This window comes from Zingiber officinale, chromosome 11A, assembly GCF_018446385.1.
Source record: "Zingiber officinale cultivar Zhangliang chromosome 11A, Zo_v1.1, whole genome shotgun sequence".
Lineage (NCBI taxonomy): Eukaryota > Viridiplantae > Streptophyta > Magnoliopsida > Zingiberales > Zingiberaceae > Zingiber > Zingiber officinale.
In genome coordinates, this window is record NC_056006.1 from 12,209,531 (window position 1) to 12,281,619 (window position 72,089).

General features: G+C 38.6%; 3 protein-coding genes across 6 annotated transcripts; 2 read left to right on the forward strand and 1 right to left on the reverse strand.

The window, feature by feature from the left end:
- Positions 1–9,811: 9,811 nt before the first annotated feature.
- On the forward strand, positions 9,812–25,065 carry LOC122030979 (signal peptide peptidase-like 4). 3 transcript variants are annotated; one of them, XM_042590025.1, is made up of 14 exons: positions 9,812–10,110; positions 10,610–10,768; positions 10,854–10,965; positions 11,224–11,343; positions 14,993–15,144; positions 15,231–15,413; positions 15,857–15,891; positions 20,108–20,264; positions 21,204–21,257; positions 22,576–22,668; positions 22,741–22,883; positions 23,453–23,523; positions 24,539–24,622; positions 24,759–25,065. In XM_042590025.1, the coding sequence occupies exons 1-14, from the start codon at positions 9,970–9,972 to the stop codon at positions 24,908–24,910; spliced, it is 1,656 nt and encodes a 551-aa protein (XP_042445959.1). In that variant the 5' UTR covers positions 9,812–9,969; the 3' UTR covers positions 24,911–25,065. The 3 variants fall into 3 exon arrangements, with proteins under 3 accessions (XP_042445959.1, XP_042445960.1, XP_042445961.1); XM_042590027.1 differs by lacking the exon at positions 9,812–10,110 and having other exon boundaries at positions 10,633–10,773; XM_042590026.1 differs by lacking the exons at positions 15,857–15,891; positions 20,108–20,264.
- A 699-nt stretch (positions 25,066–25,764) lies between these two features.
- On the forward strand, positions 25,765–31,512 carry LOC122032897 (acyl-CoA-binding domain-containing protein 2-like). Of its 2 annotated transcripts, XM_042592211.1 has the most exons (6): positions 25,766–26,302; positions 27,637–27,742; positions 27,838–27,938; positions 28,424–28,515; positions 30,232–30,329; positions 31,117–31,512. In XM_042592211.1, exons 1-6 carry the CDS (start codon positions 25,878–25,880, stop codon positions 31,279–31,281), a joined length of 987 nt encoding a protein of 328 aa, XP_042448145.1. In that variant the 5' UTR covers positions 25,766–25,877; the 3' UTR covers positions 31,282–31,512. The 2 variants fall into 2 exon arrangements, with proteins under 2 accessions (XP_042448146.1, XP_042448145.1); XM_042592212.1 differs by lacking the exon at positions 28,424–28,515 and having other exon boundaries at positions 25,765–26,302; positions 27,637–27,747.
- A 711-nt stretch (positions 31,513–32,223) lies between these two features.
- LOC122032896 (luminal-binding protein 3-like) lies at positions 32,224–35,794 on the reverse strand. The gene is made up of 8 exons (XM_042592210.1): positions 35,647–35,794; positions 34,505–34,772; positions 34,191–34,405; positions 33,866–34,108; positions 33,302–33,781; positions 33,065–33,219; positions 32,922–33,004; positions 32,224–32,857 (listed from the first exon to the last, which is right to left on the reverse strand). Exons 1-8 carry the CDS (start codon positions 35,702–35,704, stop codon positions 32,359–32,361), a joined length of 2,001 nt encoding a protein of 666 aa, XP_042448144.1. The 5' UTR covers positions 35,705–35,794; the 3' UTR covers positions 32,224–32,358.
- Positions 35,795–72,089: the final 36,295 nt, after the last annotated feature.

The window sequence follows — 72,089 nt, forward strand, 5'->3', positions numbered from 1 at the left end:
AGAAGAGGAGGAGAGTTCTTCTTCAAGAATGGAGCAAGCGGAAGAAGCTTCTACCTCCGGAAGGGATGAAGAAGAAAGTCTTCATCCATCCTTAACCCTAGGTAACTCAAGCATTTCAATTTCAAATAAATTGCACATAATGTGCTTTGAGTATAGGGAGTATGGACATTACAAGAGTAAGTGTCCAAGGAGGATTAGGAAGACTCCACCGACACCAAAAGTCAAGGAAGCCGGAGTCCCGATATGCAAGGGCAAGGAGCACGTGGTGTGCTTCCAATGCAAGCGAAGGGGACACTATAGGAGACAATGTCCGAGGGGGAGGCAACCTCACAAGGATAAGAGATCGAGCACATGTATAGGGAGAGCTAGGGCAAACCCTAAGGTAATCTCTAAGGCACATTCTTGCAATTCTAGTAGGATGCATGCTAGTAGCCTTATTGCTATTGTCAAGAATGATAAGCATGTTAATTATAGGAATCAATATATGTGCTTAGGTGCTAAACATGTTAGCTTGAATAAGGACAACTCTAGAAATGTCAATCCTAGGATTAACTCATCTAAGGTTAAGGAGAACTTAGATAGGAATCCCAAAACTACTAGACATATGCCTAGGAGTACCTCAAAGAAAAATGAAAAATTAAAAATTGAGGTATTAGAGAAGGAGAATCAAGTCTTGAGGTCAAGACTTGATACTTTGGAAAAGGCTCTTAAGAACTTAGAGCAGTCATCTCTAGGGTTTAAGGGTCAAAAACCAATGTCCGAGGACAAGAAAGGTTTGGGTCACAAACCTAAGTCCCAAGTGGTCAAGCCCACTTATCATAATGTTCCATTCGATTATGGAACAAAATCTAGGGCTAGGAAGACCATCACCAAGGTCACAAGGGGAGTCACCCCTAGAGTGGATCTTGATGAGTCCCAAATGACCAAGGCTTTAAAGCCTAGGAGGGTTGCTAGGGAAGTCATCCCTAGTGAATATTTAGTGAACCCAATGAGCTCAAATAGGTTTTAGGTTCCTAGGAGCGTGATTTCATCACGCTAGATGGGTTAGGGTATGCCAACCTTACTTGAATAGGTAGTTAACCTAATCATGGCAAAAGGTGGCACTTTAGAAATTCTCAAGGTGTAATCAAGCCTTGAAAATGAAATGAAAAGTTATTCCTAAGGTGATTAGGATGTGTCAATCATATTTGAGGAGTTGTCTAGAGTCAATCTAATTGGCACATAGTGATCTAAAAATCTTTGGTATAAGATGCTAGGTCTATTACACTTAGGAATATAGAACCTATGGCAAAATGATCAAAATTATCAAAAATGGCAACTAAGGCTAGAATTAGGTATTTTCTATACCTTTATATATTATTTGCCATGTATTGTTTGTCATATGTCATGTCATGACATCATATTTATTTTATGATCATTTAAAATGTCATGATAATGCTTAGGTTAGTTAAATGTCATGCTTTATTTAAGTTTCATACTTTATGCCATGACATCATGACATTGGCACATGTTTCCATTTATGATACAATTATATGCCATGTCATCATCTTGTGCATTAATGATCAATTAACTTGATTTAAGGATAAGAAACACAATTTGATATGGAAATCAAATTGTTGTTTAGAAAAATGCATGAGAACTTAGAATAAGCTAACCTAAATCCATATCTCACATCAAAATTGACTTGGATGTGTTTGATACACCTTAGATGTGTGTGAGATATTAGGATGATGAGTTAGGATCAAGGTGCATAGTTCTTGTACCTAGATGAGCCTAATTCTAATTGGAGGATCATAGGGAAAGCTTGTGTACAAGTCATGTACATATAGTCCTGAGATTATGATCCTAAATTAAAGGGTTTAAAATCATTTTAAAATTGATTTGAAAAACCTTGATGAAGCTTTTCTAGTGATAGCATTCATCATTGAACAAGTGATACAAAGAGTGATTAACTTTGAGCTATTTCAAAGACTTTTGAACTTTGTATCAAGATTGAAAAAATGGAAGATATTTTCATAGAAAACTATTTTTCCATGATAGTATGTGGTATGAGAAATGTATCCTCAAAATTTCACAATTTTTCAAATTTTCTGTGATTTTCTAGAGGTTTCTGAATTTCGGGAAGGAAAAAATTCAGAAATCTGTCCATCAGTGTCGGGATCGGTCACTGGACCAATCCAGGGCTTTCCTGATCGGTCACTGGACCGATCCAGAGGGAGCCTGATCGGTCTGGTGACCGATCAGGGCGTGCCAAATTGCTGAAATTCGACTGGTTGTCTGAAATTTCAGCTCGAGAGTTGGTATTTTGAAGGTTTGAAACTCTCCAAGACATTGTTGGTGCAATGGTCAAGGGGGAATTTTACCTATTAGTCAAGGGGAGTTGACTTTTAGGGGGAGTTTTTACTCTTAAAGACTTGAGTGATATGGGATTATCACTAAGTTAATTGTTGATCTTAGTATCAAGGGAGAAATTAAGGGTTTCAATGAAAGGTATGGGACCTTCATTAGAAAGAAACTCTTGACCTTGATTCACTCTTTTTGATGTGTGTCAAAAAGGGAGAGAGTGTAGGTTTGGGGAGAATGTTCAAGGAAGAACATTAGAAAACTTAAGTTTGATTATGAGTTTTGTCAAACATCAAAAAGGGGGAGATTGTTGGTGCAACCTGGTTGACCAGACTCGAGTTGACTTGACTCGAGTTGTGTTTTGATGTTTGACGAGTTATGTTTGACGTGAACAGAAAAGTTGTATCTTGATGTTTTACAAGGATACAATCTTGGGAGATTGTGGGTGCAACCCGTGGTCAAGGTTGACCTGGTTGACCCGAGGTGAGTTGACCTGACTCGGAAAAGTCCAAGCAGGGAGTTTGGCATGGTGAAAAGTCCAAGCAGGGAGTTTGGCATGGTGAAAAGTCCAAGCAGGGAGCTTGGCACGGGAAAAGTTCAAGTATGGAGACTTGGCACGGAGAAGTCCAAGTATGGAAGCTTGGCACATGGGAAGTCGGAGAGGGCTCGGCAGCTCGTTCTCCGGACTTTGGTTAGAGAGGGCTCGGGAGCTCGTTCTCTGGACCGGATGGAAGTCGGAGAGGGCTCGGTAGCTCGTTCTCTGGACCGGATGTGGAAAGTCCTGGTGAGTGAAGCCGAGACCTAGTGAGTGAAGCAGTGAAGGCGTGGAAAATCTGGTGAGTGAAGCCAGGCGGTGGGAAAGTCCTGGTGAGTGAAGCAAAACCCTAGTGAGTGAAGCTAGGTGAAAGTCCCAGTGAGTGAAGCGGGAGTGGGAAAGTCCCGGTGAGTGAAGCGAAAAGTCCTGGTGAGTGAAGCCGGTTGGTGAAAATTCCAGTAGGTGAAGGTTGGCCAAGTGTGAGTGAAGCCAGGCAAGGAAAAATCCAGATGGATCAAGGCTGATCGGACATCTGGTGTTGTGAAGGTCAAGAAGGTCAAGGGAGTGACCGGATACTTGCACGAAGAGAAAGTCCAAGTGGGTCAAAGGATTGACCGGACACTTGGTAGAGAGTCTTAGCAGTCAAGGGAGTGACAGGATGCTAAGCATGATGTACCAACAGTCAAGGTTGACCGGATGTTGGTTTGGAAGGCTTGGGACTTGGTTTGGGCAAAACCAAGCTCCGGATCGATCGATGGATCGATCCAGTGATACATCAGTATCTGGATCGGTCCGGTGACCGATCGGATAACAAACAGAACTTCTGTAAGTCATCTGATCGATCTGGAGACCGATCAGAGAAGTTGAGACAAGATTCGGGAGTGAACTGATCGGTTTGCGGACCTGGACCGATCGAGAAGCTCGATCGGTCCCGGGACGATCGAGTCTTCTGACCGATCGAGACATAGCCGATCGGTCCGAGCTCTGATCGGTCCCAAGACCGATCAGAACACTCCTGGACGTCGGTGTGACTCAACGGCTAGATTTCTGTGTTGTTTTTGTCTTCTTCTTCTCAGGTTATATATCGAGATCGAGGGCCTCTACAGGAACACTTCTTGCTCTTCCTCCTTACTGCGATTTGAGCTTTGTTGAGCTCTCGATTTGCTGAAGCTTCGCGTGAGCTTCGTGCTGGTTTTCTAGCTGCTGGAGCCGTGAAGCTGCTGCTTCATCAACGGACTCCGACGAGAAGGCAAGCAAGTGTGTTTACAATTTCTATTGTCCTTGTTTGTTTCCTCTATTGTTGTACTCCTCTGTTTTGCTGTTGCAAAGACTTTGTGGTGAGGTTTCTCCACCCAGAAGGAGTTCATATTAGCCGGTTATCCGGGGTTTCATCCACCGACGGATTGATAGGCTTCGTCCACCTTACGAACACGCCGAGGAGTAGGAGTTTCATCTCCGAACCTCGTTACATCACTGCGTCTAAGGTTTGATCTTCTCGTTCTTGTTTCTATTATTGTATTTCCGCTGCGCTAACTAGATTTGTAGAAAGAAACGCGAATTTGGGGTCGGCTATTCACACCCCCCCCTCTCTAGCCGCGTCCGTCGATCCTAACAGTGTCTACTTAGGAATCAAGAAACACAAAGATTGATAAGAGGATAACATAGTCTATGTCTTATTCATCAATCTAGATATCAAGGATAGAAGGATCAAGTTATACAAGATAATAGACACAGAAAGTTTAGATCAAATCTCGATATTCTCGTCACTTATATAGTAATAATGTATTGCTAGATATCACTCATTGTTTATGTATCTAAAATGGTTTTAAATATATTACCAATGTTATGAGAGTATATTGGGTCACACACAAAGAACATATTGATTTAGAGATAGGTTAATTTAGTATGACTAAATTATTATGAGCCTTAAGATTATTAGGTTACTCATTGAGTTAGACTCATTGGGTTGGATTGATTCTAATCCGAGTTAGACTCATTAAGTTAAATTTAATTGAATCCACTCATTGAAGAAGGAAGATCAAAAGACAATGATGATTAATTTGGATTAATCATGCATTAATAAGAGAAAGACCAAAGGACAAAAACCCTTGGGTATTCATTGGATGAATATAAAAGGATTGTTGGCATATATTTTATACATGAGACTTATCATCTTCTTTTTCCTCCTCTTCTTCTTCTTGGTCGAAACTTTCTTGAGGGGTTGCTAGAACAACCAAGGTTGTTTCTTCTCCAAGTCATGAGTTCGTGAGACGAATGGGAGAACGTGTTCATGTGGATACTATAGAGGCGTGAACACTTGATCATGCTGAGATCTGCATCCAAAGAAAAGTTGTTGTCAGAAGTTCATGTTTACGCAACAAAGGTAGAACTTTCAATTCAACTAATATACGGTTTTCTTCGCATGGATCTTCTAGAAATGATCTTGATAATATTCCACTACGCTTGTGTTGTTTTACGCTCAAGATCCTTACATGCTGATGATATGCTACTGGATGGAAATGGCATGAAGTTTGTGATAGAAGTCAAATCATGGATTTTATCATAATTTGACTTAATAGATATGAGAGAAACATAATACATCTTAGGAGTAAAGATCATTAGAGATTAATTAAAAAGACTTTTGGATTTATCTTAAGAGACCTATATCACTAAGATACTACAATACTTCAATATGTCAAATTGTAACATTGAACAAATACTTATAACGAGAGATACTGTTCTGAACAAAAGTATGTATCCTAAGACTCCTAAAGTAATAGCCAAAATAAAAAAAAAACCATATGCTAGTGTCATTGATTGTTTGATATATAATATATTATGTACTTGTCTTGATATAAGCTATGTTATTGACTTAGTTAGCCATTTCCAGTCCAACACAAGATCGAGACACTGGAAAGCGGTGAAGAGAATATTTAGATATCTTAAAGGGGCAATAGATTATTGTCTCTGTTTCTAAGGATCTGTGATGAGCTTGAAGGGATACACAGATACAGATTGGGCAAGAGACCTTGATGATAGAAAATCCACATATGACTATATTTCTTACTTAATGGTGCCTCATCTCATGGAACTACAAGAAACATGCTTGTGTAGCCCTATCGACAATGGAAGCTGAGTATATGGCTTGTGCAGCGACTGTATAAGAAGTTGTCTGGTTGAGAAGGTTCCTGAAATATCTGAGAATTGCTGAAGACAGTGAGAGTCCTATTATAGTGTACTGTGACAATCAAGCTAATATAGCTTTTTCCAAGGATCCCAAATATCACAACAAAGGCAAATATATATAAATTAAGTATAATTTTGTAAGGGATATTATTGACAAGAAAAAGATAATTCTTGAGTATATCCCTACACATGCTATACTTGTAGATCATTTTATTAAGTTATTGACTAAAGAGTAATTTCAAGGATATGTGAAGTCTTTGAGACTTCATAAAATGTAACACTTTGTAAAAATAATTGGATATATGAAATGTCATGATCTGTTCAGTATAAATATCTTTGTTACATTTGGATAAAGTCTCGGTGAGCATGTTGGCAGGTTGAGATTGGTCCACTCACATAGATAATTATCTCTCTTTGTTAAGTATAAATAAAGGTAAGATCATTACTTATGAGACAACTTATGTATTTGTGAATAGAGACATACCCATAAGTTAATGTCACCTTAATAATTATGTTAAGATAAGATCATGTATGTCATAATAATTATCAAAGTAAATGAACTCACCATTTACTAAATCTGTTGGAGGTCAGATTTGAATTTATATGTTGAATTTAGGATTAGACATTAGGTATGTCTAGGTCAAAATCTATACGATGTTAAATTTGAAAAAAAATGTGCTCTTTTTAGTAAAGAGAATAACATTATAACATGTGATTTATACCACATGTGCTATTACGATAATAAGCGTAGTAGGAGAATGGATCTTTACTTCTCTACTATATAAGACCCTTGAGATTATAAATTAATCTCAATTTTATCCTAAGTAACTATTTACTTGAAGTTATAATCAGTATCTGCTATTTTAGCATATATTATATAGTTATGGATGATTCGGTTTATGAAACATAACTAGAAAAATGACTGATTAAAATGAATAGGTTTTAGCTAAAAAGAAATATTATGATAGATTTACATCTTTGATATTTATTCACTAGTTGACCGATTACATTTTTTGTTGAGTATATAAAATATGATTGTGAATAATTATATTAATTGGAGATATAGAATACGCTCTAGACATAATTATCATTATAAGATATTAGAGATGCTTGTACTGATATAAATGGTTTAATCTAGAGTAAAGATAAGATATAGATGTCTTTGATTCATTTGAAAGAGCAATTAAGAAAAATGTAACAACTTTATTAACATTGATCGCTCCAAGAGCGACTATGTAAGGTATAACAATCTCCTTAGTATTAATCGCTCAGTATGTTTGTTGTCCCACTAACTATTTTCCCTAATATATGAAATGGATGTTCTTGTATAGTTTTTGTAACTTGATTCTTGTATAGTCTTTGTGACTTGATTCTTGTATAGTCTTTGTGACTTGATTCTTGTATAGTTTTTGTGACTTGATTCTTATATAGTCTTTGTGACTTAATTTTTGTGTAGTCTTTGTGATTTAATTCTATTTAGTCTTTGTGACTAATTAGCCTTGGTGACTTGACTTGGATGAGTGGGAGATGTAGGTAATGAGAACGTGTAAAAATGGGGTTGACCATGATGCGCACATTGCCCACATTTAATTGGGACAAATAACCATACTACCCCTGGTGGATTCCCATTATATAAGCATCTAAGTCATTTATCTTAAAGGGGGAAGAGAGAGACAAGAAAGAAATACAGAGAGAAAAGGAGAACATTCGAGTTGTAAGACAGATTTGTTTTGTGGATATGTGAAGGGCTTTCTGATTCTGTGATCGCTCTTCCAACAACAAGCATCATTCTTCTTCAAGAGATCTCTTTGGGAGATCACTGTAAGTTTTTATGTATATCATGCTTTAGAATTGTTACAGCCATTGCCCAACATTTCCTAGTCATATGCATAGGCAGAAGTTGACTTGGCAGTTACAAGCGATTGTAAGGCAGTTTTGTCAAACTGTCATGCCACATGTCTTACCTGCCTATCCACATCACTTGCTGCTTTAGTACCATGTCAAGCATCAGCCTGCACCCTTGTGCTTGGCCCAGGCCCGACTCCACAAACTAATTGCTTTGGCACCATGCCAAATGCTAACTGGCACTGCCAATACATGGCCCAAGTCCTGCACCGCAGACTTCGGTGAAAACATCCTTCTATCCCTCATGCTCTATTACATGCACCCACCACATGCCATGACTCGCCTTTTCTGCAAACCTTACTTGGCTAAATGCTCAGACTCCGTACGTCCAATCTTCACATCTATTCGCCACCATCAAATCAACCTCTTGCTCGACTTGTTCTTGGACAACCCCTATCCGCTGCCACAAATCCTGTCGCTGTTTAGCATGCCTTATGCACATGCCTAATAAACTAGATTAAAGGAGCATCGAGCTAATGATTGTGCCTAGCTTTGCCAATGAGTTAAGGGACTAACATGTGGTTACAATATAATATCGATCGAAATTAAAAATATGTATATTATAATTTATAATTATTGTAATACAATATTATTAGTATTGATTAAGGTTAAATTATTCAAAATGATAGTAGTTAGGGTATAGTTTAGTTTGAATGTCAATATATGTCATTTTTTTAATATATATATATATATATATATATATATATATATATATATATATATATAGAATTAACATATTACACAACATCTTTCTTTTATTAACACTCATATTCATTTTAATATTAACATATTATTAGATTCTACTATCTACTCGTGCATTTATATGCTCTCAAGAGCCCTCTTCAAAATATATAAGTGATCTTATGCCCAGTGGGCAGTGGGTGTAATCTCAGAAAGACCGCTACGAATTATCTTCTACCCTATCTCCGCTCAACTAATACGAAATAAGTCCCGTAATTTAATCTCCTTTCAGAATATATATATTCTGACCGTAGTAGCCACGGGCATAAGAGCGAAGATCTCTAGGTCTTAAAAAAAAAAAAATGGATCAAAAAATAATCCACTCTTAATTATGTTCAATTTATATTTGTAATTTGATTGTAATTAGTTATGATCTTTTTATGGATTCATCGTTCCCACTAGATTATAATTTGGGTCGAAGTGAATGATTGGAGGTCCCCCAAAGGCCGTTGGAAATGAGCAAATATCCAGGTTGTCGGGCGTTAAGTAAAGGGTGGCCTCCGGACGACGTCCGACGATCCATTCCGATTCAAATTATAATTTAATGACGACGATGAAACAATAAAAAAATCATAATTAATTGTGATCTAATTATAATTACAATTTGATCGTAATTAAAAATGAATCATCTTCTTCTGATATATTTTTTTTTTAATGAAAAATGATATTTTTAAGGAAGAAAAATGATATTTTTAATAAATGATGAGACCTAAAAAAAATAATAAAATGATGGGTTTTATTATTTATATATCTATTCTTAAAATTTTTTCTTGAGATTTTTTCATGAGTGTAAAAAGTTTTTTTTTTTTTTTTTTTTATAATGTAAATAAGAGATCTGATCTTGTGGAATAAGTGCTAAATCGTCGGAAATAAAAGAATATTTGTTAAAAAGTAATCCCTTTTGATGATAAATTTTTTAAAAAATAGCCTTTTAACTATTTGAATAAAAAAGCGACGCGTTTTTTTTATTTTTGCTCCCATTAAATTTGGTTCAAAAGAAAATAAAATGCTGCGATTTTTCGCATTAAATTTGTCCATTAAAAAAAATGACCTTCCGGGAAAAAAGTACCATGTCGTACAAGAAAGCCGGATGACGTCAGGCAGCACTCGATTTTAGTGCGCAGTACAAGCTTGCGGGAGGAAGCATGGCGACGGTCCGAATCCCAGGACGCCCACGATTCCTCTCACTCTTCTGCTCTCGCCAATCCCTTCCTCCCTTCTAGTTCTGCTCTTTCTCGCCGAGTTGCGTGGCTTCCTCTATGGATCCGGGCAGGGTTTGGTTGTCGGAGGTGCTCGTGCTGCTTCTGCTTGCTCCTGCTTCGTTCGTCCACGGCGGAGACATCGTGCACGAGGACGACGAGGCACCGAAGCTACCCGGATGCTCGAACAACTTCGTCCTGGTAAAATCTCCCTCTTGATTCTTCTCGTGGTTCTGCGATTTACTGAAAGTTACCGTGTATTGTTCGTGACATCTTGGTGTGATCGGAAATGCGACTTCAAATCCTTTCTTATCCCTTTCATCCTGGTGCTTAAACGCGTGGTCCAGAAAATATTCTAGTTTATCAGTACGCTTCCCACTTTTATTTTTTTTTAAAAAACCAATTCGTTTTTCGTCTTCTTGTTTTCGATCGAGGAATCATACTGGCAACATTCTAGGGTTTATAATTTAGCATGGCGCATGCCCTTATGTAATCCCCTCTTTATTTCCGCTTCCTGGCATTCTAGTATTCAATGAGTCATTGCGTATGGCAGGCTGGCAGCAGTGTTCAGACTGCTTGATTTCATTGGACTAGCCATTGGACTAGCTCTTGACGATTTTATTTAAATGTGCTCCATGGCTTTCCAATTTGATCCTTGAATTTCATTTTAAGTTTACTTTCCTTGTTTTATGTCTTACAGGTGAAAGTGCAAACCTGGATTAACAGCAGAGAAGATGCTGAATTTGTCGGTGTTGGCGCTCGATTTGGCCCTACAATAGTTTCAAAAGAGAAGTATGCCAACAGAACACGTATTACTCTCTCAGATCCTTCTGATTGCTGCACTGCCCCTAAGAAAATGGTTGGGTATATTCCCCATTTCGGATTTGGTACACTCTTAAAGCTTTCCCATTTTGAGGCTAATAATTCAGAATTCCATTTCTTAGCTTGCTGGAGAGGTACTGTTAGTGCATCGTGGGAACTGCAAATTTACAACAAAGGCAATGGTTGCAGAAGCTGCTGGTGCTTCTTCTATTCTCATAATTAACGATCGTAAAGGTTTGTGCTTCTTTTGTCCATGGCAAACAAAAGTTTGACGGTGATTTGTCAATCCTGCTTGTCCAATGCTCAACAAATACACAGGAAGTTGAGGGAAGGCAATTTGATCCTAATTTCATATTTGCTTTATGTAACATATTAGAACTGGTTTGAGCTAGGAAAACATCTGGACTTTTATGTATTCATAGGAGAATAATGCATGATGATGTGAGTTTTGCTCCCCTGCTTGCTTCACTTCCATTTTTTTTTTGTTTGCAGAGTTATACAAGATGGTCTGTGATAAAAGTGAAACATATTTGAATATTGGTATTCCTGCAGTTATGCTTCCACAAGATGCAGGTGCTAGCTTGGAAACCAGTCTTCAACATGCTTCTGCTGGTAATTTTATTTTTTAGTAGATTTAATTGCTAAATCGTGTTTTAAGTAATTTATCATGAACTTTCAAAATTAATTAATTTATCATATACTTTAGGAATTCATAACAAATTTATCGCACCATTTAAATTTTTTTAAACTGTTGAAGTGTCAACATGCCTAGTCATCATTTTATCCATCTCATGTGTCTTATCATGTCCCGTTCAATTATTTTTTTTTCTTATCTTCTCCTAGCATTCTATAGGCAATCTGGAAGATACGCAAATCATAGATTTATTTATAATACTAAAGAGAATAAAGCTACAAAAAATCCAGGTTTGGAAGAGATTCCTATTGAAGTATGGAAGAGTCAAGGAGATCAAGCTCAATTTGGTTGATTAAGTTATTGTATAAAATTTTGAGAATTAATAAGATAGTCAACGAATAGACAAAGTTTTTAGGCACCTATCTATAAGAATAAAGGTGATATACAATATGTTGATCTAATTATGGAGCTTTTATGTTGATGAGTCATACTATACAATTTTAGAAAAAAGTTATTGGGAGGAGAATAAGAGATTAGACAACCATTTTTAAAAATTAATTTGGTTTCACATTGGGAAGGTCAATCATAGATACTATAACTAATGAAAAAGAAGAAGAAAATGAATAGGATTTACCTCTCACACTCCATAAGTTGACTCTGCAAAGCCAATCTTCCAGCATAGTCTGGACACTTAACTCCTCATTTCTATAACTTTTCCACACCCGGCTATCCAGATTACTAATAGCCACTAGCCAGGCCTGAATCAACACATTGCCTTTCTTGACGAACCTTATGGATTTGCTGTAGTTCCAGCCATGCCACCAGTTAGGAAAAAACAGTATCAACGTTTGGAAGTTCAGTAGACAATTAATATCCCATCCGACCATTGTCACTGGGCAATCAAAGAATAGGTGCTGTATTGTTTCATTTCAGTGCTCATTCTCCCCTCCAAATAGGACAAAATTGATATCCTCCATGAACCACTCTTCGTGCCAACCTGACCTTAATATTGACCTTTCCCAAGATAATCAGCCATGTCAGCAGTTTAACTTTGAGTGAGGCAAAGGAGTTCGAAACAGCCTTCTCCAGACCAAATGGATATACTAGGGTTGAAGAACATATCATACACTGAGGAAACAGAAAAAATCTGTCACTGCTCCATCTCCAGGTAAACACATCTGGACAAATTTGCTGGATTCCTCTTGATTTGATGATAAGTGACAGCAAAGCACTCTGTGAAACAGTTTATTAAATCTTAAGTCCAACAGTTGTTTAGGTGGTTGCAGATTACACACAAGTATTTGCTTATCCACACTGGCTTGTTATAAAGCAGGAAGTTGAGTTACCAGTCCATTCGGCCATCCGGAGTACCAAAAATGTTCTTGACTACTCCAACAAAGCTTTGTTGTGATGCTTTTGAAACAAAAGTCCTTCACAAGCAAGAGCCAAGAAGTCCTTCCATAGAAACAACCATCACCCATCACTGTAACTAAGAATCCGATTTCCTTGTTTGAGATAAGTTCTGACCTCAATCCAAGACACCTTTGATTTGTTAATCAGCTTCCACCACCACCTGCAATGCAGAACTCTGTTATAGACTTCTAAATTTAGTAAAATATGACCTCCAAACTTATTTGGAAAGCAAACTGATTCCCAGTCAAACCCTGGGCAACCATTCCACGCCAAACTACCAAAAGAAGTACCTCCTGAATCTGTCCACCTCTCTCAGCACCCTAGCTGAAATCCAATATACCATGTCTGGATATGAAGCAGTTGAGGTAAGTGTACTGCAGATGCAACCACTCAAGGTGAAGGGAACCATCTGCCATGGAGGATGATGCCACCTATGTATTTTAGCCACAAGAGACCCCCAATAATCTATATCGGGTTTTTTTCCAGCCCAGCTGAAACCCCAGGTATGTTTTAGGCAGATTAACTAACTGTTCCATTAAAAATGCTTGTCGACTCCAAGCCTTTGACCAGGTTACTTATATACAATATCAATGACTTCTGATATTTTATCTGAAGTCCACTGTATGTGAAGAAGCTGCCAAAATAACCTTGAGATTCTTCACCTTATCCAAATCAGGACAAGAAAACAGTAGGGCCATCCATGAATTGCAATATTTGGAATCCTCCAGTAGAGCATCCACTACCAACGCCACTGATAAAACCCTCTGCTTGGCTTCTGAATGCACTTGGTGAAGGGCATCGGTTAAGAGGATGGACAAATAAGGAGATATGGGTTGCCTTGACAAGATCCCTTCTTCATTGGAGTCCTTATTGTTGAGTAAAATAGTTTTATTGGCCGTGGTTACAATGTCTATTACCTATCTTCTCCATAACTCATGTAAGCCGAGTAGTTTCAAGATGCCCTCCAAGTCATGCCAACTAACTCTACCAAAAGCTCTAGAGTAATCTAGCTTGCTCAATATTGCCTCCTCATTGCTCCTTTTGCACCAATTTAGGATCTCAGTTGCACTGACATAGCAATCAACGGCACCCCTTGACAAAAAGTAAATTGAAAATCCCAATTAACTCATTAATGATCAGCTGCAGCCTTCATGCAAGAACTTTGGATAGGATCTTAACCATAAAGGTTTCCAATGCTATCGGATGGAAGTCATAAGCTTGACAAGCTCCTTCCACTTCAGGCATCAATAAGAGATATAAGTGATTCATGTTGTTTGCTGGCATCTTACCCTCATGGAAATCATTAAATAGAGCAGCACCTTAGGTTTAACAACACCCCACATGGAAACCTAGAGCTCATGTTAAATCCATCCTAGGGCATTTATTGGGTCCTAAAATTTTTATATCCTAAAAAAGTTCTACCTCCAACAAAGAGCGAGGCATACCCAAGAAAGTCGAGGATGGCCCCTGGGAATAATGATTGGTTGGTGGTTAGGTAAGAGAGGTGTGATTTACTTGTTCTCATAATCTACTAAGCTTCTGCTGCTTGCCTTCAATTGGAACTCAGTTTTCCTCTAAAAAATGAATGGTGTTAGCTTTCTTTGTACTGTTGGCAATTCTTTGAAAGAATCAGATATTTTTATCACCAACTTGATCCATTAGACCTTGGCCCTCTGCTGTGAACTGCATGTGCTTGCATGCATTGATCAAGTTTGATTCTGAATGGCGTAGCTCTGGTAGATCCAGCCTGAGGTCTTGGCCTGTATGTCATCAGATCAGTATTGATATGCATTTTTCTTCATTCTATTGCACTCCAAATAGTGAGGACAAGTAACACATGCCTTGACCGCCCTTGACGGGGAATGCCAAACTGCCACCCACGCCAACCCTGACAACTCTTGCCAAAGTCACTCCTTTCACCACCCCTCACACTGCCTCTTGCACTTCAGAATGTGATCCTCCCAAGCATGAAGGTTTATGAGAAGATTATTTGTGTTTCTAAAGCCATTTGAAGAGAAAATCATAAATTCCAAGAGCAAAGAGAGCTGGCATGAAGAAGTATAGAAGCGTTCTGTTCGGTTCAAGGATTTAAGAGAAGACATGGTTCTACATGCTTGTATATTTGTTCAATACTGTATACCTTTTGGCATTTGATTATGTTATTCTATTTTACCCTCTTTGGTAAAAAATTTATAATTGTTCGGCATTTTCCAGTTGCTGTGCAACTCTATTCTCCAGATCGTCCTCTGGTTGATACAGCAGAAGTTTTTCTGTGGTTTATGGCAATTGGTACCATCTTATGTGCATCATATTGGTCAGCATGGAGTGCTAGAGAAGCATTAATGGAGTATGAAAAGTTATTAAAGGTTTTCATTTATTCTATATTTACCATGTGAATCTCTATCCTTAGGAGTCGAATTTGTCACAATAGTTGGTGGAATAATGATTGTAGGATGCCCCAGAGGAGTTGATGAACATGGAAGCTACAGGATCCAATGGCATAGTGGACATCACCACAACCTCAGCTTGTTTGTTTGTTGTGATTGCTTCATGCTTCTTAATTTTACTTTACAAGCTCATGTCATTCTGGTTTGTGGAGCTTTTGGTGGTTCTGTTTTGCATTGGTGGTGTAGAGGTGCAATTCTTTACCTTTATTCCTACTTCCTTTTGATCATTTAATTGTTTTCTTTTGAAGTTTTGATGCAAGATAACTAGAATTTGATGCACATCAAATCCTAAACAATAAGATGCTAAGGGTCAGACATTCTATGAGCCTGGCATGAATTTTTGTATTTACTTTACATTCTTTTTCAAATAGATAGAATTTACACATTGAACCAACTTTGAAATTCTTTGTAAATTTTTTTGTCGTGTGATTGTAGTTTCGTGCACCATGTTATTTTGGAACTTTGATTTCGAATAATCTTGGTGTACTTATCTTTTATTTTGATATTTTTAAAGGCAATTTATTATTGATTAGTTAACTTGTTTATGTAACATTCATTTATTGGATATTTTGAAACTTAATTTTTTTATTTGTATATCAAATTACCAATTAGATTACTTGTTCTGTATCAGGGTCTACAAACATGCTTGGTAGCTTTGTTATCACGGTATACCGCCTCATACTTTGTGTCATTTATAGGCTGCATGTTCTTTTCTTTCAACATATTAGTTATGCCAACTATTTACTTTGCTTACAATAGTATTGTTAATTATCAAATGCTCTTTATAATTTTTTTTTGCTAGAATTTTGTACTACATTATTTGAGAATTGTTATGTATCTTTTAACATTTTCTTCCATTGGTTCATCTTTGATGACCAAACTGGCCTAATATATCATTTATCATGCTTACAAGAGTATTGTTAATTATCAAATGCTCTTTATAATTTTTTTGCTAGAATTTTGTACTACATTACTTGAGAATTGTTATGTACATTTTCTTCCATTGGTTCATCTTTGATGACCAAACTGGCCTAATTTATCATTTATCAGAAAGTATTCCTTCTGTATTAAGATTACGTCCCTGATAAATTGTTTTAGAGAACAGTAAGAGGACTGTTTGCTAGCAAAATCCACAAAAAATCATTCGTATAGCAAGATATTCTGAAAAATAATCCTAAAGCATGCTCCATGAGGGTTTTATTCAAACTGATCAGTTGAAACAGTTTGACTGCACTTTGGAAGGCTCCCACAATCATTTATGGCACTATCAGTATCATTTTATATGGTCTTTAGATGTTTCACAGAGGATCTCAGCTCGATAATTTGTTGGCCAAATGATTGTTTAAATTGATTTGCATGCACATACAAAAAAATTTAACTCATATATTAGATATTCAATTTATCCAAGATTGGTAGTTAGTACCATGAGTAAAGGTAATGAGCGATCATTGAACTGAGAATTCTAAGATCGCAATGAACACTGGTCTTCTAGAAAGTATATGAAGGAGAAAAGATGATAAAAAAAATAGAGAACTGTTTTAGGATTGAACTTGTTTAATTATTGGTTGATGAAAAATTAAATATAGCCAACTCATACAACTTAGTCTAACATAAAATTTGGCCTCACATACTATTTATAGAGTATAACTTTTCTAGTACTATGTTCCATGGTAGATTAATTCCTGTTTAAGACTAATTATAATAGTTCCAAATATAATTTAAAGTAAATATAATTTATCTATTATTCTTTAGCGTTGACATGGAGCTATGATAACGTGGTTGTAAGCACACATATTGCTCCTCTCTTAGATAGCATGCTTGTCCTCAAGCAGAAAATTATATTATTTTTTCTCCCATATCTCCTTTTGCATCTTGATGACTAGGGTGGTGTAGGAACTAAGTGGTGCTTGCAAGTTGCTGATGTTTTTGATTAACCCGTATAATTTAGTCAATGCTATAGAGTTCAGTAAGACTCTTTATTGGAACCAAACCACTCCTAAATCCTAATCAAGTTAAACAAGAATAAAGTTACTGCTTCTTTTGTACGGTGGATCATCTCAATTTTAAATATTTAAAAATATACAATATAATTAATTATTGTCTTATTTTTTACTGCTAATGTTAAGCCCTGCTCGTGGCATATAAGCACTAACAACACATCCCTTGAGAATTATCAAATATGGCGCACTTTTTGCCAGAGACATCAAATGTGGAATTTGTCTTAAACATAACCACAAGGAGATCATATTCTATACCCTGTTGCTAGAATAGGATATTGCTTAATATTTGGCAATAACTAGTTCAAACTATTCTGATGGAATACTTTAGCTAACTTTGTTGTGTACAAAGGGTGAAAAGAGAAGTGATATTCCAAGGAAATATGGCTAACCAAGCTCTACAATGACTTTTAAACAGGGATTGAGATTTCGTACCGAACCGGGTGAAACGGGCAAAAGATCTTGTTCCGCCCACCGACCAGCACCGACACTGGCATTGGCACCGGCACTAGCACCAGCATCGGCACCAGCACGAACCCAACACCAGTCCCAGTGGCAGTTGGGGCGCTCGTGGGGGTGCTAGGGGGCGTCGCAACACCCGCGGTCGTGCAGGGGGGCGTTGCTACGCCTGCGACCGCGCAGGGGGGCATCGCTACACCCGCGACCGCGCAGGGGGGCGTCGCAACCTCCTCAGCCGCGCATGGGGGCGTTGCGACCAGTGCGGCCGCATCAGAGCGGCCCGCAACCCAGCGACCACAAGGAAGGGTCGTGCAACCCCTGTTATCATGCGGAAAGGAGCGCGCGACCCCCGCGGCTATGCAGAAGGGGCCGCGCAACCCTCACAGTTCCGCAGAAGGGGTCGCGCGACCCCCGCGGCTGCGAAAAAGGGCCGCGCAACCCTGAGGCTGCACAAAAAGGGTCGTGTGACCCCGCAACCCCCTTCCCCGCAGCTACGCAGAAGGGGCCACGCGATGACCCTATGGCCACACCGAAGGGGTCGCACCGTCTCGGCCTCATGATCCCGCGACTGGGGGTCGCGGTAGTCACGACTAAGGGTGTAAACGAGCCAAGCCGCTCTTGACCTATTCGGGTCTCAGCTCAAAAAAAAAAATTCGTTCGAGTTCGTTCGATTAAGTTAATGAGCCAAGCTCGAGCCTGATTTTGAGTTCGTAAACATTATCGAGTCGAGCTCGAGCTTAACAGTATTTGGTTCGTGAGCTCGCGAACATATTCGTTTAGAGGTTCGCGAACGTGTTCGTTAAGAGGTTCATTTATCTTATTATATATATATCACATAAATAAAAAAATAATAATATATTATTAATTATTATAGCTAATTATCTTAAACGAGCTCAAACTAATCTCGTTTAATTTTTAAACGAGTTTTTTTTCGAGTTGAGCTCGAGTCGAACTCGAGCTATTTAATTTTATTACTAGCCGAACTTGAGCTTAAGAACTAAGGCTCGAATGAACTCGAGCCGAGCTCGAGCTCGAGCTTAGGGATAATGAATTGAGCCCGAGCTCGAGCCTCTTACTGTTTAGCTCGGCTCGGCTACAACCCTAGCCACGACGCGTAGTTTTTTAAATTAAAACAATTCCTAGGAGGAATGAAGATAATTCAAAGAGGCTTAATTAAATCTTAATAAAATTATCTAATTAATTAAATATTTTATTTATTTTAATTTTTAAAATATATAATAACAATTTTATTTATTTTTTAGTTATGTTATTATTTTTTTTAATGATCTAGTTATCTCTAATTTAAATAAATAATCAAATATATTTTTTAAAAATCCTAATTAAATTATCCCATTAAAAATATATATAAATTAATTTAAAATTCAAAATTTTTTAATAAAATATTATATATTCCTAAAACCCTCCACGAGGTCATTGCAACCGTGATTTTTTTTTATTTGTTGATTAGTTAATTTTTTTTATTTTTTATAAATAAACTATTATTAATAATAATTATAAAATATTAAAAAATATTTCAAAAATTTTAAATAATTTATAAAATAATTTAAATTTTTTAAATAATTTTAAAATTAAACATAAATTTAAAATAATCTAAAAAATAAAAAAATATATATAATTCTTAAATATTTCAAATATTTTTTTAAAAATTAAAATTTTACAAATGCATTAAAAAATAATTTAAATTTTTTAAATAATTTTATAATTTAAATTTTTTAAATAATTTTATAATTTTAAATTTAGTTTTAAATTTTAAAAATTACTTATTTTTTAAAATATTTTTTATAAAAATTTAATAGGCATTATCTTATGAGAAAATATTAAAATATAAATTCAATATCTTAAAATATAAAACATATTTAATAATCAAATATTAATATACATTTATATTTAAAAAATACCGAAATTCGGCATGGCACGATACGATACCGAAACCGTATCGTTTCGGTCCAGCCGAAATCTCAACACAATTCGAGATTGTAAACCTTGCTTTTAAATACTATTTCTCATATAAAAAATACCATCATAAAACAAAATGAAGAAACTTTGTTCCTCTAGATATTTGAGGTGTAATGAAACATCTGTAGTTTCATCTACTTTTAAACTCATCAATTAAATGGACCTTATACATAGAAAAGCAACACATCTTCTATTTTCATACGGTCACATTGTCACATCCTAGGTTTTCTTAAAGCTGACTTTATTCATTCAATAACTGTGCCTATTTGACCAATAACTCATGACTACTATGACTTCATTAAGGACTCAGCTTTAGCTAAGTTAGTGCAACTAAAACTTGTATAACACAATTGATAGTTCTATGTCTTGTTGCAAGTTAGTGTTTTAATCCAGCCAGTATGATTAAACACTACAAGTGGTAAATGATTATGATATGTGGATTTTTCCAGTTGGTTCAAACGTGCTGGAGAATCTTTCCTTAGAGTTCCCTACTTTGGAGACGTCTCCTACCTAACACTAGCTCTCTCTCCACTATGCATTGTCTTTGCTGCTGTATGGGCTGTCTATCGCCGTGAATCCTTTGCATGGATCGGCCAAGATATCCTGGTAGGAAACTAGCTTTATTTTTCTTACATTCTGACATAAGTAATCACAAAAGACATTGTTTGTTATTTATTTTGGTATCTCTTTCTCTTTTTATTATAATTTTCAAGTGATTTTCGCTGAATCTTGGCCCATTTGTTAACTTCATGCATCTTCTGTTACTTGTAGCAACTAATCAAATCTTGAAAAGCAATAGTTACTTAGCACCACCTACCTGAAAGACTTCACAGGACCTGTGATGTACTTTCATTGTGAATAGAGCTGACCCAATGACACAACCCTACTTGACCCAATCTCTAGACATTAATTAACAAAGACAAAATCCAAAAGTGACACGGTAGAATTCAAATATATAAATATAAATGGATGCCACAATTGATCCATTTTCAAAGAAAATTCATTTTAAAAATATTATTTTTATGTCATGTAACTTATTCATTAGAATAGTTAAGTTTATCTTACACCTTATTAAATTTTTTTTATATATACTTTTTTTATGTTATCTTATATTATGTTTTATTTAACGATTGATATAAACCATTTATAACACAATTACACAATTGTCACCCCTAATTGTGACTGATACTTAGGCTAGAAATCAGATCTGCCAATTGGTGGAAGATTGAATTCCCAAGACAATAGAGAACTAAAATCAACCCCCCCCCCCCCAAAAGAAAAAAAAAAGAAAGGAATAAACCCACCAAAATTGCACTTCCAAGACCCGTGCTAAGCCAGTTGGCACCTTCGAATGTAGGAAATATATTGCATATGTAGAAATGACCACATATACTGCAGCTTAGTACATACGCATTTCCTGGTTGCCTGTGGTGATTGTGAACTGGATTTTTTGAATGCACTGTCATATGTGTCACCTTACTATGCTTAATTACCTTATCAAGGTACTCACTGTCATTTATGTTAATCTACTTCTATATCAATCAGGGCATTGCATTGATTATCACAGTTCTCCAAATTGTTCGAGTACCTAACCTTAAGGTTAGTTTTCTTCTGCATTTTTTGCTCAAAAAAATTCTCTTCTTTTTTGAATAACTTGATTAGAGCTGTGCTGTGCTTGCCTGGTGGTGATTGGAATACTGTGTCATTACTAACTCCTAATAGGTATGCATCTGAATATTGTTTTCTTAAATCATTTAAAGCTAATATGGCTAGAACATCATGAGGCTTTTCTGCTCTGACACAGATGTCAGGGTCATAAGTGCTAAGATAGATATATTCTCATTGGAAGTATTTTGATTGTGATATCTATTACATTTGGAAATGCTTGACATTTGTCTTCATTTTGACTTTGTTAGGAGGACGGATTCCTAATGGGATACCCTAGGTGGCTCCCCACTACTTATTTATAAATTATTACTGAACAAGATATATTACAAATAAACCCCTACTATTTCATAATTACATATGGGTCCATAACACTTCCCTTCAAGATGGGTCAAATATCATAAAAATCTAGCTCGAGATTTTCCCGCTCTCTAACTGTTGACAGCTGCCCGAATCCCTTGGATGTTCAGGTGGCATGCTGTTGATGATGTCCATTGTACACTCATAGAGGAGGTATATCAGTAGGTGGAATCCTAGGAGGTGGAGTCTGAGAATATGAGGCCTCAGAAGATGGAGGATGGTGCAAATGAATAGAAAGAAGTGGATTTGAAGAAGCTCATATTAGCAAAGATAAAGACATGATAGGACTCCAAGGAGTAACATTGGTAACCTTTCTAGATGTTCAAATAATGAAGAAAGATGCACTTGAGAGATCATGGTGATAATTATCACAATCAGAGGACACAAGATGAATAAATCAAGTGCACTCAAAGATTAGCTGGTGGAAGAGAGGGTTAAGGGAAGTGCTCTACGTCATTCACTGAGATTTTGTTTATCTATGGATTCTTTATCTCTATTTAGAGGTTCAATGCATTCCTGTCTACCTATGGATTCTTTATCTCTATTTAGCACCAGCACTTTTTTCCTATATATATATATAAAGTGTTCTCTTGTCTCTTATGGCTCCTGTACAGGTATCTCCAGTTAGTCACTTATGCATGCTAAGTGGTTTTTAACCCATCCTACAAATATGAACCATACTGGTGTTTTCTTGTATTTTTCCCAACTGGTGCAACCTTTGCATCGATTGCTTACTTTCTAGATTCTCCGTTACCATTTAGTTTGAGTTTATAGTTGTATGTTATTGAATATTGTTGTAGTGATTAATGCTTAATGCAATTCTCATGAATGTTGCTTCCTTGCTGATTGAACTGTTTATCCAGAAATTCATGTTTTGATCTTCGATATTCAGGTGGGCACTGTGCTTCTCAGTTGTGCTTTCTTGTATGACATCTTTTGGGTTTTTATCTCAAAGAGGTGGTTTCATGAAAGCGTAATGATAGTGGTATGTAATATTCTTTCCTTTCAATTTAATTATAATGGTATGGAGGAAAATTTGTCCATGCCTTATTCTTAGGTAGCACGAGGGGATAGGACCGCCGAGGATGGTGTGCCTATGCTACTTAAGATGCCTCGCTTGTTTGATCCATGGGGTGGATATAGCATTATTGGTTTTGGTGATATCCTTTTACCTGGCCTGATAATTGCCTTTTCATTAAGGTTAAGATCTCTTGTTCTTTAGATATCTTTATCTTGTCAGATATAGTTTTGGGATGATAATCTTTTGTTTATATGTTTTATGAAATGCAGTCTCGTATGATGTTCTTTTGTGATATAAGTGATATTCAGAAGTATATCCAGAAGTCGTATGATGTTCATTAACTTACCTTGAATGTTGTGTTACTATGATTTAGACTTATATTCCACACTTCCTGGTGCTTCTTCAGCATACTGTAAACATATCAGACTGCTATCACAATGTTATCTTCGGCTGTGTCAGTGTGTGCTATGAGCTAGGCTAATTTGATCTATACAATCCTCAACATGAGGAGTGATTTACTCTACAACATGAGTGATATACAATAGTTATGTGCCCTATGAAGATACTTTTCCTAAAGGCTTGAATATTTGATGCCTCTTTGTAATGGCAGTTTTGTTTTGATAGGATTTTGTTTACAAATGGCTGTCCAATCATACATGTAATCTCAATGTTAATGTGCTAAAGTTATTGGAATCTTTACATTATTATGCAAAAATCTCAATTTTAACTTTCCTTTTGCAATTGTCAGATATGATTGGGCAGCAAATAAGAGCCTACGAGCTGGTTACTTCTTGTGGTGCATGGTGGCTTATGGATCTGGTAAGTGCCCCTGATAGTCTCAAGTATGGGTGTGCTATATTATGAACTTCAAAAATTTGTCAGTAAGCTATAAATGACTAAGCAACTAGTTCCTTTGATCTGCTTGATTAATCTTGTTAGACTCCCCATTTTGTGGTAATGAAGGGTGAATTCGTCGGCCATTTTCACATTAGTTGGAAGGCATTTTGCAAATAAGGGTGATTTCTAGGGGCCAAATTTAGATTCACTTGATGCTTGGGTATACTCGAAACACCTTTTGGTACTCAACCTTTTCACAGAATAACAATGTTCATAATCCAGCTAAATCTTTAACATTTGAATACTTGATCTTTGGAAACGATAACAAATGCATATCATTTTTATAATCTTCTTTATGTAGTAGTAGATAATGTCATGTGGCTCTCGCTCGAGAAAGAAGCACTGTAAACATGACACATTGAAATATAATCGATAACTAAATCTATATTTTGTTTCCAATTTGAAATAAAGGCCAAAAGGGATCATGATGAGAATAACATTGCTTCCCTTGCTTGTCTTCCTATTCTGTGCTTTTCTTTTTCGTTCCTCGCTTTCTCTATTATGTTTATCCTATCTAGTGGGATAAGGCTTGGTTATTGTTGTTGTTGTTGCTGTTGTTTTCTCTATTATGCTTAATATGGTCCACAAGCCACCTATGTTGATAACTCTATCCTTCGAGAAAAACAGCACTCAACCTTTTGACGATACTAATCTCATTCTCCACCTCAATTGTAAGGCTCTGCCCACGTCTCATCCAGAGAATGCATCGCTTTGTTATACTACTCTTCTTTGTCCATTCTTTGCATTGTGCAACAAATAGGTCGTTCTGCTTCCCATAATTCTGCCCTATGCTTTCTTTGACACCTCCATCAGAAGCAAGCAAATGAAATTCTAAGCTGAAAATCACTGAAAGAATAATGCTAAACTACCATGCTACTACTTGGATAGTTGCGCCAGTTTAACATTGATTTATATTGTTTTGATAATTCTTTGACAGGTCTGCTTATCACTTACATCGCCTTGAATTTGATGGACGGACATGGTCAACCAGCCTTGCTTTACATTGTGCCATTCACGTTGGGTAAGTTGGGGTTCCTCTCAACAAGTGAAAGACTTGTTGAGAGGAATCAAACATGCAATTGTTTAACAGCCTTGCTTTACATTCTAGCATGGATTTTGACGTTTAGAGCTATTTGGCGGAAATAACCGCGATGCAGGAACTTTTTTGTTCCTCGGGTGGAAAAGAGGAGGGCTTCGAAACCTATGGATTCAAGGAGATCCACCAAGAGTCTGTACGCATATTCAACATTCCCGAGTAAGAATCCTCAAGGAAAATGTGAGCTCAGGAAGGTCACTGAATGCGATGTAGATGTAGTGTTTTAGCTTGTATCTTGACAATTGATAATGTGTTTCCGAAATGTCAACAGGTTATGTAGTGTCTTGTTCTTGTAACGACGAGCAGTATAAGAAGTTCGATTTAACATGAAGCCTTTTTGGTATAGTGGATGCGATAGCTTTCCCTTTAATTGCCCTGTTGCTTGGCTGATGTAGAGAGTAATAACTTGTGTTTGAGCATGAAGATTTAATTCAAGGGATGGTATCCAATTTTGATTTCAACAATAATGATAGTTATTTGTTTATTTTTTTTATTTTAATTGTCATTAGGTATTCAACTTATATTGGTTAATTCTAGTATGATCGATTCGATCTTACAAAAATCTTTTACCGACCATCATTTGAAACAGATAGTCTATTAATTTAGCGTACGCAGTGAGTAATCTATCAATGATGAATCGTCTATAAAAAAATAATTTATTTATTAATTTATTGAAATTGAGATTTGATCTTTAAGCGGACGGCCTATTTGAAATATCTTCAATTCTAAATTTGAAATTGAATCAAATTAATAGATTTTATATTAAAAATTTGAATTTTTTAATTAACTGAAATTTCTGTCTATTAATTCGATTTAATCAATATTTTGTTCAATTCGGTACCACTAGTTTTTTTTTTTAAAGAAAGAATTTAAAGATGTACCCAACTTTACACTTGGTAATAATTTAAGTGGATTTTAGAACCCCACATCCATCCCTGACTGGCCCACCTCTTCGTCGAACCACAGCGGGTTCACGGAATCGGGTCCAGCCACGGCTGGGACGTTTAGAAGCATCATCATGTGCCGGTTCCACTTCCAGAAATGGTATAAAATCCGGGTTCCCAAATCTTCCATTAATTTTGCCCTTTTTAATTTTTCTCCCTCTTCCCCCGGCCGCCGTTCTACCTCGATCTTCGATTCTCCTCGCGCTGATCCGTCCGACTTTGCAGAATTTTCCGGTATGGGGGACTGGTTGGAGCTCTGTCAGGCCGTGATCGTCGGCCTCATCTTCTCCTTCCTCATCGCGAAGTTGATCTCGGTCGCCATCTCCTTCACGGAGGACAACGCCAAGGTCTTCCGCGGGGGTGATCTGGCCATCTCGCTCGATGGGCCGAAGGAGGCGGGAGAAGGTGCGGGTGAGTTCGAGAAGAAAATGGAGAGCTTTTTGGAGGATGACAGTGACTGGGAGGGGGTTGAATGCACCGAATTGGACGATGCCTTCGTTGCCGCCGCAGCTTTTGTGGCCGCTGCAGCCGCAGACAAAAAATCGATAAAGGTGTCGAATGATCTGCAGCTGCAGTTGTATGGACTGTACAAGATTGCGACTGAGGGTCCCTGCATTGTGCCTCAGCCATCTGCGCTCAAGATGACCGCTCGTGCCAAGTGGTATGTCTTTGTCGACTTCTTTGTCCGCTTCAGCTAACTGTAGTGGCATTTTACAGGAGAGCCTGCGCTTATCTATGCCATTTGTAATGTTAGCTAACCAAGATAGCTTGGTTAGACACGCAAAGAAAATTACTTAGTAGCTTAAATCAATGTTTGTTTCTCTTGAATTTCTAAACCTTTTTCCTTCTTCTCATTATATATGTGACAGATGATAATTACCACTGGTGAATGCTATCTATGACAACATATTTCACTGATGAAATGTTACTTGAGGTTAATTCTGAATTTAACTTGTAAATAAGAAGTTTTGAAATTTGAAGGATCTAACTTAAGGAGGGGATATGCACGGCTGAGACTGAATATTGGAAATGTAATATTAGCTAAAGAACCGATAGGATGGATGCACAAAAAAATATTCACACATTAGCCCCCGGGGCTATGGTGCAGCGGCAGGGCATCCATGTTGTCACCTAGGTACCCGCGGTTCGAGCCCCAGCTATGGCGAATTTATAGGAATTTTTCCTCCAAATGGGGCACGCAACTAAAGGATGCTGGGCTCCTGGGTTGCCCGCTGCGAGCACTTCCCAATTTATCCTGATGGCCGGTGGGAAACTTCCGTGAGGCGAGGCCTGTCACCCATAAAAAAGAAAAAAAAAAATATTCACACATTAGCATTGATTTATTATGGTTTTTCTATTCAAATAGTAGAGAGATTGAAATAAATGAGGAAGAAATAGAATAGTAACCAGATGGTAGAACTTGAGGTGATAAGGGTTTAAAGTCATAAGTTTGTTCTCTTACTCTAGATTAATGAAAAACATTAAAGTTATAATTTCATGAATCAAATTGTTAGCTGATGCTACAATTTGCTTTTGATTTGGTATTGCTCCAGCAGAGCAGAAAATTGTAGATGAAGTGAGTGGATGATGGAGATATTGCAGGAAGCATGTAGAAATTCAATAGACATGTTGAATCAACTAAATCTTCTTGCTAAATATTTGTAAATTCATGCTTCAAGAAAATTCAATGAAGTGTGTCAAGCAAGGTCAAATAAATTTCTGATTATTCACTGTTGAACTGTGTATGTTTTCTTTCTTAGGTTACTGTTTGTTTATCCTCACAACCATTCTGCTATTTTAGTAAGGTGCAGTTTCTAAAGCCTGTTTGTAATTGTTGCTTAAATGTTCTAATAATGTCTATGGGATCTTTGTCTACTCCAAAGTGATTGCTACTATATTTAACCACTTTTATGCATTTCGATGTCAGATTATAGTCTGTACATTTTGTATATTATGGCTCTTATTTGGTATAAATATTCGATGATGATCTGTAAGGAACGCATGGCAGAGGTTGGGTACTATGCCTCCTGAAGAGGCTATGCAGAAGTACATCATGATAATCAGTGAGCTGTATCCTTCTTGGGCAGATGACTCTACCAAAGTAAGGTCTCAACTCTTTACACTTTCTTCTCTTATTTGAAATGCAAGCTCATAAATTGCACAGATATTTTTCTTTAATGAATCATACCATCACAGAAAGGATCTCATGATAAGCTGCCATCTGGTTCAACTGCAAAAGGATCAATGGGTCCAGTGTTTAGCAGTTTTATCCATGAGGAAGGGCCAGAAGTTGATTTGTAAGCCTCTTAATGCCTTCAGAATGTATTCAATCTGCTGTGTGATAACAGTAAGGTCTGCCTATTTGTTCATTAATCATGTCAGTGCTGTTCTGCAACTGATCTTGGATGATGGTTTTATGTTGTTATTTTTCAAATGTAGCATATGTTTTGATGAAACCTACTGATGTTACTTATTTCTTAATCATGTTAAATAGATCACCTGTTCATTAGACTAGTAATCCTTGTTTGTGATGGAAAGTATTAGTTAGTTCTCTCTCGTGCTTGATCTTTTCTGATTCATGTTTATGTCTAGTATGTGCCCAATTGCTTGATGCTTGGCTCATAATATGTTGGAATAGGTAGAATCGTAAATTCTACTTGGTATGTCATATGGCTAGAGAAGTGAAATATTCTTATCATGACTCTTAAGTGTACTTGATGCCCATCTTCGATTATGTGAGTATCAGTCTCTAAATTTCAAATGTCTTTTTTTTTGTCTCCAGACATTTGGAGCCTATACATGTTTTTGCCAGAGAAGGACAACCTGCTGGGCTATTGACACTTATTACCAAGGGTGCTTCAGTAAATTCTAGAGGTTGTGGTGCTTAAGTATATGCTAGGCTTTAGATTACGACTTCAATTTTTTGCTAAATAAAGTATAATTTCAATGAAAGACTAAGCTTAGTTTTTCTTCTGTTCACCAAAAATGTTAACTTTTAAATGATTAACTTTTAAATAGCACACCATTAAAACCCTCCTACCTCAACGAACTTCTTTGTTAGGAAAGTCTGGGATAGGAGTATTTTCAGAGCAACAATTGCACACTTTTGAGTCAATTCTTTTTCTTTCCTTTTTTTTTTGGGTAAAAGTAAGCAGCTAAGGTGGATTTGATCACAAGACCTCTGCACCACTATAATCAATGTCTTTACCAGCTCAGCTTATCTAGCTAGCACCTTTTGATTGTCTTGCAGGAAGCATGTCTTCTCTTCAAACTGTAATGATAGAACATAGTTGACATGAGGCTTCTAAGGTTTTTGTTAGTTTCTGTTTCATTATTTGCTTTTATGTGATTGTAATAGCTCCACTATTCTTCCTGTCAGTATTCATCCTTTTCAAGTTCCCATTGCAATTATAGAAACGCAAATTGGTTTTAAATTAATCTATGTAGCCAATTTAAGTTACAAGTCTATACATGGCCATATTGTATCTTAGACTGAAAGATTGCCCATTTGTGTAATTTCCCAAGTAGTCTTTTAGGCCATTTGTGTTTCTTTCATAGATATTATCTCAATCAGTACTTTTCTTCAGGCTGCAGCTACAAGTTTGCTATATTGAAAGAAGAACTATTTATATTGAGTTGATTGGTGGGTTGTTAGCCTGTTGTTTCTTGGCTTAAGAGTATCTGTTATCGTGTGTAGATGATCTGTTTTTTTTAACCTGGATAACACTTCTTATTTACTAGAAATTGGTGGTAGAGTAAAAGGCCAAGTCTAGGTTACAAAGACAAGTGAGAAAGAACAAAGGAGGGCCAACTTAAGCCCTTGAAAGAACTAAACTGCTTAGTTCTCAAACAATGGGGCATTTTTATTTGTCTGAAGAGATTTTCTAGAAGATTGACTATCTAATGCTCGTATTGAACTGGTGTCCAAGCTTGATTTTTTTTATTAGATATCAAAGCTTGATTTGGATAGTACATACTTTACAGATTTTTTATCTGTTTATTTTTTATTTTTGTCCATTCACCCAATTGCTCCTCCATGAACTTGTTGACTTTCTCCTTCATTGCCATAAGATCTGCTAGGTGGCGACTGAATTGCTACAGCAGGTTGATTTGCTGTAGGGTCAAAGGATGAGTGTGAGTCTTCATTGACCTTAATTCGACATGAATTTAACATTAGAAATGTTCTAGAAGATATCTGTGGAGATGCCAAGAATCAACTGTACGAATGGTTATCTTAGTATCTTCTTGTAACATTTAGAAAAGATTGTCAAGCCCATTATAGTTCCAAGAGACATCACTTATATATAGATCTCCAACCCGACTCCAAATCTCGTAGTACGAGAAGAAAAATCTGAATATCCTCAAGAACTGTCTAGGAAGAGCAAGCAACTAACCATCAATTCACTTCGAGGAAGCTCTGGTGGATTCAACTATTAGGATACAATGAACCTAATTCCAATATCATATTAGTAGTGGGGAAAACTATTAGGATTTGCTCACCATTGGACACTTTTTTTAATACATTTGTGCAATTTAATTATAATATTTTCATTTCTTTTCAACTTTCTCATGCTTATCTGGTTGTTGCAGACAGTGAAGGGCGTACTGCTTTGCATTGGGCTGTAGATCGTGGGCATCTTGATGCCGTAAAAACACTTCTCGACAACGACGCACATGTGAATGCTAAGGTTTTGATCTTTCTCATAAATTCCTAGCTATGTTAGTAGTGTATTACAAGGCTGCATCATCAAATGCACTAATCATAAACTCACCACAGAGGCACAGAAGAGAAACGCACGCAGCAGCCTCTGCAACATACTAGATGACCTTATTTATATGATTTCCACAATAAAATGAAAATGACCTTATATATAAGGAGATGTCGGCTCATTAAAATTAGCGAAGTTTTATGTTTAAAGAAAAGTTTTTACATAAGAAGATAAATGAATTTGTAAGAATATGCCTCTATTAACATAAGACATTAGCACACTTATCTTCTGTTCTCTCTTAACCCGGAGGTCCCATAGCAGTATCTTCAAGAGGTCTGTAGGGTGAAACTACTGTACTTGTCAAATAAACTTGTTGCTGATTACTTGATGGTTCTTGGGTTTCTTCCAATAGCCTCCTTAAACTTGGATAGTCCATTTTGAAACTAGTAGCGACGAGTAGAATAAACATCTAATGAAACCAGATGTGTTTCATTACAGCTTATATTATGTGTGCCAATTGATGCCTAATTATTCAGGTAATGCTGCCGATATTACAATGGTACGACAAAGTAAAAAAACAATGATCGTTAATTCGATAACCAACCGTTGTGATGGATTATTCGTAACTTCTTTGGATACTGTTAATACTTGATGCTTTCTGGTTATGAAAGTTGCTATTTATGAATCGTTTCATCTTGAGACATCGTCGTATTTCCACCCGCCCGCCCGCTTGTATCTAACCTATGCTTGTTTTCGATGTGTATAGGATGACGAAGGACAAACCCCGCTGCATTATGCCGCCCTGTGCGAGAGGGAAGAAATTGCCAAGTTGCTCGTCAGCCGCCATGCCGATCCATCCGTGAAGGATAACTTCGACAGTTCACCACTCGATCTCGGACCCCGATGGGCTTTTCTGACAGCTTCAAGTTAGGATATTTACAATGTCCACGACCACAAACGTATAAAAGACTAAGCTATTTGCTTCATTCTGCTGAATGTGATTGCGCGTGCTGGTTGCGCTGATCTTATTTGAAGATGATTTTGATTGCTAATCTGAGCTGTTCCACCATTTTCTGCAGTTCAGTTTTATTTTTTATAGTCCAGACCTGGGACTTCTCTTGGTTCATCCACCAGTGAATTTGAAAGTGCAGTGAATTTGAAAGTGCAAACGGCTCATCATCTAACAACTAACGTTCTTGATTTTTCATCCCACGGAAAGATAATACTTTGCAGTGCCCCATAGTTGTAACTCGAACCATTGAGTACTTAGTTATAATCTATTGAATGTTTTGTCGCTGCACCATGCTTAGGGTTCCCGTGCAGTGTTTTTGAATTTGATCGAAGGGGATAATATTGTGCACGATAAATTCTTCATATTGACAAAATCACCCTCAATAAATTCTCCATATTGACAAAATCACCCTTTAAGCGTGTGATCGAATGGGAATTTTGACTCATCGATATTCATAACAAAATCACCCCTTTAAGCGTGTGATCAGTTCCTTCGGATGGGTATCTGAGATGTTATCATTATGAGGTCTGGGATTCGAATCTCGATAAAGTCAAGATAAATATCTTCTTTATGTGCTAGTTACTATTCTAAAGACTAATAACCGTCCGTGATTTATCATGAGATCTGAGCGTATTCGCTATTTATATATTTAAAAGGAAACTTAAAAAAAAAAAATACTTTCATCGAATAGTTGCACTTTTGATGCTTTCAGTTTCCCATGATAAATGAACGAACATTACCAATACCTTAACAACTTCGGCAAATTGGTGAAAGGGCAGATCGGCATATTGTGAAAATTAGGACAGTGTTTCGACTGAAGTGTTGTAAAGTTATTAGAGATGTGTTCTAATCTCCAAGACAAAAAAACAAGCAAGCCTCCCCTGCTTCATCATTAAATCCTATGAGCTAGCATACTATTACAAAAAGAAGGAAATGGAATTCTTCATCTCAAATAGTTCACCCCTCCTCGAAGGATCGTAAGTTCTTATTTACAGCTTAGAGCTCGTCGTGCGAGTCATCTTCATCATCCTCGGCACTGCCTCCTGGCGCACCACCAGATCTCTGATACACTGCAGAAATGATGGGGTTGCAAACAGCTTCCACCTCCTTGAGCTTCTCATCGTAGTCCTCTTTTTCAGCACTCTGGTTGTCGTCGAGCCACTCGAGGGCATCCTTCAGGGCTGCCTCTATTTTCTCCTTCTCTTCGCTCTCAAGCTTATCGGCGAGCTTGTCTTTCTCATTGATGGTGTTCTTCATGTTGTACACATAAGTCTCCAAATGGTTCCGGGCATCAATCCTGTCCTTCACCTTCTTGTCCTCCTCAGCGAACTCCTCTGCCTCGCGAACCATTCGATCAATTTCTTCCTGGCTGAGGCGACCCTTTTCGTTGGTGATGGTGATCTTCTCCGACTTGCCAGTGCCCTTATCTTCTGCCTTCACATTCAGAATGCCATTGGCATCAAGCTCGAAAGTGACTTCAATCTGTGGTGTGCCTCTGTTATAATCATAGGCAAAGTTAGCGGGAGAAAGTATTTTTGAATGGCATTACAAATACAAACCTTGGTGCTGATGGAATTCCATTCAGATCAAATTTTCCAAGCAGCCTGCAGTCCTTTGTGAGGCTTCTCTCCCCCTCGAAAACCTACAGTGCAGTTTATTAATCGTCTTACTACTAATCAAGATAATGAAAAATCGGCGGTACCTGAATGGAGACAGTAGTTTGTTGATCCTGGTAAGTTGTGAAAACTTGAGACTTCTTGGTTGGGATGACTGTATTCCTTGGAATCAACTTAGTCATCACTCCGCCAACAGTTTCAATGCCAAGGGTAAGGGCAGCAACATCGAGCAGAAGAATATCTGGCACGGAAGAACGGCACTGTTACAACTGAATTTAAGCTTGGCACACGAACAATTAGACCAAATAGTCTTATGATAGTACCTTTGGTTTCTTCACCACCTTCTCCACTGAGAATGCTTCCTTGCACGGCTGCACCAAATGCAACCGCTTCATCAGGGTTAACCCCCTTGTTTGGCTCTTTGCCGTCGAAGTAGTCCTTGAGAAGTTGTTGCACCTTGGGAATTCTAGTGCTGCCACCGACAAGAACAATCTCGTCAATTTGATGCTTGTCCAGTCCTGCATCTTCCATTGCTTTCTTCACTGGCCCCATGGTCTTCCTGAATAGATCGTTGTTCAATTCTTCGAAACGGGCACGAGTTAGCGGCTCTGAGAAATCCAAGCCGTCATAGAGTGATTCGATCTCAACACGGACTTGGTGCTGGTTACTCAAAGCTCTCTTAGCACGTTCACTCTCCCTCCTCAGTTTCCCGAGAGCGCGATTGTCCTTGCTGATATCCTTTCCGTGCTTCTTCTTGATCAATTTGATGAAATATTCCATTATTCGCTGATCAAAGTCCTCACCTATCAAGAGAAACAGTGCGTTGTAAGTCGAGAACAAGGTTGATCATGCATATAACCTTAGGAACACAAGGTCAATAACATTACCTCCCAAATGAGTATCACCATTTGTTGCCAGAACTTCGAAAACTCCATTATCAATTGTCAAGATACTAACATCGAATGTCCCACCACCAAGGTCGAAAACAAGAATGTTCTTCTCACCACCCTTCTTGTCCAGGCCATATGCAATTGCAGCAGCCGTTGGTTCGTTGATTATTCTGGCCACATTCAAGCCAGCAATTACGCCAGCATCTTTGGTTGCCTGTCTTTGGGCGTCATTGAAATAAGCTGGATCATGAAATAGAAGGAAATTAGATTTCTAGGATAAAATCATAGAATTTGATAGGAAGGTACAATCTTTAGCACGCACCAGGAACAGTAACCACAGCATCTTTAATTTTCTTTCCAAGAAAAGCTTCTGCTGTCTCCTTCATCTTAACTAAAATCATTGCACTTATCTCCTCAGGACTAAAAACTTTAGTTTCCCCATCCTTGATTTTGACTTCGATATAAGGTTTACCATCCTTGTTGACTATTTTGTAGGGGACAAGTTTCATGTCCTTCTGAACTTCCTTATCCTCAAATCTGTATATCAGGAGAAGATTAGTATCAAATGACAAATATCTAATTCGACTCAAGAATAAAGAAAAGTAAAACAATAAAAATTAAGAAGAGTAAACTAACTTTCTTCCAATGAGCCTTTTGACATCAAATATAGTTCTTTCTGCATTCACAGCTGCCTGATTCTTTGCAGCCTCACCGATCAATCTCTCAGAATCAGTGAAAGCCACCCAAGATGGCGTGATGCGGTTTCCTTGGTCGTTGGCAATGATCTCAACGTGACCATTCTTGTAGACACCAACACAAGAGTAGGTGGTCCCAAGATCAATCCCAATAACTGTTCCCAACTTGGAGGCTTCTTCTTTAGCGATCGAGAATGCAAACAAAGACCCTGCAAATATATTCAGCAAATTAATAAGTCTAACTTATCAAATAGCCAACTATTCATGCAAATCCAAAAGTTAATTCAAGTACCTCAATGCCAATAAAGAAACCCTAAGGAGATAGACAACTCAACAAATTAATCGCCATGGTTAGTTAATTAGGCTGTTTTTATGAATCACCATGCTTAGTTAGTTGCCTGCCATAATTACTCTCAAGCAGTCTGGTGAAACTCTTAAGAGATGCTAAAATGAGGGAGGAAAACATATTTTAACATGATATGGCCGTGTATGATGATGAAAAACATATTTTATGAGGTACCAATTCAACCATTGCAGTTAAAAGTTTAATAGAATAGAGAAATAAGATCTAGATGAACTAGATACCCTTCTCCCTAACTCTAGACAGCTTCTTCGGGATCCAGTGTAGCTCCTTGAAGTTGTATATGTTGGCTATGATGCATCAATAAAATGCCATCTATAGCTCCTAGCTCCGACCATAAGTAGCCATCGAACATGGGCACAATAAGGTAGACTCATTTGAAAATAGAGAATTATTGATAATGCCAAAACGCCCTTGAACTGAGTCTCTATCGAACGCGAGATTCACTGATTCATCACACATGAGCATACATACAAAAAACCAGCTACCAAGAGCAACGATCGGAAAGATATCTGTGCTCGATTCTACAAACGCACACATTCGCCTCTCTCGCACCAGATCCTAATAGGAGGTCGTAAATCAAACCAATCTGGAGTAAATACATATCAAAAAGAAACCCAGATCGGATCCCCACACATTCATTCACCACAAACAAGGCAGATCAGAGTTAGAAAGCTGAACCAAAGTAGAATGCGCTACGAGATCCGATCAGAAACACATACCAGCGATTAAGAGTCCCAACAGGATGAAGGACCCGCGATTCCGCAGCGATGAAGCCATAGCCGCTTCCCCTGGAGAACACTCGACCTCCTTCTCGATCCGATCTCGCTCTCGATCAAGAGCAAACTGATGAATCAACGAGCGCAAGCGGGGGATTTATAGAGGGCTCCGAGTCGGATGGTGACGACGCGCGACTCCGGTTCGTGTCACCGCCATTGAGGGCGCAGGAAACATGTCATCTCGACCACGTGGACCAATCAAAACTCGATCTGCTCCGAGCCCGGCCAATGGCATGCAGCCATGTCGTTGGAGAGACGATAGCCGTTGGATGTTGATCTGACGGGCCTGAGGCGATCTCTGTGTCACAGAGAGAGAGATCGCGCGCGCGCTGGCTTCGTCTTAACTGAAAGTGTCGTTTCTCGAACTTTCTAGACACCAAATTGGCGTTGACCTTGATGAATTGACTTGACTTACCATCCTGGGCTCGCCACGTTAAAATCATGTAAACCTAAAAATATCTTTATCGTATAAATTTGTCAAGTTAAAAATAAAAAAAATTTATACATCTTTTTCCATTAAAAAAATCTCTTAACAACTCCTTTATATAGATCCTACATTTTTTATTAGATATATTTCTCTTATCTTTCTATTCTCTAATTATATATAATTAAATTTTAATAAAATTTAAATTTATAAATTATTAATCAGAAATAAAATTTAAATTCATAAATTATTAATCATAAATTATTTTTTAAATATTTTAATAATTTTAATTTTTAAATAAAAATATTTAATAAAAATAATAATAAAATAAAACAACGAAGAAGCGGCTCCGTGAACACGGAGTCACTTCTTTATAATTACACGAAGGAGCTCCCTCCACTATGGGAGGAAGCTCCTTCACTGGAGCCATATCACAATGGAGCTCAGAAGGAGCTCTTATTGTAGATGCTCTTAGTTTCCTCTCTTATTTCTCAATGTTGTACACTAGTGATCATGTTCTATTTCTCTACATTGCCTTTGTTCCGATCGTAGAATGGAGGGCGGGCCAACTCTTTACCAAGTTGTCTCATGTTGACCTCATAATGAAATTGTTGGTGCAATATCCCTCAGGTCAAGGTTGACCTAGTTGACCAAGCTTGAGTCTTGGTTTGAGTTTCGATGTTTGACAATGCAGTTGTGCATTTGGGGAGATTGTCTGGTGCAATTCCCCTCTGATTAGGGTCTGATCAGGTTGGTTGAAAAAGAGTCAAGTAGGTCAAGGTTGACCGGATACTTGACTGGGAAGTCCTAACTGGGATGTTAGGCAGAAGGGAAATCCTGGTAAGTGAAGCCAGGTAAAAGACCTAGTGAGTGAAGCTAGGCAGGAGAAAATCCTGGTGAGTGAAGCCAGGTGAAAGACCTAGTGAGTGAAGTTAGGCAGGAGAAAATCCTGGTGAGTGAAGCCAGGTGAAAGACCTAGTGAGTGAAGTTAGGCAGGAGAAAATTCTGGTGAGTGAAGCCAGGTGAAAGACCTAGTGAGTGAAGCTAGGCAGGAGAAAATCCTAGTAAGTGAAGCTAGGTGAAAGTCCTGGTGAGTGAAGCCAGGCACGAGAGAAATCCAGATGAGTCAAGGTTGACCAGACATCTGGTGAAGTTCAAATAGGTCAAGGGAGTGACCGGATACTTGGCAAGATGAAGAAAAGTCCAAGTGGGTCAAAGGGATTGACCGGACACTTGGTGAGGGAGTCCTAGTAGGTCAAGGGTGACCAAATGCTAGGCATGATGTTCCAACAGGTCAAGGATTGACCGGATGTTGGTTTGGGGGCTTTGGGACTTGGTTTTGGGCAAAAACCAGCAGCTGAATCGATCAGCCGATCGATTGGCTGGAGCCCAATCGATTAGCCAATCGATTGGAGAGTCCCTGCGAGAAGCCTTCGTCCCAATCGATCGGTGGATCGATTGGGAGGCAGCCGCGAGCGCACAGAAGCCTGCTGGATCGATCAATGGATCGATCCAGAGGTCCCAATCGATCAGTGGATCGATTGGGAGCTGCGACTTCGCGCGATAAGCCCTGGATCGATCAGCCGATCGATCCAGGCAAATTCCAAGAGCACAGAGGCGCTCTGGATCAATCAGTGGATCGATCCAAAGCCTCCCCGATCTATTGGGAGCAATCCAATCGATCGGGATCCGACCGTTAGCGCAGATAAAGGTCGTTGGCGTGCGTCTTCTTCGACATCGCTTCACACGATTCATCACCGATCTACAGCAGCTTCTCCACAGCGATCTTTCACTCTCAACGTCAGTTCTTGAAGGATCTTGGAGGTTCTTCCAAGTCAAGAGGCGTGACTACTACAAGAAGAAGAAGCTAGGGTTAGGGCTTTTGTACTCATTGTAAGCTTGTGCTTGTATTTCATTACCTTTCCCTTTCTTCTTGTATTAAGAGTCTTGTAGGGCTTCTCCGCCTTTGGTAGTAACCATAAAGGAGTGTTTTATTAGTGGAGGGTGCGTGAGTAGGTGTGGATCCTTGGACTAGTCACCTCTTGTGAGGTGGATACCAAGTAAACCATCCTTGTTAGCGTTATGTGTTTTTGTTTCTTGTATTTCCGCTGCATATCTCTGAAGAAACAAGTAACGACGAGCACCTAGCACGCGAAGAGCTATTCACCCCCCCCCCCTCTAGCTTCATTTTGGTCCCAACAAGTGGTATCAGAGCGAGGCCGCTCTTCACCGGAATCATCGCCGGAAGGGGCAAACAATACAAGTAAAGCTAGAGGTTGAAGAAGTTGAAGAAATTCTACAAGTCGAAGACTTCATCAAAAGGCTCAACTTCAAGATGTAATTCCAAGATGGACTTGGATTTGACACAAGGGTGGCTCCACCGTACACATCCACAAGCTTCGATTCTTGGAGATCAAGAATCAAAAATTTCTTGATGATGGAGATAAAGCAATGGTTTGCTCTCATGGAAGGATTTGAAGCTCCAACAAACTCCAAGGGCAAGCCTCTCAAGAAAAGCAAATGGAGTCAAGAGCAAGTTCAAAGGAGCAAGGCAAACGATAAAGTGACCAAGCCTTTGGTCAACTTATTGCCAAGCAATATTTTGGCTCAAGTTGGAGAATTCAAGGATGCCAAGGAGCTTTGGAGCAAGTTGGCATCAATTCATGAGATCCCCTCCACTGTACCGAATCAAGAGGAATCCAAAGAGGGTGACTCATTGGAGCAAGATTAAGAAGAGGACTCTGAAGTTGAGAGATGCTCAACTTTCGAAGAAGAAGCTTCATCTTCGAGGGAATGCAATGAAGGGAACAAGGAAGGAGCATACTCCTTGTTCCATGTACAAGATGAAGATGAAGAAGCCTCCACCTCTAGGATTGAGGGGGAGCAATCTTCATTGACACCGGATCAAGAGCAAGGAGAATCTTCTATATCCGGGTCAAGAAAAGAAGAGGATGAATAATCTTCCACCTCCACAAGTCAAGAAAGATCTAATGGAGGAGCATCACTATCGGATCAAGAGGAAGCCTCTACATCCACATCACATGGAGGAGCAAGTGCCACCCCTACACAAGAAGGTATAAACATTTCAACTAAAAATAAAAATCATATTATATGTTTTGAGTGTAGGAAGAATGGGCACTACAAGAGCAAGTGTCCCAACTTGGTCAAGAAGAAGGGCCAAGTGGCACAAAAGGGCAAGGAGAAGCCCAAGGAGACCATCCCCGGAACAAAGAAGAGCAAGGAGCACATTGTGTGATTCTTGTGCAATCAAAAGGGCATTACTGAAGTCAATGCCCTAAGGGGAAGAAGAAGGTGGTCAAGGCTCTTGGAGGAAGCTCAATTCAAGGGGGAGCCTCCAAGGTAAAAAGAAAGGTAACTTTTATTGAGCCTACCCCTTTAAATTATGGTAAAAAGCATGCTAGTACTAACCTATATCATTTTAATGCTATTTACCATGAAAATAGGAGGCATGATAAAGTTAAAGAAAATCATGTAGCTTTTCATGCTAAATCCACTACACCTAGGGCTAGGAATGTAGATAAAAATCTAGGCAAGAACACTAAGGTCAATAACTATAAGCCTAGAAATAAAAATGTTCAAGGATTAAATAGAAAACATAAATCTAGGGATTTATGGGAAGAAAATCAAGTCTTGAGGTCAAGACTTGATAAAATGAAAAAGACCCTAAAAAGGATGAAAAATCTCCTAAAAGGGCAAAATGAGCATAGCCTAGGTCTAGGAGCACAAATGTCATCCAATGGTCATAGAGGTTTGGGATACAAACCCAAGGCTAAGAAGGATGTGCCCTCTTACCATAGGGTTCCATATAGCTATGGAACAAACCCTAGGTCTAGTGGTCAAGTCAAGAATACTAGGGAGGTCATCTCTAAGAGTATTTTTGCAATAAATGTGACTAAGACCTCTAAAAACTCTAAGAAAGTCACAAACAAGGTCACAAGGGAAGCAATCCCTAGGGTTGACCTAGAAAAGGTGACCAAGGCTTCTAAGAAGCCTAAGAAGGTCACTAGGAAGGTATTTAGGGAAGTTATCCCTAGTGAATATCTAGAGCATCCAAGGAGCACCAATAAGTTTTGGGTTCCTAGGAGCATCTTCTCTACCCCATAGATGGGTTAGGGAGTGTCAACTCTAAGAAGAAGGGTAGTTAACCCAACTTTGAAGAAATTGACACTCAAGGAGCATTTTCAAGGTTATTATAAACCTTTGAAAATGAAAAGGATTTACATTTACTCTTTAGAAGAGTGAAATGTGCCAAATTTGAGAAGTATTGATTTTAATCTTAATTGGCACAATTTAGGAAACATAAGAAAATACCAAGTTGGGACTTTGGTATTTTCTTAGTAATTTAAGACAAATCTAAGTCTTAGTTTAAAGTGCTACTCTTGTGGAAAAATGAAATATGCCAACATTTGAGGAATATGCTTGATTTTAATTGGCATAAATTAATCAAGAGAATTAGAAATGCCAATTTAGGTTTTGACATTTTCTTAAAGCACTTTTGGGCAATCTAGGTTTAATTTTAACTTAGCTAAGGTTTAAGGACACCTAGATAGGTAATCTAGGTATTTTATTTACGCTAAACTCTGCCATGATTGTTTGCCCATTATATGTCATGACATCATGTTTAGTTTTGTATTTTGCATTCATCTGTTATCATAAAAAATACAAAAATACCATGTCATGTCATACATACATCATGTAGTTATAGGAATCTTTCTTTTGAAAGTTATTTCATTTTGATGTATGCCATAACATTATCATGCATTATTTTTAATTCCTTAAAATTAAGGACAAATGGCATTTATCAACTTATACCAACAAGTGGTCTTTGTAACAAGTGGTACAAATCCACTAACAAGCGGTACAAGTGTATCAACAAGTGACATCCTAGGTGGATGTTCAATATCCACAAAATGCATAGATAGATATGCATGATCCCTAGATTAGGGCAAAACCAACTTTTACATCTCACAAAGACCCATAAGATGACTTGTATGTGTTTTGTGCACATTAGATATAAGTGAGATGTTCGGATGATGAACAAAACTCAACATGCTGATATAGTGCATTTCCTTGAGTTTTAAGTTCATCAAAACACATAGTTATGTGTTTTCCCATCATTGGGAAAGCTAATGTACAAGTCATGTGCATTAAGCCCAAGAAACATGGTGGTATATTAGTTTTGAAAATGTTTTTAAAATGCTTTTGGAAAACTTTGGTGAAGGCTATCTTTTGATAGTAATCATCATTGAATAGTTAGACACAAAACTTGAAGAAAACACTAAAGTTTTTGCAAGTTTTCAAGTTTGTGTCAATCTTTGAAAATATGATGTATTTTCATAGAAAACTATTTTTTCATGATAAAGTATACCCTAAATAATGTCTACACAAATTTTCACGATTTTTGGAATTTTGTAGAATTTTCTAGGAGTTTCTGAAGCTGACTAAAATGAAATTTCAGCAACTATCAGACCTCAATCGATCACCCGATCGATTGAAGGGTCTCAATCGATCGGGCGATTGATTGAGAACAGACTTCTCGCGAACAGAAGCCGTCTGGATCGATCCACAGATCGATCCAGCTCTCCTGAATCGATCAGTGGATCGATTCAGAATGGTCCGATCGATTATAACTCAACTCCAATCGATCCAAGATGCTGATTTTGGCTGGTAAAGCCTGATTTCAGTATTGTTGAACCATGATTAGTCTATGCAACCATTCCAAACCCTCAAAATACATTTGTATACATAAAAATGGTGTTTTCATATTGAAAACAAAGATGGATTGGTTAAGGGACACTAAGTAGAAGTTTAGGTTGAGGTTTGCTTCATATATTGAATATTTGGACCTTAAAACTCCTAAATTTGGGTTTCCTAAAGGTTTAGGGATTCCAAGTCATTGTTGGTGCAATGACAGAAGTTACCACCATGTCTTTAGGGGGAGGGACTCTTTAAAGACATGAAAACTATTTTTCATGAACCTTGGAAGGTGGTTAACCTTCTTTTCAGACCATGCTCAAGGTTGAGCGGTTGAACTTTAATGGGGAGTGGATATCCTCATTGTTCAAGGGGTTTAAGTTAAAAATGCTCAAGGATGGGCATTTGACTACATTGATGGGACAATGTAGGGTTAAGGATAATGAAAGGTATGGGACTTTCATTATCGTGTTGATCACAACGAGTGAAGTTGTGAACAACGATGAGCAACTCTTCAGGGGGAGAGTTTTCAACAAGTGAATTTGTTGATGTGTGCCCAAAAGTGGGGTTGATGTGTGCCAATAGGGGGAGAATGAAGGGTTTAAGTTAGGACTTCATTACCTAGAGGGAGTTTGCCCTCTTATGAGGAGAATGAAAGGTTTAACTTATGCTTTCATTACCTAGTGACATGAAGGAGGTTGAGGCTATGGGATTAGCCTAACTTAAAGGTTGTATTGTCAAACATCAAAAAGGGGGAGATTGTTGGTGCAATATCCCTCAGGTCAAGGTTGACCTGGTTGACCAAGCTTGAGTCTTGGTTTGGATTTCGATGTTTGACAATGCAGTTGTGCATTTGGGGAGATTGTCTGGTGCAATTCCCCTCTGATCAGGGTCTGATCAGGTTGGTTGAAGAAGAGTCAAGTAGGTCAAGGTTGACCGAATACTTGACTGGGAAGTCCTAACTGGGATGTTAGGCAGAAGGGAAATCCTGGTGAGTGAAGCCCGGTGAAAGACTTAGTGAGTGAAGCTAGGCAGGAGAAAATCCTGGTGAGTGAAGCCAGGTGAAAGACCTAGTGAGTGAAGCTAGGCAGGAGAAAATCCTGGTGAGTAAAGCCAGGTGAAAGACCTAGTGAGTGAAGCTAGGCAGGAGAGGAGTCCTAGTGAGTGAAGTTAGGCAGAATGGAAGTCCTGGTGAGTGAAGCCAGGCACGAGAGAAATCCAGATGGGTCAAGGTTGACCAGACATCTGGTGAAAGTTCAAGTAGGTCAAGGGAGTGACCGAATACTTGGCAAGATGAAGAAAAGTCCAAATGGGTCAAAGAGATTGACCAGACACTTGGTGAGGGAGTTCTAGCAGGTCAAGGGTGACCAGATGCTAGGCATGATGTTCCAACAGGTCAAGAATTGACCGGATGTTGGTTTGGGGGCTTTGGGACTTGGTTTTGGGTAAAAACCAGCAGCGGATCGATCAACCGATCGATTGGCTGGAGCCCAATCGATTAGCCGATCGATTGGAGAGTCCCTGCGAGAAGCCTTCATCCCAATCGATCGGTGGATCGATTGGGAGGCAGCCGCGAGCGCACAGAAGCCTGCTGGATCGATCAATGGATCGATCCAGAGGTCCCAATCAATCAGTGGATCGATTGGGAGCTGTGACTTCGCACGATAAGCCCTGGATCGATCAGCCGATCGATCCAGGCAAATTCCAAGAGCACAGAGGCGCTCTGGATCGATCAGTGGATCGATCCAAAGCCTCCCCGATTGATTGAGAGCAATCCAATCGATCGGGATCCGACCGTTAGCGCAGATAAAGGTCGTTGGCGTGCGTCTTCTTCGACATCACTTCACACGATTCATCACCAATCTACAGCAGCTTCTCCATAGCGATCTTTCACTCTCAACGCCAGTTCTTGAAGGATCTTGGAGGTTCTTCCAAGTCAAGAGGCGTGACTACTACAAGAAGAAGAAGCTAGGGTTAGGGCTTTTGTACTCATTGTAAGCTTGTGCTTGTATTTCATTACCTTTCCCTTTCTTCTTGTATTGAGAGTCTTGTAGGGCTTCTCCGCCTTTGGTAGTAACCATAAAGGAGTGTTTTATTAGTGGAGGGTGCGTGAGTAGGTGTGGATCCTTGGACTAGTCACCTCTTGTGAGGTGGATACCAAGTAAATCATCCTTGTTAGCGTTGTGTGTTTTTGTTTCTTGTATTTCCGCTGCATATCTCTGAAGAAACAAGCAACGACGAGCACCTAGCACGCGAAGAGCTATTCACCCCCCCCCCCCCCCCTCTAGCTTCATTTTGGTCCCAACAGAAATGACAAATCAATCATGGTCGATCTCAAGGAGGAGGGTTGTGTTAGGTTATCAGTAAACGTTAAAACTATGACAAATGTTCAATAAATAGATCTATTAAACTATTGTATTAATACTAGATTATTCCCCGGAAGGAATGTGTTACAGGGTCCGACTGTAACATCTCGACAAAGACAGCTACATCTCCATAACTAGGGTGTAGTGCTAAATATGTAAAAAATTTCACACCATAGGTTGGATAAGAACGAATATGATAGGAAAACTAATAATCTAAGATTTAGAACATAAAATATAGAAACCCTCACTAGTAAATTAATAGAGGTAGTAAATACGATGATTAAGAAAAGAATTAGTATTTTATGTATACAAGAGATAAAATGGGTAAACGAGAAGGCAAAGATGATAGAGAACTCAAGTTTTAAGTTATGATATACAGGAAAGAGTAAATTAAGAAATGAAGTGGGTATTGTTGTAAATAGTTCGTTAAAAGATAAAATTATAGGAGTAGTTAGAAAAGTGGATCAAATTATAACCCTTAGAATAATAGTGACGAAAAAATCTGTGAACATAATTAACATATATACACTGCAAGTAGGATTTGATAAAACTACCAAATCAAGATTTTGGAACGACTTATATGAAGTATTGCAAAATATTCTGCCAAATGAAATGATTTTAATAGGAGGTGATTTAAATGGATATGTCAGAGTGAAAAATGAGGAATATGAGAGGGTATATGTGGGTTATGAGTTTGAAATGAGAAATGAAGAAGAGAAAACTATATTAAATTTTACGATAACATATGACCTTATATTAGCTAATATATTTTTTAAGAAAAGAGAAGAATACGTAGTCACGTTCAAAAGTAGGAATAATAAATCGTAAATTAACTTTCTTATGCTTAGGAAGAATGATAGAAAAATTTGTAAAGATTACAAGGTCATCTATGGAAAATACTTAACTACTCAACATAGACTAATAGTGTTGAATATACGTCTCAAGCATAGTATCAATAGAAAGAAAATACATACGACTTCTAAAATTAAATAGTGGAAGTTAAAGGATGAGAAGCAAAATATATTTAAGGAAAAGGTAGAAGTATAAACATTAGGTGAAATATACGGTGACTTTGATATGACATGGGTTAAGAAGGTATTAAAATTAAAAATAGTAGCGAAGAATATGTTAGGACCTTCGGATGGCTAGAGAGGGGGGGTGTGAATAGCCTCCACTAAAAACTCAATCAATTCCTCACAAAAGCTTGTTAGCACAGCGGAAATAAACAAAAAGAAAACTGATGCAAGGAAAGAAACACAACCCACAGCTTACACAAGTATGTACGAGGTTCGGGGATAACTTGCCCCTACTCCTCGGCGTGTCCGTAAGGTGGACGATCCCTTGATCTTTCGGTAGATCACACCCCGGACAAATTTCAGCTAAGTATTTCTCCTTCTCGGTGGAGTAAACTCTCCACAACGTTACAGAAAAGATTTGAAATGAAGCACAGGACTTACAGAATTCAGTGGCCAAAAGAAATGAACAATGAAACTTACAGCAACGAAGCAGAACGCAAAGACAGAAGGGATTCCTCAGCCAAGAGCTCAACAACACAGCACCCTTGCTTTGGTCGACATAGAGTTTCAAAAATCTTACCAAACCTCTCTTCTGCCTTCTTCTTATTCTGCTTCTTTCCCACTGTCTTCAACCAGAGCCGAATCACTGTCACCTGTATCGAATCACTGCGACCAACTCAGGCATCGTCAATCACCCTTCCTCCTCATCTGGTTCTCTGAACTCACACCAATACCATCCATGGTCTTCACTGGTGTCTCTGAGCTCAAACCAATAAGCAAGAGTCAATCTGTTGCCAACTGATCGCAGCCAGTGAATGTTGACGCTCCAATTACACCATTTGCAGCGAAACACAGCAGAAAAAGCACTTGGTCTTATTCTTCTGATGGAGCTTAATTTGAAATTAAGCATTGGCATGACACCTGCAATCTGTAACTCAAAAATCTCACAGCAGATGATTTGATCAGGTGAATCAGAAATAGCAGAGAAACAGCAGAAGACAAACGACATCGTTGTGGATCGGTCAACAGACCGATCCATAGCCTTCCGGACCGATCAGGACACATCCTGATCGGTCTGGGATGATGCTGATCGGTCTGTGGACCGATCAGCCTATGGGTGGATCGGTCCACAGACCGATCCCCATTATTGCTTTGAGTCCCATCGCTACTTACTGATCGGTCACCAGACCGATCAGATAATCCACAGAATGCTTCTGTGTGGTTACTGATCGGTCACGAGACTGATCAGATAATCAACAGAATGCTTTTGTGTGGTTACTGATCGGTCATGAGACCGATCAGATAACTGAGGTATCACTGGATCGGTCGACAGACCGATCCAGATAGTCAAAGTATCATTGGATCGGTCAACAGACCGATCCAAAGTCTCTGTTGGTTTTAGAGCTTCCCATCCCTAAATCCTAATGTTTTCCTGGTCCAGAGAACGAGCTACCGAGCCCTCTTGACCTAGTCTGGAGAACAAGCTACCGAGCCCTCTCCGACTTCCACGTCCGGTCCAGAGACCGAGCTACCGAGCCCTCTCTGACCTAGTCCGGAGAACGAGCTACCGAGCCCTCTCCGACTTCGTTCGATCCAGAGAACGAGCTACCGAGCCCTCTCTGACCTAGTCCGGAGAACGAGCTACCGAGCCCTCTCCGACTTCGTCCGGTCCAGAGAATAAGCTACCGAGCCCTCTCTGACCTAGTCTGGAGATTTAGCTACCGAGCCCTCTCCGACTTCGTCCGGTCCAGAGAACGAGCTACCGAGCCCTCTCTAACCTAGTCCGGAGAACGAGCTACCGAGCCCTCTCCGACTTCGTTCGGTCCAGAGAACAAGCTACCGAGCCCTCTCTGACTTTGCGTGTCAAGTATCCGTACTTGGACTTTTCCTCTCCACATGATCAACCTTGATCATTAATCAGTCTGAGTTTAATTAATATCTGATACAAACTTAAATCAGTGTCAACATCAAAACAACAGCCAGGTCAGACTGTATTAACAATCTCCCCTTTTTTGTTGTTTGACAACACGATTTAAGTTTAGATCAGAAATGTTCATATTTCCCTAATTTTAGGGGAATCAAGATCCTCCCCCTAAGACAGATACAACACCATGTAAGGATAGGGGAATCAAGATCCTCCCCATAAAGCCAAACTTTCATTTATCTCTAAACTTAGTTATCTTCTCCCCCTTTGTCAAACACCGAAAAGGTGCGAATTACGAAAGAAACGTTAAAGGACTCCCCCTTAACCCATACTGTCTTTTTCTTAATCCACCTAGAATGCCCTCTAAGTGTATTATAAGACAGTAATAAAGAAATAAGAGACATACAAGACATGACATATGAACAGCAAATTAATAGACAATAGGAAGTGAAACATAAAGAAAAATAAGAAAATGAGCAGCATAAATATATGAAATCAGCAAGTATCCAGGTCAGACATAAGTATCCAACAAACAGTATCCAAAACATAGATACTCAAAATGACATCATAAAACAATGTGTATCAATCAGCCTCCTCATCATGAGGAGCATCAGCATCATCAATGGGAGAAGTGGGTCCCTGAGGTGGCATGCCGCTGCTCGAGGATGGATAGCCCGGGAAATCCTGCGGAGGAGGGTATCTGGCCATCCATCCCATAATCGCCTGATGTGTCGCCAACTGCTGACTGCGTAGATCATCGTAGCGCTGGTCAATCCGAACGCGCAGCTCGTGGAGCTCAGCAACCAGCAGCTCATCATGCCGATCAATGCGACTCTCCAGCTCGGCGATCTGCCAGCGCAGATCAGGATCTGCCTCTCTATCGTCAGCAGCAACAGCAGGAGGAGCAGCAACAGGAGCAGCCGCAACCTGTCGTGGAGGTCCCCGTGGTAACTCACCTAGAGCTCTCCCATCCTTCCACCGAACCTCCCCATTTTGTCCTATGATGCCAGACTTGGAAAATGCCCGTTTCCTAAGTCTGCAGTCCTGCCTGACCATCTTGACTATTCTACCCTTGGAAACATCAATCTGAAGGGTCTCGAGCCAGTCTGTAATTATATGCCCATAAGACATATAAACAATGAAGCTGTTTGGCTCGCTATAGGAGATGATCGAAGAATAGATGCTAGACATGATGTCAAAGTCGAGACGCCGACGCAGTCCATAAAGTATCAGGCAATGATATGGTCAGATCTTAGATAAGGGTTTAGATGTGATTGGCAGAAGGCAGTTTGTTACAATTTTAAAGAGAATGTAATCTGGGGCAGATAATCTCAAGGCTACAAAAGTAGGAAAATCAACATTTAATTCATCTAGTCCACCCGGTCTAGGATGTCCAAAGAAATACTCATAAATGGAGTCAGATGAAATATCAAAAGGAGAAGGTAAGGGGTCTGGTAAGTCAGGATATATAGAAAAGACATTTCTTGAACACCTACGGCAAGCAAGGTAATCAAAGAAGGCTGAGAAACTGAAATCAAGAGTCTGCTTAGCAACTTTTGTTTTATAACTTACATCATTAGTTTGATGAAGATTGTTATAAAACTCAGATACTAAGTCATAATTGATATCTCGCTCTAAATAGACAAGTGAATCAAGTTTGTAATAGGCAATGATCTCAGATACAGATGGACAAAATTCGTCCATGAATTTTCGATCCACAGACCTACAAGGGAGCAATTTGAAGGTCCGTTGTTTAAAGGCTTGTTCAAAATGGTGATTTGGGAATCTCCCGGAGATAGATGGTTGGGGTCGGGAGGGAACCTTAGACTTAGACTTCTCAGGCGACTTAAAGGTCCCTTCACCCACTTGTTTCTTCCTAAGGTTTAAGAATGTGATATAATGGGGCAAATAAGTGAGCACCGGAGCCACCAACACCCGAAAGCCAAAACAAAATGCACAGATACGATGAGAAACGAAACTGAAATGCCAAGGTGAGTAGTTCTAGAGAAGTATGGAGTTACCTTGGTGCCATTGAAGTATCTTTTGGGCTTTGGCTAGGGCTTCGGCGTCCAAAGAGAAGAGAAGAGTTGAGGTTTAGGGAAGAGTCGGCTAGGGCTTCCGCGTGAAAGGGGAAAAGAGAGGATCGGGAAGATTTAAGGGAGTCCAGGTGTTGAAATGATCGGATGGCTGTCCGATCAGGAGACATCAGGAACCTCCTGATCGGTCCCTGGACCGATCCAGGAACCTCCTGATCGGTCTGTAGACCGATCAGAAGGCGATCAGTAGCCCTCTGCGTACCAGACTGACCTGATCGGTCCCCGGCCCGATCAGGGAACTCCTGATCGGTCTGTAGACTTATCAGTGTCTGATACTGAAATTTCTCCAGTAATTTCAGTAACTGAAATTCGTAGAGGTGTTCGATAATTCGTATAAGTTTCTCCAGTGAAACTTCCAAATCTAGTACCTAGACTCTGAAGAATCTACAAGCATAACTATTCCCTAAAGATCATGGTCTGAAATTGATTATAGCCCGAAGGTTTCAGACATTTAGAAAAACAGACAACTCAAGGCTTGAAACACTGAAATTTCCGACCTTGTTATGTTCAGTTTCAAGTTTGTCAAAATATAACCAAATTGCTATCATTATTTCAAGTACTTGTCCTAATTTCAATCAAAATCATGAAAAGTATCGGTCAAAGGTATCAAACAGTCCATCAACCAGAGTTACATAATTTCTAGGCAAAGGTCCAACCAAGTTTCCTTGGTTGGAATATATGAGCAAGGTCTAGGAACCAAATACACATGAATTATGTAATGGTCTTCCCCATACTCAATTTATGTCTCGTCAACCTAGTTATTCAAGGGATGCATGATACATTTTGAATAATTCGGCTGATCCTAGCATCTCACCCCATTTCGAGCAAACAAAAATAATTTGTTAAACCTTATAGTTTGTGTGAGATGTTCCCAAGTTGCCCAAATTAATTTCCCAATTCCTCTTGTCGTTTTAATGTCCTTATCGATCATGATGGGGTCCTAATGGCTTATTGAGCCAAACACATTCCCAATTCTCTCCTCAAATGACTAAATTCATTTTCCGGAAGAGGTTTGGTGAAAATATCGGCTAGGTTCGATTTTGACTCAACATATGTGAGCGCAATGTCTCCCCTAGCTACGTGATCTCTAATGAAGTGATGACGCACTTCAATGTGTTTGGTCCTTGAATGATGGACTGGATTTTTCGTTAGGTTTATTGTGCTGATGTTGTCATACAACACTTGCACTCTCTTATACGAAAGCCCATAATCTTCTAGGGTGTGGATCATCCACAACAATTGTGATACACTCTCTCCCATGGCAATGTATTCAACCTCGGTTGTGGAGAGAGCAACGCAATGTTGCTTCCGACTTGACCAACTAACCAATGATGAACCTAAAAATTGGCAACCCCCACTAGTGCTTTTCCGATCCAATTTGCACCCAGCATAATCAGAGTCGGTATAACCTATCAAGTCAAAAGACTCCGTACGAGGGTACCATAGACTTACTCTAATTGTGCCCTTAAGGTATCTCAGAATTCTCTTAACTGCAATTAAATGAGATTCCTTGACACATACTTGATATCTAGCGCACATGCCCACAGCAAAAAGTATGTCCGGTCGACTAGCTGTGAGATATAGAAGACTACCGATCATGCTTCTATATTGCGTTAGATCAACTGATTTTCCATTCTCATCATTGTCAAGGTGAGTATTCGTCGCCATTGGAGTGGATACTTCCTTAGAGTCACTCATTTTGAATTTCTTGAGCATCTCTTGAGTGTATTTCGTCTGATGGACATAGATGTCATCTCGAGTTTGTTTGATTTCAAGTCCAAGGAAGAATGTCAATTCTCCCACCAGACTCATCTCAAACTCACTTTCCATGTGAGTGATAAATTCATTCAAATAGCTCTTGTTATTTGAGCCACAAATTATGTCATCGACATACACCTGGGCTACAAATATGTTTTCACCATCTCTACGCAGAAATAGTGTTGGGTCTATTTGACCTCTTACAAAACTCTTTTCTAGTAAGTAAGTTGACAACCTTTCGTACCAAGCTCGAGGTGCTTGTTTAAGCCCATAAAGAGCTTTCTTGAGCTTGTACACGTAGTTTGGAACTTCGGTATTCACAAACCCCGGTGGTTGTTCAACATAGACCTCTTCTTTAATGAAACCGTTTAAGAAGGCCGATTTAACGTCCATTTGATAGAGCTTGAAACCTCTATGTGCAGCAAAAGCTAGCATTAAAAGAATGGACTCTAGTCGGGCCACGGGAGCATAAGTCTCATCATAATCGAGGCCTTCGACTTGACTATAGCCCTTGGCTACAAGTCTTGCCTTGTTTCTTACAACTTCTCCCTTTTGGTTTAACTTATTTTTGAAGACCCATTTGGTTCTAATAATGGTGGTCTTCTTAGGTCTAGGAACTAAGTCTCACACTTGGCTCCTTTCAAATTGACCTAACTCATCTTGCATAGCTATGATCCAATCAAGATCGTGCAATGCCTCATCAACTAATTTTGGTTCGATTTCTGAGATCAAGGCGACCTCATTAGACTCATTTCTAAAGAATGATCTAGTCCTAACCCCTTGTTGAATGTCTCTCACAATCTAGTCTTGGGGATGACTAGAGGCTATCCTAGATTGTCTTGGTGTTGGCGGTGCCTCATGAGTGGTCTCACTAGACACAGGCAAGGGCTCAATATCAGGCAAAGGATCAGACTGAGCCCTCTCTTGCCTTTGCTCATCATCATCGGAGTCAATTTCGACTCTTTCTATGTTTTGATCATTTAAACTTAGATTTCTAAGTTCAAATTGAATTTCTCCTACATCCCTTGATTGATCATTTGATTTAGGAAGTTCTTCAAATGCTACATCCGAGGACTCTTCAATCAATTTAGTCCTATTGTTATAGACTCGATAGGCTTTGCTGATGAGAGAGTACCCGACTAGTATCCCTTCGTCAGCCTTAGCCGTGAACTTTCCAAGATGATCCTTGGTGTTCAAGATAAACACCTTACAACCAAACACCCTAAGATGTTTAATTGTAGGGGGTTTCCCAAACCAAAGTTCATGGGGAGTCTTTCCTAAAAACCTATGTATCAAGACTCGATTTTGCACATAGCAAGCGGTATTCACAACTTCAGCCCATAAGTAGCTCGGTAGTGAGTACTCATTGAGCATGCTTCGTGAAGCCTCTTGCAAAACTCGGTTCTTTCTCTCCACAACCCCATTTTGTTGTGGGGTCCTTGGAGTAGAGAACTCATGCCTATATCATTTTTCTTGACAAAATTCTAAAAATCTATGGTTTTGAAATTCTCCACCATGATCACTTCTAATTATTTTAATTGTTGTTGATTTTTCATTTTCAGTTCTTCTACAAAAAGAAACAAAAACATCTATGGTTTGATCCTTATTTTTCAAAAAGAAAGTCCATGTATATCTAGTAAAATCATCAATGATCACTAAGCAATATCTACTTCCATTTAATGAAATAACATTACTGTAATCAAACAAATCCATATGCAATAAATCTAAAGCAGTAGATGTACTTACAGCGCTTTTACCTTTATGAGATGCTTTTGTTTGCTTACCCTTTTGACATGCATCACATAATTTTGTCTTTTGGTACTTGATGCTTGGTAAGTCTCGCACTAATCCTTTGTTGGCCAGCTTTCGAATATTCTTCATGTTTACGTGGGCCAACCTTCTATGCCACAGCCATGATTCTTCTTCTTTTGATATGAAACACTTAGCAGAGGCATTAGTAGCACTTTTAAAAGATACTTGGTAAATGTTGTTTACCCTTGTGCCTACTAGTACCGTGTCAAGTGTGTCAATGTGTTTAACCATACATTGACTTGAATGAAACTCAATTGTGTAACCCGTATCACACAATTGGCTGACACTTAGAAGATTAAAGGTCATCCCCTTGACTAGAAGGACATTTTTTATTTGGAGACATTCGGATATATGAATATCTCCAACTCCTATGACCTTAAGGCTACCATTATTACCAAAGGACACATTACCTCTATTTTTGTTTTGAAGGGTAGTAAAGAGTGACTTGTCCCCGGTCATGTGCTTGGAGCATCCACTATCAACAAACCAAGTTGATAGATGCTCCCCCTTGACAAATGCCTACAAGACACGAAAGATCGATGTTTTAGGTACCCAAATCTTGGGACCTAATGCATCTACAATGAAAGACCTAGGAACCCATGCCTTAGTCACACCCTTCCTAGTCTCATGAACCCTAGAAGCATGTGATCTATGAAATTGGGTTCTAGACACTAAGGAAATGAAACTAGACTCCTTAGGTTGATATCCTAACCCAGCCTTGTTGTAGATCGCCCTTTGGGCATTTAGAATCATATCTAAGGTCTTAGAGCTAGTTGAGAATTTCTCAAGCATTTTCTTGAGTTTCTCAACTTCACTCTTTAGGGCTTTGTTTTCATCCTCAAGAAGCTCTTAATGTAGGTCATCAACCTCATCTTCCCTAAGAGTCTTCAAGTGTTCTACTTTATCTTTTAATGACTTGATTTCAGTTTTTGATTTCTTAAGCAAAGTAGATAAATGTGCAATAGTTTTATAGCATTTTTCTAAGTGAAGAGAAGTTACCTCTTCATCATCCGAAGATGATGAAGCCGCGGTTGATGTATCACTTCCGGAGTCCGATTCCTCCCTTGCCATGAGTGCTAATTGACGAGTGCTTTTCTCCTTCTTCTCTTCCTCCGATAAGCTTGAGGAGGATTCATCCCAAGTAGTTTTGAGAGCTTTCTTCTTCTTGGCCCTTTCCTCCTTCTTCTTGAGTTTTGGACACTCGCTCCGATAGTGTCCTTTCTTGCTACACTCATAACATGTAACATTAGTTTTATCAACATTTTGATCAATAGACTTACCTTTCCCTTTGTATCTCCGGCTCCTTCTCATGATTCTTCTCACGAAGTTGGTCATCTCGCTTGATGATGATCCACCTTCATCATCGGACTCGGAGGAGGATAAGGATGTAGGAATTTCTTTCTCCTTCTTCTTTTCTTTCTTCCTTCTTCCATCCTTGCTCTTTTCTCCTGCAACTAAGGCAATACCTTTCTCTTTTTGACCCTTGTTAGCAAGTTCATGAAGTTCCATTTCACATAAGAATTCATCTAATTTAACAATTGAAAGGTCCTTGGAGACCTTGTAGGCATCTACCATAGATGACCACAAGGCATTTCTCGGAAAGGCTTTGAGAGCGTACCTTACAAGATCGTGATTCTCTACGCGTTCATCTACGGAATAAAGACCATTGATGATCTCTTTGAACCTTCCGTGTAGTTCACTTACCGTTTCGTTTTCCTTCATGGTGAGATTTTGTAGTTGGTTTAGAAACAAATCTCTCTTGGCGATCCGAGAGTCTCGGGTTCCTTCTTGGAGCTCGATGAGCTTGTTCCACAAATATTTTGCACTCACAAACGGACCTACCTTGACAAGTTGATCTTTGGCTATCCCACATTGTAGAGTGACCACCGCCTTGGCATCGGCTTGTCCTTTGCGAGTTTGCTCGGCGGACCACCTTGACGACTCTAGTTCCTTACCTTCTTCGTCCTTCGGAGGTGTGAACCCTTCCTTGACCGAGAACCACATGGAGATGTCGGTCTTGAGATAATACTCCATACGGCTCTTCCAATATTGGAAGTCCGCTCCGTCGAAGTAGGGTGGACGATTGGTGCTAAAACCTTCCTTCATAGCCATCTTCTTGCTCTCTAGGGTGTTAATCCGGATGAAGAGCGCCTCACTCTGATACCACTTGTTAGGACCTTCGGATGGCTAGAGAGGGGGGTGTGAATAGCCTCCACTAAAAACTCAATTAATTCCTCACAAAAGCTTGTTAGCACAGCGGAAATAAACAAAAAGAAAACTGATGCAAGGAAAGAAACACAACCCACAGCTTACACAAGTATGTACGAGGTTCGGGGATAACTTGCCCCTACTCCTCGGCGTGTCCGTAAGGTGGACGATCCCTTGATCTTTCGGTAGATCACACCCCGGACAAATTCCAGCTAAGTATTTCTCCTTCTCGGTGGAGTAAACTCTCCACAACGTCACAGAAAAGATTTGAAATGAAGCACAGGACTTACAGAATTCAGTGGCCAAAAGAAATGAACAATGAAACTTACAGCAACGAAGCAGAACGCAAAGACAGAAGGGATTCCTCAGCCAAGAGCTCAACAACACAGCACCCTTGCTTCGATCTACATAGAGTTTCAAAAATCTTACCAAACCTCTCTTCTGCCTTCTTCTTATTCTGCTTCTTTCCCACTGTCTTCAGCCAGAGCCGAATCACTGTCACCTGTATCGAATCACTGCGACCAACTCAGGCATCGCCAATCACCCTTCCTCCTCATCTGGTTCTCTGAACTCACACCAATACCATCCATGGTCTTCACTGGTGTCTCTGAGCTCGAACCAATAAGCAAGAGTCAATCTGTTGCCAACTGATCGCAGCCAGTGAACGTTGACGCTCCAATTGCACCATTTGCAGCGAAACACAGCAGAAAGAGCACTTGGTCTTATTCTTCTGATGGAGCTTAATTTGAAATTAAGCATTGGCACGACACCTGCAACCTGTAACTCAAAAATCTCACAACAGATGATTTGATCAGGTGAATCAGAAATAGCAGAGAAACAGCAGAAGACAAACGACATAGTTGTGGATCGGTCAACAGACCCGATCCATAGCCTTCCGGACCGATCAGGACACATCCTGATCGGTCTGGGATGATGCTGATCGGTCTGTGGACCGATCAGCCTATGGGTGGATCGGTCCACAGACCGATCCCCATTATTGCTTTGAGTCCCATCGCTACTTACTGATCGGTCACCAGACCGATCAGATAATCCACAGAATGCTTCTGTGTGGTTACTGATCGGTCATGAGACCGATCAGATAACTGAGGTATCACTGGATCGGTCGACAGACTGATCCAGATAGCCAAAGTATCATTGGATCGGTCAACAGACCGATCCAAAGTCTCTGTTGGTTTTAGAGCTTCCCATCCCTAAACCCTAATGTTTTCCTGGTCCAGAGAACGAGCTACCGAGCCCTCTCTGACCTAGTCTGGAGAACAAGCTACCGAGCCCTCTCCGACTTCCACGTCCGGTCCAGAGACCGAGCTACCGAGCCCTCTCTGACCTAGTCCGGAGAACGAGCTACCGAGCCCTCTCTGACCTAGTCCGAAGAACGAGCTACCGAGCCCTCTCCGACTTCGTCCGGTCCAAAGAACGAGCTACCGAGCCCTCTCCGACTTCGTCAGGTCCAGAGAACGAGCTACCGAGCCCTCTCTGACCTAGTCCGGAGAACGAGCTACCGAGCTCTCTCCGACTTCGTTCGGTCAGAGAACGAGCTACCGAGCCCTCTCTGACTTTGCGTGCCAAGTATCCGTACTTGGACTTTTCCTCTCCACATGATCAATCTTGATCATTAATCAGTCTGAGTTTAATTAATATCTGATACAAACTTAAATCAGTGTCAACATCAAAACAACAACCAGGTCAGACTGTATTAACAGAATATACTCGGTAAGTTAAAAGATCATCCACCACTAAGTAAAGAATTTTGATGGTGGAATGAGAAAGTACAAGAGAAAGTGTAGGAAAAACAAAAAACTTATAAGGAAGTATATATTTGTAAAAACGAGGAAAACATAAAATATATATATATATAATAGTCAAGAAAGAGACTAAGAAAGTAATAAATGAAGCAAAAAACGAAATTTTTGAATGATTATATCAAAAATTGGATATAAAATAAGAGAAAAGAGATATTTATAGAATAGCTAAAGTGAGAGAAAGAAAGACAAGTGTAGTGTCTGAAACTAATTATTTTAATTAAGAAGATTTATTTGATTAATTCAAATTTAATTAGAATTGATTAATTTAAATAAATAGATTTAGTTAGATTAAATTAATTAAGTTATCTTACATTTATAGAATTTGAATTGATTAATTATATTAAGTAAATGGTTAGACATAAAATTTACTAAAGATATAAGAAATCTAAATTTATATATACATATATAAATTTATATGACTTATAAAAATTTATATAACCCATAAATATAAATATGTATAAAAATTTATTCCACATCCAAATATATAAGAAATTTAGTAAGATACATAAGATCCAAATTTTTCATAAAAATTTTATGACTTAGTAATTGTAGCGGAAATATTTAAAGTTAAGGTTAGACGCAAAACATATACAAATGATTCCTTACCTTGGATTTTCACCTCCTCCCAAACCCTAATCTCACCACCTTAAAGCCACCGACCCTAAGCTTCTTCCTCATCTTGGATTTTTCTGCCACCCTAGCTCAAGTTTCCGCCCCTTTAATATCTAAGGGGAGGAGAAGAATGAGAAGTTTGGTAACAAGGAATCAAAGGCATGTTCTATATCTCATATCATGTACTAATTACTTCATATAAACTATAGAGGTTGGGGTACCATGCCCTCGTTAATTAAACTTTGCTGAATATCAATGTATCAATCTCCCCATATGGATACTTAAATTCCTTTCTATGTAGCATGTGATACCATCAACCCTCCCTTATGGCTATTTGATTTCCTCTATAGAACTTTATTTATCATGATATAACTTCTTAAAGATTAATGTGTCTATTGTGATAATATCATGCAAATTTGGAAGGGGATCAAATATAAAATATATCACGTGGGTTTAAGTCATACATTAATTCCTTTCTATGTAGCACGTGATACCATCAACTCTGCCTTATGTCTATTTGATTTCCTTTAGAACCTTATGTATCATGATATAACTCCTTAAAAGATTAATATCTTTACAGTGATCATGCAAATTTAGAAGGGGATCAAATATAAACTATATCAGATGGGTTTAAGCCATACATTAATTCCTTTCTATATAGCTCGTGATACCATCAACTCAAGTCTCCTCGGGGTAGTACGATGATTAAAATATAAGGTATTATCATATGAGATTTTAGGATCGAAATTCGGCGTGACCGAGCATAACCTCCCTCATGTCTTAACCATTTGCATTAATAGCTAGTAGCCACCTGTGATTTTCCTCCTCCGTATTGGCCTAGGGACGAATTGACGGAAACGCTAAGGACGAGTGAATCACCTTTTGCCACATGATACCATCAACTCTCCCTTATGGATATTTAGTTTCCCCTATAGAATCTTATGTATCATGATATAACTCCTTAAAGAGTAATGTGGCTACTGTGATAATATCATGCAAATTAGGAATGGGATCAAACTAAGTTATATCATGTTGATTTCAACCATCTTTTGTGTTTGTTAATATGTATGTTAGAGATTTATGAAAATTATGTATGCAAGTACGTATGATGATAACCTTGTAGTATATGTTAGCTTTGGATTTTAGGATTTAACATGCTATGCAAGTAATCATATTTGATGATCTTGTAGTATAGGTTAGTTTTGGATTTTAGGGTTTAATATGCTATGACATTAATCATGCTTTTGATACTTTATAATGTTGGTCCCTTTGGAGGCCGGCAAGAGGGGAGTGGTGAATTGCCCTACAAAAATAAACACAAAACCTTTCTCGGATATTCAACTAATTTAAGAAACTTGTAATTAAAAAAAAACATAGACTAAGGTGCCGTTTGGTTTATGGGTTTGGGAATAAGGGAATGGATTCATTCCCAAACCTTGTGTTTGGTTAATGGGAATGGAATCAAGATTTTGAAATGAAACCCAAAAATTTGGGTATGGATGAAACTCACCCCCTCCCTTGGGTTTTGATGGAATAGGATTGCGAATTAAGTTTTAGACAAAAATACCCTTAGTATATTTGTTCATTTTTTTTTTTAATTTCACACACTCTCTCTCATCATTTTTCTCTCTCCTTATTTTATCATCACATTTTCTCTCTCCTCATTCTCTCTCTATATTCTCTCCCATCATATACTCTCTCTCCTTATTTTCTCTCTCTTCATTCTCTTCTATCACATTTTCTCTCCCATTATACATTTTCTACTTATTTTTTCATCATACTTTCTCTCTCCTCAATCTTTCTCAACATACTCTCTCTCCTCATTTTCTCTCATCACACTTTCTATCTCTTTATTCTCTCTCATCACACACTCTTTCTTTATTTTCTCTAATCACACTTTTTCTCTAAGCACACTTTCTCTCTCATCATATTTTCTCTCTCCCAGTCTCGCATTTTCTCTCACCACACTTTCTCTCTCTTTATTTTTTCCCATCATTCTGTCTCTCTCAACCCACTTTCTCTCTCATCATACTTTCGCTCTCCTCACTTTTTCATTTTCTCTCATAATACTTTCTCTCTCTCCATTTTTTCCATCACTCTTTCTCTCTCAGCATATTTTCTCTCATCATACTTTCTCTCTCTTTATTTTTCCACCACTCTTTCTCTCTCAACCCACTTTCTCTCTCATCATACTTTTTCTCTCCTCACTCTTTCATTTTCTCTCATAATACTTTCTCTCTCTTCATTTTTCCCATCACTCTTTCTCTCTCATCACACTTTTTCTCTCATCATACTTTTTCTCTTCTCAATCTCTCCTATCATGCACTCTCTCCTCATTTTCTCTGATCATACTTTCTCTCTCTTCATTTTTTCCCAACACACTTTCTCTCTCATCACACTTTCTCTCTCATCATTTTCTCTCATCATATGTTTCTCTCACATTCAACTTTCTCTCCCATCTAATTTTTTCTCTTATTTTCCTATAAGGGTAAAAAAGGAAATTTAGGTTCATTCCGATTGAAAATATTTAACTAACCAAACATTATTTTTAAGAATGATACCCAAGCTCATACCCATTCTCATTTCATAATACTATGATACTCATTCTCATTCTGATTCCTAGGAGAGAACCAAACACCCCCTAAATAAATAGAATCTAAAACAGACGCAGAGGGTTTACTTGGTTTACAATCAGAGGATTGCTAATCCAAGGCAAAGATGATGCACTATCTGATTCTCCTCTGGGCGGAGTAACCTCTTACAGCGTTGACAGTACAAAAGAGAATAAATCACAGAGAAAAATGAATTACAAGTTGAATAAGAAATCTGTGCAGATCAGTGCTATATTTATAGCACTGTTCGGGGCGCCCCGAAGGGTTCCGAGCGCCCTGGGGGGATAAAACTTTATCCCCCAACGTTCAGTCCACGTCATCGTGGATAAGTTTTGGGTTCCGGGCGCCCGGACCACTTAAGTCAATCCTGTTGACTTTTTGTGGTCTGGTTCCACTGCTCCGGTTTAGCACATCTCGGTCCGGGTCTTTACTTCCGGCTCCACTAGTTTGGGTGATCTCGGCCATCCGGAATAGGGCTCACCCGAACCCAAGTTCCAGCCTTCTCCTCGAGCAGCCTTCCTTCCTGGTTTCTCGTCCCTCGAACGCCGCGCACGTTCTTCTCGTCCACCGGTATACTCTTCCACGGTCACCTCTGTTAGGATGTATACTAAAAGCCTAGCTTTTGGTATAAACATTTATTTAGAAATAAGAATCACATTGGTCAAATGTCTACATTTACGATAAATGTAGTTGCTCAATTAATTTATATTGTAGATAACATGGTGTGTGGTGACACACACAGAAGATCATGTTATCGGTTCCTTATAAATTATAAACAGTAGCTCACGACCAAGATGGAAAGGAACAAACCATTGGAAGGTCGTAGTGTAATTAGGTATTAGTTTATCTTAACTATATAATTACACTAGTACACTTAGAGTGTATTGAGTAGGATCATTTGAGGTCGTTCCTTTTATACTGACTTTATGAAGGAACAAAGACCTCAGTTATTATGGAAGTGTGTGCTCTTAATCCTAATATAATAACAAGCACATATATTTGATATTTATTTCTTTAATTTATCAATGGGTGAGATTTAGTTCGATGAATCAATAAGCCCGATAAGTTGGGAAATGATATCACTTATAGTGTGTGTTGTTGATTATAGAAGGAAATTGTGTCCTAGTAATCTAGGTTGATAATGTCCCCAAGATGAGCTCATAAAGATTGTCATGTTAAACCCTGCAGGTGGACTTAGTCCGACATGACGATAAGGTTGAGTAGTACTATTCTTGGATTAAGATATTAATTAAATGAGTTGTCAGTAACTCACTTAATTAGTGGACAGTCGACATCTTAAATATAGGGAGACTAACACACTCATAATAAGGAGCCCAAAAATGTAATTTAGGATTGGTGCGGTAGTTCAATAATAGTTCTCTAGTGGAATGAATTATTATTGATAAAATTAAGTTGTGTGTTCGGGGAGAACACGGGATGCTTAATTTTATCGGGAGACCAAAACCAATTCCTCCTCTCGGTCTCTATCGTAGCCTCTTATTTATAGAGTACTATACCCACCTATACTCACCTAAAGGGGGCCGGCCAAGCTAGCTTGGAATCAAGCTAGGGTCGGCCTAAGCATGGTTTAAGGTGGTCGGCCCTAGCTTGAACCCAAGCTAGAGGGGGCCGGCCATATTAAATTTAAAAGAATTTTAATTTTTATTTTTATTATGTGGAAGATATAATTTATTAAAGAAAATTAAAATTAAAATATCTCTCTTGTAAAGGATCTACAAAAGATTAAAGAAAGAGATTAAATCTCTTTCCTTATTTGTAGATTAGTGAGATATTTTATTTTCTCTTTAAAAATTATTCACATGTTGAAAAATTAAAATTATAAAAATTTCTTTTTATCAACCATGAAGAGATTTTTGAAGAGAAATTTTATTTTTAAAATTTCCGGAAACAAATTAGGAAGTTTTAATTTGTTGATTAAAACTTGTCTAATTTATTCCTCCATGATGTGGTCGACCATTATAGTTTAATTGGGAAATTTTATTTTATTTTTCTCAATTAAATCATGTCAAGGAAATTAAGGAAATTTTATTGTAATTAAATTTCCTAATTTACCAAGGCTAAGGAATATAAAAGAAGGGGTGGGGGTGCCTTCAAGAGAGACAACCTCTATTATTTCTCTCCCTCTTTTCCTTGGTGTTGTGGCCGGCCATCATCCTCTCCCTCTCTTCCTCTTGTGGTAGCCGAATCCTTCATCTCCCTTGGAGCTCTTGTGGTGGCCGGATACTACTTGGAGAAGAAGAAGAAGAAGGAGAGAAAGCTTGCATCTCTTGGAGCTTGGTTGATGTTTTGTTCTTCATCCTTGGTAAAGCTTCCTTATTGTGGCCGAACCTAGCTAGGAGGAGAAGAAGGTGGTTGGTGTTTTCTCATCTCGGAAGATCGTTGCCCACACAACGTCCGAGGTTAGAAAAGGAATACGGTAGAAGATCAAGAGGTCTTTCTAGAAGGTATAACTAGTAATTTTTCCTTTCCGCATCATTCTAGTTATTTATGGAAATAATACCAAATACAAGAGGCTTACGATTCTAGTATTTCGAATATGTTTTTCAATGTTATGTTCTTTTGTTTTATTTATCCTTGTGATTTGATTGTTCTTTTCGGTTAACCTAAAGTTATTTTAGGAAATTAAATATTAGCTTTCCATAAAAGGTTTTGTCTAGTCGGTGGTGGTTGCTCCCATATCCAAGAAGGTCGTGTGCCTCGCCACGTCAGTACTGAGAACCAATTATGGAAATTAATATTTAATGGAATTAATAACTTAAGGTGATTTGGGTCGAACGTGTTAAGTTCTGCAGGAGACCCAAGTCAAAACCTAAAAGAACGAATAGATTAAGTTTTGGATCAAACGTGTTAAGTTTCGCAGGCGATCCAAAATTTAATTTAAAAGAACACATGGTAGCTAGGAAAAGGTTCAGACCTTTGTACAAAATTTTTGTACAGTGGAACCTCTAGGTTTTCCGAGTAGCAACCAACAACCTCGTCCCTCGGACGCACCGAGCCCATCGGTTCTCTCCCCGTGCCGTCCTTTTCACTAGCCGCGTCTTCCGCTCGACTTCATGTGTTCCTAAGCTCCTGCACACTTAGACACAAGGGTTAGACAAAACAGGACCTAACTTAACTTGTTTGATCACATCAAAACACCTTAGGGTTCCAACAATCTCCCCCTTTTTGATGTAAGCAACCCAAGTTAAGCTAGGGTAAACAAATGCAATAAAAACAGTTAGTTTGCAAACAAGTCTAAAGATCTTTCAATTAAAAAATTGTACCTCCCCCTAGACTTAACATACTTCTCCCCCCTTTGATCACATAAAAAATGAGGTTTCTAAACAAGTCTAAGGTAAGTTCTCAAAAAATCTTAAGTGTTAAAAAAATTCTAAAAATATTCATAAGGGAAAAATTTCTAAGGCAAATTCTAAAAAAAAATTCTAAGAAAAAGAATTTTCTAAGGCAATTTTTTTTTTAATTTGCAATGTAAGAATTTTCTAAAAAAAATTCTAAGTTAAAAACATGGGGAAAAAATTTTAATTTCCAAAAATAATAATATTTTTTTTCCTCAAAAATATTTTCTAAGTTAAACAAAATTTTCAAAACAAATGTTTAACAACTTTTAAGTATTATTTAATTCTAACTTTAATACTTTTTCCAGAAAGTTAATTAAACATTTGATTTCAGTATTTTGGCTTCCAGGTCGTGGCGAGGCACTAGGCCTTCTTGGTTATTGGAGCAACAACCACTTCCTTAGACAAAGCCTCATAAAGAAACTATCTGTTTAACTTTCTTGCTGAAAAATGCTAAGTTTAATTTAAAAATTCAAGTTAAACATGTTTTCGAAACCCAATAGAGGTTCCTTCCTACAGGATTAATCAAATATTTCCTAGGTATATAGGATTTTGATATTTTTCTAATTTGACATTGTTGAAACCTATAATACCAATTTAAACCTTTATAATTTCTAAAAGTAGAAATATTTGAACCATTAAACTTTTTTAATCTTTCTATTTCTTCTTTTAGTTTTTCATTTTCAATTTTCAATTTATCAAAATCCTCTATCAGACATGATTTTGCCAAAAATCTTTTTGTTTCTAAAATTTCATTTTCTAATTTGGTATTTTTATTTTCTAATTTATACATGGATTTTGTCATTTCCTTAATACCAAAGTAAAGTTGATCAGGGGGTAAGAGACATACCTCACTTACCATATCAGACTTGAAACCTGAATCTCCCCCTGCTTCGCTGCATTCATCTGAGGTCGCTCCCCCTTCATTGATGCTGGGTTCTGATGTACTTTGCCCTTCATAGCTTGCCATCAGTGTTATCCCAGCATATTCTTGAATCTCGGACTCAGATGATGAAGTGTCGTCCCAAGTGGCTTTTAGGTTCTTATGTTTCTTGGATGTCTTCATTTTGTCCTTCTTTAGTTCTGGGCAATCCTCTCTTAAGTGTCCTTCCTTTTAACACTGGTAGCAACGCACTTTTCTTCTATTTCTTGGATTATTTTTATTCTGCATTTCTTTAAATTTATAAGATCTAAAAAACTTTTTAAAGTTTCTTACCATATATGCTTCTTGGTCTTCTTCGGAGTCTGACTTGGGTTCATCCTTCTTGGTTGCGTTCAGTGCCATTATTTGACTTGAGTCTTTTGTTGTAGCTGCACACCTGGTTTCATGTAACTCAAGAGTAGAAAACAACTCTTCTAAAGTACTTACCTCCAGGTCTTTTGAAATATAGTAGGCGTCGACGATTGATGTCCACTCCGGAGTTCGAGGAAATGCGTTGAGTGCGTAGCGTATGGTGTCCCGGTTTGTTACCGTTTCACCGAGGTTCTCGAGACCAGTAATTAATTCTTTTACCTTTGCATGTAGACCAGCTACCTTCTCACCTTTTTACAGACGAATGTTCATCAGTTTGTTCCGGATGATGTCACTTCTAGCGAGCTTCACTTCGGATGTGCCTTCGTGGAGTTCCAAGAACTTCTCCCAAAGTTCTTTGGCCGACGAATAGCTTCCGATGCGGTTGACTTCCTGAGGCGGTAGTAAGTTCAGCAGGTGATATTCCGCACGGCTGTTCGCTACAGACTCATTCTGCTCTTTTTTTGTCCAATGACTCTCTTCTTTTTCTTCTCCATCTTGATTCATCGGAGCTACAAAACCATATTTCATAATAAACCAAATTTCAAAATCTATTTTTAGGAATACCTCCATACGAAGCTTCCAGTCTGCGAAGTCCCCCTCAAATTTTGGTGGAACGATGCTTGGTCAGGCCATCTCGTTGCTTCGATCGACGATTAGTCCTCCTGAAACGTCCTTGCTTTGATACCACTTGTTGGTCCCTTTGGAGGCCGACAAGAGGGGAGGGATGAATTGCCCTACAAAAATAAACACAAAACTTTTCTCGGATATTCAACTAATTTAAGGAACTTGTAATTAAAAAAAATAGAGACTAAATAAACAGAATCTAAAACAGACGCAGAGGGTTTGCTTGGTTTGCAATCAGATGATTGCTAATCCAAGGCAAAGATGGTGCACTATCTGATTCTCCTCTGGGCGGAGTAGCCTCTTACAGCGTTGATAGTACAAAAGAGAATAAAGCACAGAGAAAAATGAATTAAAAGTTGAATAAGAAATCTGTGCAGATCAGTGTTATATTTATAGCACTGTTCGGGGCGCCCCGTAGGGTTCCGGGCGCCCTGGGGGGATAAAACTTTATCCCCCAACGTTCAGTCAACGTCCACGTCATCGTGGATAAGTTTTGGGTTCCGGGCGCCCGGACCCTCAAAGGTGCCCAGGGCGCCCGGAATGATTCCAGGCGCCCGGACCACTTAAGTCAACCTTGTTGACTTTTTGTGGTCCGGTTCCACTGCTCCGGTTTAGCACATCTCGGTCCAGGTCTTTGCTTCTGGCTCCACTAGTTTGGGTGATCTCGGTCATCCGGAATAGGGCTCACCCGAACCCAAGTTCCGGCCTTCTCCTCGAGCAGCCTTCCTTCCCAGTTTCTCATCCCTCGAACGCCGCGCACATTTTCTCGTCCACCGGTGTACTCTTCCGCGGTCACCTCGTCCCTCGGACGCACTGAGCCCGTCGGCTCTCTCCCCGTGTCGTCCTTCTCGCTAGCCGCGTCTTCCGCTTGACTTCCTATGTTCCTAAGCTCTTGCACACTTAGACACAAGGGTTAGACAAAACAAGACATAACTTAACTTGTTTGATTACATCAAAACACCTTAGGGTTCCAACATATAGTACATGATAATTTCGGATTTAGGGTTAGGATGCTATGAATTCAACCATGTGTGTTTGATAACTTTGTAAGATATAGTAGTTTCTGAATTTTATAATTTATGCATGCATGGAGTAATCATCCAAGTAAATCCGAGGAGCTTATCAAGTTATGATTCAAGGACCTAAGCCCGGGGAGTTTATCAAGTAATGATCCGGGCAAGCCCAGGGAACTTATCGAGTTATGATCCGGGGACCTAAGCTTTGAGAACTTATCAAGTAGTGATCCGGGTAAGCCTGGAGAGCTTACCAAGTTATGATATGGGCAAATCCAGGGAGCTTAACAAGTTATGATCTGAACAAGCTTGGGAAGCCTATCAAGTTATGATTTGGAGACCTACGCTCGGAGAGCTTACCAAGTCACGATCTGGGTACCCTTGCCCGAGCGCTTACAAGCCTCAATTTGGGGACTCATGCCCGGAGAGCTTGCATTATGGGTAAGACATGCCACGGGGACCTACGCTCGAGAAGCTTGCCAAAGATATTAGTTATATTATGTATGGGTAGGGGTTTCCAATCCATGGTTTGGATCCCTACCAACAACATTAGGGGACAAAAACATGAAATTAAGCCCTAGGGTAGCTATGTTCATGGTTATGTTATGTAAATAGTATGTTCATAGTTATGCTTTGCACGTAGTATGTGTTGGATCGAGAATTCTCTAGAGGGGGTGAATAGTGATTTAGAAATATCGGCGTATAGAGTAGACAGCGAAAAAATGAAAACACAATGCTAACAAAGTCGTTTTACTTGGTTCGGAGCCTTTGTCGACTCCTACTCCAAGGCCCGCACTCGTTGAGTGCTTTCGTTGGGTAATCACTAATAATTCGAAAGGTTTTACAAATGTAGTACAGGAATTATTTAGTAAAAGAAAAACCGACAATAAGAGAATAAAACAGAAAAGAAACTTGTCGGAGAGCCTTCGCAGTGTTGCAGGAGCACAGAAGCATAGATCGTGAGTTGTTTTGCTCCAGCCTTCACCCCGGATCCCTTCGGGCCGCCCTGAATCTGACGTAGCCAAGCCAACCAGGGTGTTCCACATGGCAAGGCTCGTTTGGGGATAAAACTTGCCTCCGGGCGCCCGGATCACTTCCGGGCGCCCGGACCTACAGGCTGTTAGAATGTATACTAAAAGCCTAACTTTTTGTATAAACATTTATTTTGAAATGAGAATCACATTGGTCAAATGTCTGCATTTAGTTAAATGCAGTTGTCCATTTAATTTATATTATAGATAACATGGTGTGTAGTGTCACACAGAAGATCATGTTATCAGCTCCTTATAAATTATAAATAGAAGCTCACAACCAAGATGGATTGGGACAAACCATTGGAATGGTTGTAGTGTAATTTGGTATTAGTTTATCTTGACTATAAAATTACACTAGTACACTATGTGTGTATAGAACAGGATCATTTGAGGTTGTTCCTTTTATACTAACTGCATAAAAGAACAGAACTTCTGTTATTATAGATGTGTGTACTCTTAATTCTAATATAATAACAAGCACATGTACTTAATATTTATTTCTTTAATTTATCAAAGGGTGAGATTTATTAGTTAAATCAATAGACCCGATAAGTTGGAAAATAATATTATTTATATGGTGTATTGTTGATTATAGAAGGAAATTGTGTCCTATTTATTAGGATGATGATGTCCCTTTGAGGAGCTCATAAGGATCATGTAAACCCTACAGGTGGACTTAGTTCCGACATGACAATGAAGTTGAGTGGTACTACTCTTGGAGCTAGATGTTAATTAAATGAGTTGTCAGTAAATCATTTAATTAATGGGCATTCGATATCTTAAACACAGGGAGATTAACGCACTCATGATAAGAAGGAGCCCATAATGTAATATGGGATGGGTGCAGTAATTCAATAATAACTCTTTAGTGGTATAAGTTATTATTGATGAACTTGAGTTGGGTGTTCGGGTCGAACACAAGAAGTTCAAGCTCATTAGGAGGCCAAAACCAATTCCTCCTCTAGGTCCCTGTCGTAGCCTCTATGTATAAAGTCTCGCATCAACCCAAGTCATCCTTATGGCCGCCCACATCCTTGCTTGGTGCCCAAGCAAGGGGCCGACCAAGATGGGTTTAAAAGTGGATTTTTTATTTTTTTTAAATCTTTCTTTTTGTAGTCATCTACAATGTTTTAAAAGAGAGATTTTAAATTTTAAAAAATTTTCTTTTTTTGAAGTCATCCACATGGTTTTAAAAGAGAGTCTTAAATTTAAAAAATCTTTCCTTTTGTAACCATCTACCATGGTTTAAAAGAGAGATTTTATTTTTGTTAAAACTTTCCTTTTTTGTAACCATGATTTAAAAAGAGATGTTTTAATTTTAAAAATCTTTCCTTTTTGTAGTCATCTACAATGTTTAAAAGAAGGATTTTTAATTTTAAAACTTTCCTTTTGTAGCCATCCATAATAGGAAATTTAAAAGAGATATTTTAATTGTTGTTAAAATCTTTCCTTTTAGCCATTACCAAGGATTATAAAAGAGAATAGATGGTGTCTTAGAGAAAATAATCATCTACACTATTTCTATTCCTCTTCTATTCTCCTTGTGGTCGGCCCCCTCATATTCTTATTCTCCCTTTTCTTTCTCACCTAAGGCTGGCGGCATCAAGAGGCTTCAACCATCTTGTGGCCGGCGGGGGGTTGCAAGGAAGAAAGAAGAACAAGAGGTGGTGTTCCTAGCTTTGATCCCTTGGTGGTCGAAAGCCTTGGAAGAAAGAAGGACAAGGGGTGGTTTTTGCGCCTTGGTAGATCGTCGCCCACACGACGTCCAAGAGGAGGAGAGGAATACAGCAGAAGATCAAGAGGTCTTTAAGCTACAAAGAAATGTATAACTAGTTAATTGTCTCCGCTGTGTACTAGTTTATTTTTTCTTTATATGGATCCTGAAGTACCAACACAAGAAGCTAGCGATCTTGTGCTTTGATTGAGGTCTCTGTAGTTTAATCTAGGGTTTACTGTAAGGAATTTAAATATTCAATTTCTTTGAAAGGCTTTGACTAGGAAGTGGTGGATGATCTCATACCCAAGAAGGCTGAGTGTCTCGCCAACGACCTGGAAATCAATCTTTGAAATAGATATTTAATCAACTTCTGTAATATGGTTTAACTTCTGATGAACACATGGGTTGAACTTGGATTAATCATATTAAGTTTCGTTTACAATCCAAGTTTAACTTCTGAAAAGCACATGGGTTGCTAGGAAAAGTTCTGTGCTTGTACAAATTTTTGTACAGGGGAGACAGAACGGAATTCCGAGTAGCGCCAACACGGGCGCCCGGATCCCTTCTGGGCGCTCGGACCCTTGTTTTCCAACAATCTCCTTCCTGCAAGGAAACATTAGTCCAAGGCAAATATAAACTATATATCCTGCAAAATAGAATGTTAGCACAGTTTATAATCAAATAGAATAGTAATTAGATTCCGTCTCCTCGAGACCGAAATCTAGTCACGATCTCAACTTAGATTTTCGAAATAGATCTAAGTTGGATTGACACTTAATGTTCCCTTCCCGGGAACGCGCTCTCACATTCACTCCCCTCCAGTGACTTACCTTAACTTACCTGTCAGACGTTCGGTCAGCCCTTCGACCCATCTGGACTTCGTGTCAGCTACCTGGTCAGCCCGTCAACCTAGCTGAGCTTCCTTGCAACACTAAGTTAGCACAGTATTAACAGAATTCAAGTATAACCTAGGGTTACCTCCTAGGTTGCCTAGCTTACTCACTAGGACTTCCATTGCCTGACTTCACTCACTAAGACTTTCTCCACCTGGCTTCACTCACTAGGGCCTGACTTCACTCACCAGGACTTCCTCCACCTAGCTTCACTCACTAGGGTCCGGCTTCACTCACAGGGACTTCCACCACCTAACTTCACTCACTAGGGCCCGACTTCACTCATCGAGACTTTCACCACCTAGATTCACTCACTAAGGTCCGACTTCACTCATCGGGACTTTCACTTTGCCTAGCCTTTGGTTAGGACTTACCTTTGCTAGTCATCTAGTCCTGACTAAACTTCTCTCTCCCAAACATTAAGTCCTATTTAGGTCAACCCTTGGTCATATTATCAAACATCGAAACCCTAGAGGTTGATTGTACCAACAGTATACTCATGATTATACTCTAGTTATGAACCTATACTTTGATCATGCTTATGTTTATGCCCTAGTTATGTTTAAGAATCATGCTTTAGTTATGCTTATGATTATACTCTGGCATGCTCATGTTTATACATTAATTATGCAATTATTTATGCTTTGCGAAAAGTATGTTTACGTTCATGCTCTAGTTATATTTATGCAATGTAAGTAGCTAAGGGTAAAAAATTAATTAGTGTAGGTTTCTCGTTAGAACACATGGTTATAAGAATTAATTAATGCATATTATGGTTTGAACGTGTTGGGTCTTTAGACTCATAGTCCTGATTATTGCAGGAGATGAGACACATGAGACATGTGGTTTCAACAGTGAGTAGGTTCGAGATAGAGGCAGTACAACCTAGACACCTTCCAACTCATGTTCCACATTATTGAGATATTTTCTTTAGATAGTATAAATTATGGAACTTGGTGACCAGTACGTAATGTTTTCTAGTTAATAACTGTTTTGAGAACTATTTGGGTACTCTTGACAAGTTCAAAATTTATGTATGGATTCAAGTATTTCTATGTTCAAGACATTAAAAAAAACTATGACTCCTTTAAGATAGCTTAGGGGATGTTTCAACAAGAGATTTTATCCAAATAAAATATATTAAAAATGAATATAATAAAGTACTAGTAAACGATGGAGAAATAAAAGAACAGTGGAAGAGGTATTTTTATTAACTTTTTAATGAAGATTTAAGTGACCAATTTAACTTAGGTAATTTAAGTAAGTCAAATGAGTATAGAAATTAATTTTTTATATAAAATTTAAACTTCAGAAGTAGAACAAGATTTAAATAAGATACATAGTGGAAAAGCTGTTGCACCAGATGATATTTCGATAGAGGTATGGAAGTGCATAGGGAAACAAGGTATTGAATGACTTACAAAATTATTTAGCATTATATTTAAAATAAAAAAAAATCTGATCAATGGAGGGTAAGTACTCTAGTTCTCTTATATAAGAATAAAGGAGACGTACAAAATTGTATAAACTATAGGGGTACTCAACTAATGAGTCATTCCATAAAAATTTAGGAAAAAAGTAATAGTAAAAAAAGATTAAGGAAGGAGACCACAGTGACCAAAATTAATTTAGATTCATGCCTGAAAAGTTAACAATAGAAGCTATACACCTTATCAAACAACTAATTAAAAAATATCGGGAGCAAAAATAAGATCTACATATGATATTCATTTATTTAAAAAAAGCTTATGATATAGTACCAAGAGAAATTACATAAAGAATTCTAAAAAAGAGGAATTAGCGTAACATGTATTGAACTAATTAAGGATATGCATGAGAATGTAATGACTAGAGTAAAAGTTTCAGGCAGAGTAACTGAAGCTTTTTCAATAAAACTATGATTATATCAAGGATCATCTCTAAGCTCATATCATTTTACACTAATTATAGACGAACTCACTACACACAATTAAGACATAGTACCGTGGTACATGTTACTTGCAGATGATATTATTTTGGTAGATGAAATACCTGAAGGAGTAAATGATAAACTAGAATCTTGGTGGAAAATACTAGAAGGGAAAGATTT

Excerpts from the sequence above, each read along its gene's own strand:
- LOC122032896 (XM_042592210.1), bottom strand. The coding sequence starts at position 35,704 with ATGGCTTCATCGCTGCGGAATCGCGGGTCCTTCATCCTGTTGGGACTC. Across the intron at positions 34,406-34,504 it reads AAAAGGCTCATTGGAAGAAA|ATTTGAGGATAAGGAAGTTC; the intron begins GTTAGTTTACTC and ends CCTGATATACAG. Across the intron at positions 33,005-33,064 it reads AAACTACTGTCTCCATTCAG|GTTTTCGAGGGGGAGAGAAG; the intron begins GTACCGCCGATT and ends ACTGCACTGTAG.
- LOC122032897 (XM_042592211.1), top strand. The coding sequence starts at position 25,878 with ATGGGGGACTGGTTGGAGCTCTGTCAGGCCGTGATCGTCGGCCTCATC. Across the intron at positions 28,516-30,231 it reads TGCTTCAGTAAATTCTAGAG|ACAGTGAAGGGCGTACTGCT; the intron begins GTTGTGGTGCTT and ends TGGTTGTTGCAG. Across the intron at positions 30,330-31,116 it reads ACGCACATGTGAATGCTAAG|GATGACGAAGGACAAACCCC; the intron begins GTTTTGATCTTT and ends CGATGTGTATAG.
- LOC122030979 (XM_042590025.1), top strand. The coding sequence starts at position 9,970 with ATGGATCCGGGCAGGGTTTGGTTGTCGGAGGTGCTCGTGCTGCTTCTG. Across the intron at positions 22,669-22,740 it reads ATGAAAGCGTAATGATAGTG|GTAGCACGAGGGGATAGGAC; the intron begins GTATGTAATATT and ends CCTTATTCTTAG. Across the intron at positions 24,623-24,758 it reads CATTGTGCCATTCACGTTGG|GAACTTTTTTGTTCCTCGGG; the intron begins GTAAGTTGGGGT and ends ACCGCGATGCAG.